We start from the raw sequence: 72,089 nt of genomic DNA on the forward strand, positions 1-72,089 counted from the left end.
AATACTACTACTGGTACTATTAATACTACTATTTTGACTATCACTACAGCACTACTACTACAGTACTACTCTACAACACTACAATACTATTACTAATACTATACTACCGCTGTTAATACTACTACATGACTACATTACTACACTATAAGCACTACTACTACTACTATTCAACTAATACTAACACCACCACCACTACTACCATTCTACTAAAACACTACTACTACTATTACTTCCCTTGGCAATAATGCATCCGCTACTACAAACACTACAACCAAACATCCCAGCACAGTAAAATGATGTTTTTAAATGTTTTATTTTATTTTTAACATGAGCACAACTTATATGGCCAAAATCACATAATTATTAAATATTTACAACAAAAATAAAGAAACAAAATTACTTTTTTACATTTATTCTTTATTAATCTGGAGATCAGGACTCTCCTTCTTCTGAACCGGCTGAACCATGGAATAAACCAGATCACTCTGAGAATAAAAACAAATATAAAAATAAAATTACTACAGCTTATTTTAATATTTGATAATTTGCTATTTTATTTAATTAAACTATATTATTTATGAGAGGGTTATATATTATTTACCGGATTCACTGTGGGCGGGGTTTGTGGAATTTGAGGAGAATCAGCAGTTGGATTCTCTAAAACTGTAAAATTAGAACACTACAGTTATTACCACATACCTACAACATATACCTGTAATTATCTCTATATAACATTAAAATACTAAACCCAAATAAACATTAATAAAGTCAGTGATCATTGAGAGTATCTACCTGTAATTAACTCTATATAACTTTAGAATACTAAACCTAAATAAACATTAATAACGGCAGTGATCAGAGAGAAAGTCTACCTGTAATTAACTCTATATAACATTAGAATACTAAACCCAAATAAACATTAATAAAGTCAGTGATCAGTGAGAGTGTCTACCTGTAATTAACTCTATATAACATTAGAATACTAAACCCAAATAAACATTAATAAAGTCAGTAATCATTAAGAGTATCTACCTGTAATTAACTCTATATAACTTTAGAATAATTAACCCAAATAAACATTAATAAAGTCAGTGATCAGTGAGAGTATCTACCTGTAATTAACTCTATATAACATTAGAATACTAAACCCAAATAAACATGAATAAAGTCAGTGATCATTGAGAGTATCTACCTGTAATTAACTCTATATAACTTTAGAATACTAAACCTAAATAAACATTAATAACGGCAGTGATCAGAGAGAAAGTCTACCTGTAATTAACTCTATATAACATTAGAATACTAAACCCAAATAAACATTAATAAAATCAGTGATCAGTGAGAGTGTCTACCTGTAATTAACTCTATATAACATTAAAATACTAAACCCAAATAAACATTAATAAAGTCAGTGATCATTGAGAGTATCTACCTGTAATTAACTCTATATAACATTAGAATACTAAACCCAAATAAACATTAATAAAGTCAGTGATCAGTGAGAGTGTCTACCTGTAGTTAACTCTATATAACATTAGAATACTAAACCCAAATGAACATTAATAAATCAGTAATCAGTGAGAGTGTCTACCTGTAGTTAACTCTATATAACATTAGAATACTAAACCCAAGTAACTATTAATAAAGTCAGTGATCAGTGAGAGTGTGTACCTGTAATTAACTCTATATAACATTAGAATACTAAACTCAAATAAACATTAATAAAGTCAGTGATAAGTGAGAGTATCTACCTGTAATTAACTCTATATAATATTAGAATATTAAACTAAAATAAACATTAATAAAGTTAGAGATCAGTGAGTGTCTACCTGTAATTAACTCTATATAACATTAGAGTACTAAAGCCAAATAAACATTAATAAAGTCAGTGATCAGTGAGAGTATCTACCTGTAATTAACTCTATATAACATTAGAAAATGAAACTGAAATACCTGTATAAAGGTGATCAGGACTGGGCTCGTTTAGCACAGCTGGTTGAACTGGTTGAACAGTGGAATAAACCAGATCAGTCTGGAAAAAAATAAATAATTAAAACTTTGTTTAAAAATACTCTAGTTTATATTTATATATAACTTTAATAATAACTGTGACCCTCACAACATCATAAAGAACTGATTGACTTTGCATAATATTTGATTGAACTATTATTAAAAATATATATTATTGTGGTTATAGATTATTTACCGTATTCTCTGCTTGATTCTTTAAACCTGAATAATCAGAACATAAATACCAAAAAGTTATTACCACAGACGTACAACATCTACCTGTAATTAGGTCTATATAATATAAAAATACAAAACCCAAACAAACATAATAAAGTCAGTAGTCTCTCAGAGTATATATCTCGAGTTATATACTGAAATCAGTGTATTAATGTGTTTATTAATTTACCTAGTTTCACTATGTCAGGATCTCCTGCCAGACAGTAAACGGCTTCATAAATTCTGGGAGGGGAGGAGTCTGTAAGGAAATAGAGTTTAAGAGTATATAAATCTGTATAATACAAATCTGCCTCATGTTTAATTAATCTACCAGATATTAGTGTGTATAACCCCAAATCAGAAAGGTTTGGGACTGTACAACAAAAACACAGAATAATCCAGACATATTTAATTTATTTTATTAATATACACCCAGACAAATAGACAGAAAGACAGACAGACAGAAGACATACAGATACAGACAGAAAGACAGACAGTAGATAGATAAATAGATACAGACAAACAAACAGTAGATAGATAGATACAGACAGACAGAAAGACAGACGGTAGACAGACAGACAGAAAGACAGACAGGTAGTAGATCGATAGATACAGACAGACAGACAGGTAGTAGATCGATAGATCATGTGCTCACTGCCATCACATTCCCGCGTGCCGTCAGAGGAGCCTGTCTTGCCTTTTAGGCTACAGCTGAAAGAGCGTTCCCAAATTTGCTAAATTTCCTTCGGGATCAATAAAGTATCTATCTATCTATCTATCTATCTATCTATCTAGATACAGACAGACAGAAAGACAGACAGACAGTAGATCAATAGATACAGACAGACAGAAAGACAGACAGATAAACAGACAGCAGACAGAAAGACAGACAGACAGTAGATAGATACAGACAGAAAGACAGACAGTAGATCAGTAGATACAGACAAACAGACAGACAGAAAGACAGACAGTAGATCGTAGATACAGACAGACAGAAAGACAGACAGTAGATAGATAGATAGATAGATACAGATAGACAGACAGAAAGTAGATCAGTAGATACAGACAGACAGACAGAAAGACAGACAGTAGATCGTTGATACAGACAGACAGAAAGACAGACAGACAGTAGATCGATAGACACAGACAGACAGAAAGACGGACAGACAGTAGATCGATAGAGACAGACAGACAGAAAGACAGACAGACAGTAGATCGATAGATACAGACAGACAGACAAATAAATACACAGACAGACAAAGACAGACATACAGATACAGGCACAAATATAGATAAATAGATAGATAATTACAGAAGCCCATTATGTTTGAAGTTTATCTGGATCAGTGATTAACCGATTGTATTGATTACCAATAAGTGATTAGTATCACCACTGATCAGCTTATCTCAGTAAAACATACTGTAATATATATATATATAAATATATCTGCTCACCGGGTTGAGTGGCGGGAGCGGTGGAGTCGGGGATGGTGGCGTAAACATGCTCGTTCTCCTGAGCTATAACAGTACAGGAAATATAATTACAGTACAGGAAATATAATAATAACAGTACAGGAAATATAATTACAGTACAGGAAATATAATAATAACAGTACAGGAAATATAATTACAGTACAGGAAATATAATAATAACAGTACAGGAAATATAATTACAGTACAGGAAATATAATAATAACAGTACAGGAAATATAATAACAGTACAGGAAATATAATAATAACAGTACAGGAAATATAGTAATAACAATACAGGAAATATAATAATAACAGTACAGGAAATATATTAATAACAATACAGGAAATATATTAATAAAATACAGGAAATATAATAACAGTACAGGGAATATAATAATAACAGTACAGGAAATATAATAACAGTACAGGAAATATAATAATAACAGTACAGGAAATATAGTAATAACAATACAGGAAATATGATAAAAACAGTACAGAAAATATATTAATAACAGTACAGGAAATATAATAACAGTACAGAAAATATGTTAATAACAGTACAGGAAATATAATAATAACAGTACAGAAAATATATTAATAACAGTACAGGAAATATAATAATAACAGTGCAGAAAATATATTAACAACAGTACAGGAAATATAATAATAACAGTACAGGAAATATAATAATAACAGTACATATTACATTAGTGTTTAACGGTAACGTTATGATAATGTTATTAAAATACTGTTTATCACTTTATCACTGTTTATCCCAATTTATCACAGTGTATCACAGTTTATCACTATTCACTCACCCTTCTGTTTGGAACAGCGTCTCATTAGAACTACAGCCAATAGGACGAGTCCAGCCCCAACCACCACCACAGCGATAGTGATTCCTTCTGTAATTATATAAAATATAGATTAATAACTGCACCTATATTATATAAGCAAAGGGGTCCCACTTTATAATAAGTGTCTCTAAGTACTATGTAGTTACACAGTAACAATCCATGTAACTACAGTGTAACTACTGATGAAGTACACACTGTTACAGATTAACTACAGAGGTACAGGTTATGTAATTACACATGTGTAACAATGTGTGTGTACTCAATCAGCCCTAATTACATACTAGACAATAGCTGTGTGATACGTTTATACTCAATTATCACACAAACACTATTACATATATGTAAGTACACACACACACATTGTTACACAAGTCAAAATTAACCTTAATACACATGTGTAATTACATAACCTGTACCTCTGTCGTTAATCTGTAACAATGTGTACTTCATCAGTAGTTACACTGTAGTTACATGGATTGTTACCGTGTAACTACATAGTACTTAGGGACACTTATTATAAAGTGGGACCAGCAAAGGTATTGGGGCACCTACTCTTTATTTATGATTTCTTCTAAAAATAAGAGTATTAAAACAGTATATCCTGCTTTTGTTGAAGTAACTGTCTCTACCATCCTAAAAGACTTTCTATTAGATTATGAAGTATTATTTTATTAAGCGTTTAGATGCTGTTATCTGGAGAGCTGTTAACTTGCGGTTTCTGAGGCTGGAATTTATCCTGTACAACAGAGGAAACTCTTACTCTTCCTGATAACTGCCAGTTTCATCATTATAATGTTTTTAATGGTCTTACATAAGTCATTTTACTTAGTCATTACTTATTTGAGTAGTTCTTGCCATAATATGGTTTCTCTAGACTCTAGTGCTCTTATTGAAGACTTCACGTCCCAGGATGCACTTGTGCTCAACCTCCAAGACATGCCAGATCACATGACACTTTAGTGTTCAGGCTCACCGTGCTTCTGAGATTGCTCAAACCTGTGTTCCTGAGTATATATACCCCCTTTTTTCGCTCTTCTACGTTGCCTTTCTTTTGTTTTTGACAGTTCGCTTCTCCGACTATCCCCGTTGTTTTGTCATTGCCGAATTTTTGTGCGTTAGACTACTCTTTTTCCTTGCCCTATTGGTTGTATTTGGATTTTCTTTTTATGACCTCATTGCCTGCTCACTCTGGTATGTTGTTTGTTTATTCTGTCCTTTGGTTATTGACCCTGCCTGTCCCTGACTATTCTTATAAGCCTGATCTCCTATTTAATAAAAGGTGTGTTTGGCCTCTGTGACAAAATAAAACATAAACTCAAATATTCACTATTCACTGTATACCTGTAACTCTACCTCTTCAATACTTTACTTTAACTGATGCTCTCAAACACTTTATTAAGAGGCAAGAAATTCAAGTAATTAACTCTTGATGAGTTCAGCACAGCTGTTAACTGAAAGCCTGAATTCCAGGAGACTCTACTCTAAAATCTAATCCAGCAGAGATGTTCTAAACTGAATATAAACAATAAATCTGGGAAATCATGCTTCAATCATGCTTCCTCTTTCATATCCATAAACTGATTAAAAAGAAGAACAGAGATTACATGCAGATGCTGCTGTTCTTACATCAGTATGTCCCTTTTTAACATATAGGAAATATATGTGTTTATTGGCTGAACTGAATATATTTAATATATTTTAATTCTGTACACAAGACAATATTTTGCGAAACTATCAGAGTAAAAAAAAATACATTTTATCCTATCAGAACAGTGAGATCTAAAAACAGAGTAAGAGTGGGCGGGGCTTAAACACAATATTAAATGAACCAGATCTGACACCAATTTTACATCTATACTAATAATCTATATTAAAAAACTACTGTGTTTTGCAAAATGTTAAATAAAATAATGCAATACTTTGATTTTGTGCTGTGTTGCTTAATTTTATTTAATTGTAACTTTTATTTTTTGTTTTATTTACACTTATTTATCAGTATGGATATGCATATTAAAAATGTTAGCAAATCATTGAATTTAAACATTAATAAATTGCTGGTTAATACGAGTAATATAATACAGGAAATTGACAAATCCTGCACCTAACAGCTGGGGTTATGCATAGGGCTCAGCCAGGATCTACTACTCACTCAACTAACAACAATAGCAAAACCACCACAATCTGATACTGGCTCGACAAGGATCCAGAAGCACAGCCTAACACTATGTTCATGGTCCATTGCCTCAGCTGCCAAGTAACAGACCTACCAAAAAATAACCTATGAACAAACAGAATCCCTCCTTAATCTAAGCTCACTTCCTTTAACTATGGCAACAACACACTTACCTAAGCACAATCACACACAATAAATCACATTATAAGTTGCGTGAGCAGAACACAGCAACCACTACCATCTGATACTGGCTCGACAAGAATCCAGAAGCATAGCAAACTATGTTCATGGTCCGTGCCTCAACTGCCAAGTACTCAGACGTCTACAAAAACTCATGAGACAAATTATTACAAGAGCAGGACCACACCAATCCCCTTCATCCAAACTTTAACACAAACTTCAGTGCAAGCTCTTCTCAGGGGTCATCAGGCAGGCACCTTCCTTCGTCAGTGTTTCGCTGAATTAGGCCCATGAATTTTAAACTGGGCAAATGTTTATCAATTGCAGTTCATGTTGCCAATGCGTTCATTAGTATTTATAAATGTGAAAGCAACTTTTTAGTTTCTAAAAATGGGAAAAATAACAGTTATTAATCGTTAGTTAATGATGTTTTAATAAAAGTTATTATAAAGTGTTACCCTACTTTATTATTATTATTGTTTTTAATTTTAGCTCATTTATTTGTTTGTATTTTTAATTGTATTATGTAAAAGTTAGTTTTATCTTAATTTTAGTTTTTTTTTTTGTTGTATTAATTGTATCTTCTTTTGATCTTAATTTCTTATCAATTAAATCATTTAAAATCAATTAAAGTTAGCGGATTCGGTATGTTCACTTCAGTAAAAAGGAAAGTGTCTCACTGTGGTTTCCATTAGAAACCCCTCCTTTAGCTGATCCTGCAGATGACGTGGAGGATGTGGTTTTCTGACTATGAGTCGGTGGAGTTTCTGTAATACAGAGAAAACAAAAGCCTGAGAAGATTTCTGTGCTAAACTTCATCTAAAAATGGAGATGAAACCGAAACTTCATGTGAAGCGCTGGTCTTTAGCATGTGAAAGTTTAGAAGCGTAACTGTTCAGAACACTGTCGTATATATAGATCGCATTACACAATACATTCAGCTCTGGAACAAAATAAGATTTCACTTAAAAATGATAAGTTTCTTTGATTTTACCAAATTTAAAAACCTCTGGAATAAAATCAAGAGGAAGATGGATGATCACAAACCATCAAACCACCAAACTGAACTGCTTGAATTTTTGCACCAGGAGTAAAGCAGCATAAAGTTATCCAAAAGCAGTGTGTAAGACTGGTGGAGGAGAACATGATGCCAAGATGCATGAAAACTGTGATTAAAAACCACCAGGGTTATTCCACCAAATATGTTTGTAGGATATATGTGCATCAATACTGTTATTTAAAAATAAAATATATTAAATTGTTGCTGTCTCACAAAAACATTGCACCTCAACAAATGGCCGTTAGAGGTATAATTTAGTTAATAAAGTTATTAAAAACATTAATTTTAAAGCATTTCTATTGACCTATTCATTATGAAATTCTAATACAATCTGATACAAAAAGAATGCATAAAAAAACAACAAAATAATATTAGTAAAAAAGTATTGGGACACATGCACATCATATTCTAAACCCATAGTCATTAGTGTGTAGTCGGCCCCCCATCACAGCTACACTATATGGACAAAAGTATTGGGACACCTACACATTCCACCTACTGGAGTTTTTATACCATGTTTGTCCCCCTTTACACTAAATGGACAAAATTATTGGGACACCCAATAGAGTTTTTATAACATATTATTCTAAATTTAGACAAACATAGACATTAGTGTGTAGTCGGTCCCCCTATAAAGCTACACTATATGGACAAAAGTATTGTAATACCTATATATATATATATAGTATATATGTAGTCGGTTCCCCTTTATAACTACACTAAATGGACAAAAGTATTGGGACCCCTACACATTACACCTACAGGAGTTTAATGGTGGTTCTTACCTGTGCTGCTCTTTGCAGATGTAGATGCTGTAGGTGAGGTTGTTGAGGGAGCTAGAACACAACACACACTTATGTTTTAGTTAAATACTGGAAAAATAATGAAATAATAAAATACTAACAATAATGCAGGTTTTAACATTGTGTTTTATAAACAAAATAATAATGCACAGTATTTTTTTTTTAAATCAAATTTATAGTTTATATGTGCATAAATACTGTATATAACAAATAAAGCATTTCTATTGGTCTGTTTATCATGAAATTCTGATACGATTTAAAACACAACTACTAGTTTCAAAGTATGTCAGAATGTGAAAAAATGCATTAAAAATCACATTATATGAACAAAAATCATCTACATCAGCTTTTTATGACGTCCCATTGTAAACCTATAGTCATTAGTGTGTAGTCGGTCCCCTCTTTACAGATACACTATATGGACAAAAGTATTGGGACCCCAACACATTACACCTACAGGAGCTTTTACAACATCGTATTTGGTTTCTTACCTGTGTTGCTTGCTGTAGATGTGGGTTTTGTAGGTGGGGTCATTGAGTAATCTAGAACACAACACACAATGTTTTACTTATGTTTTACTTGCAGAAAAACATATAAATACATAAAATACTAACAATAATGCAGGTTTTCACTTTTTTGTGTTTTAGTAACAAAATAATAATAGACAGAAAAATATTTTAACATAATTTTTTTATCAAATTTATAGTATATGTGTGAATAAACACTGTATAAAACAAATAAAGCATTTCTATTGGTCTGTTCGTCATAAAATTCTGCTACAATTTATAGCACGACTACTAGTTTCACTAGTTGACTAGAAATCATCCCCAGAAGCTTTTATTTCGTCCCATTGTAAACCTATATGCATTAGTGTGTAGTCGCCCCCCTTTATAACTACACCATATGGACAAAAGTATTGGGACCCCAACACATTACACCTACAGGAGTTTAATGGTGGTTCTTACCTGTGCTGCTGTTTGCAGATGTAGTTGCAGATATGGATGCTGTAGGTGAGGTTTTTGAGAGAGCTAAAACACAACACACACACACTGATTTACTTATATTTTACTTAAATAATGGAAAAAATCATGAAATAATAAAATACAAAATTGTAGGTTTTAACTGTGTGTTTAAAAAAGAAACTAGTAGTGTAACAGTACAAAGAACTCATGGAGTTTAGAGTAACTTACAGTAAAATGTTACTAAATAAACAAAAAATTCATTAAGTTTCTAGGATATAAACGCCTAAATACTATATATAAAATATTATAGAGCATTTATATTGGTCTGTAATAAATTGATACAATTTATTACATAACTAGTTTCACATTGGGTTAGAAAGTGAAAAAGTACATTAAAAAACACATTATAAGAACAAAAATGGGACATTTTATAATGTCATTGACATTGTAAATGCCTATAAACATTAATGTGTAGTCGGTCCCCCTTTACAGCTACGATATGGACACCTTTTACCTACAGGAGATGTTTGGTTCATTTAATTTCACTAAATTTAAACCATAAAACATCTGAGTTTTAAAATGTGTGTTTAGACACAGAAAACCACACCAGAGCTCTGATTCTCACTGACTTATTAATACACTTTACACACAAACAGTAAAACTCACTGATTGGAGCAGCAGTTGGGGGATTGTCTCCACTTCCTTCTTGTGTTTTACTATTAGAGGTCTCTAAGACATTTTGCAGGAAAATTAAAACCATCTGTCCTCCAGCTGAAGCTCAACAGAGGATGGATGATGCAACAGAACAACGACCCAAAACATAGAAGTAAATCAACAACCGAACGACTTCAACAGAAGAAAATAAATAAATACTCCTTCTGGAGAGTCCTGACCTCCTGAACCCAACTGAGATGCTGCAGCATCATGACCTCAAGAGAGAGATTCACACCAGATATCCCATAATATTATAGCTGAACTGAAACAGTTTAGTGAAGAGGAATGATCCAGAATTCCTCCTGACCGTTCTGCAGCTCTGATCTGCAGCTACAGGAAACCATTGGTTGAGGTTTTTGCTGCTAAAGGAGGATCAACCAGTTATTAAATCCAAAGATTCACATACATTTCTCTTGCCACTTTATTTATCAGAAGCACTTCTGCTATTTAAACCAGGCAGGAGGAAGAAGTGTAAATACACTGTTGACGGGGTGTAAGATAATATATGATATTTGATATTAAATATCAAATATGAAGACTGTACTCTAAAAACAGGCCATTATAAATTCTCTTTTCTCTGATGTCACAATCACCCCACCAGTTTAGCCCCGCCCCCTCTCTTCTACAGCAGCGTGTGATGAGTAGCAGGAGGAGGGAGGTGTTAGGTGTGGTTATTTTGTGGTTAAACTGAGCACTGGATGTATTTTTATACTCAGCATTTAAAACTCATTCTAGAACATGCAGGTCATTTTCACTAACATACACACACATATATACACTGGCTTTCAAAAGTATTCAAACCCCTTAAACTATTTCACATTGTGTTACATTACAACCACAAATTTAAAGGTATTATACTGAGATTTTAAGTAATAGACAAACACAAAGTAGCACGTAATTGTGAAGTGGAACAAAAATGATACATGATTTTCTAAATAAAAACCTGAATAAAATCTAATTATTTAATGAGTTAATAGAATTAATCCAGCTGTGTGTGATTCAGTCTCAGTATAAATACAGCTGTTCTGAATCAACCTCAGTGGTTTGTTAGTGAACACTAGTGAACAAACAGCATCATGAAGAACCAAGAAGGAACTCATCATAAAGTTGTGGAGCAGAAGTTTAAAGCTGTCATGGTGAGGTACAGAATACAGACACGTGCAGATGTAGATAAAAAATAAATTTAATAATAGTAAGAGGCAATACCGTAAAACAGGAAACAGTCCAATGGTCGTACACGGGGCAAGCAGTATCAGAGGTGATCCAAAAACATACGAGAGACAGTCCAGAGTTCATACACGAGAGATCCAATATCAGAGGTAATCCAAGAGGCAGTAGTGAAAACACAGTCCAGGTAATACACAAGCAATTCAATATCAGAGGCAAAGGCAATAATCGGCGTCGAGAAAACAAAGGCAAGGTCATACACAAGATAAACTGAGACAAGAGATATAGAAACGCTTTGTAATGAGGAGAACCTACAATACGCGGCGTGGGTGTTAGTGTGGAGTGCTCTTTTATAGTGCCAGTAATCAGTATTCAGGACTTCCCGGAGGAAGCAGGTGAGGTGTCACGTGATCAGGTGAGTGCGTGATGTCAGCGGGTGGTGCATTCTGGGAAATGTAGTTGTTGACCTGAGAACCTCCGTTAGAGCTTGGTGTGGAAGGGACAGAGGAGCTAACAGCACCAAACGTGACAAAAGCAGGGTTAGATTATAAAAAACACATCCCAAGCTTTGATCATCCCAAACAGCTCTGTTTCATCAATCCATCATCCAAAAATATAAAAAGTTATTCTACACCTGTTTCTACAAACCTTCCTAAAGACATGAACCAACCATCCACCCAAACTGAGAGAGCCAGCAAGGAGAGCACTGATCAGAGAAGCAGCCGAGACCCATGATCACTCTGGAGGAGCTGCAGAGATCCACAGCTCAGGTGGATCAGGAGAATCTGTCCACAGCACAACTATAATAAGTCATGCGCTTCACAAATTTGGGCTTTACATTTGGCCTTAACATTTTAGCCTAAATTTAAAGCGCTGTATGTGTGGCGAAAAATTTATACTGCTCATCACCCTGAACACACCCTGATCCCCACTGTGAAACATGGTGGTGGCAGCATCATGCTGTGGGGATAAGCTTTTCTTTCTTCAGCAGGGACAGATGTTGATGGATGTTGATGGATGGAAGATGGATGGAGATAAATAAATACAGAACAATCCTGGAAGAAGAAAGCCTGTTGGAGGCTGTAAAAGACTTGAGATCTTCCAGCAAGACGATGACCCTGAACATACAGCCAGAGCTACAGTGGAGCTATAATGATTTAGATCAGAGAATATTCATGTGTTAGAATGATCCAGTCTTAAATCTCATTGATCTTCTGTGGAGAGACATAAAAACTGCTGTTCACAGACCAACACTCTCCATCCAACCTGACTGATCCTCAGCTGATTTATAAAGAAGAACAGAGAAAAAATATGCTGGTAGAGACAAACCCCAAAAGACCTGCAGCTGTAACTGCAGAGAAAGGTGGCTCTACTAAGTATTGGTATGGGGGGCTAAGTACATTTGCACGTCACCCTTTTTAAATTTTTTGTTTGATTAAAAATTTGAAAACCATGTATCATGTAAACCACAGTCTCTAGCTCTGAATCTCACGATACCATTAATACACTTTAATTTACTCACAAACAGTAAAACTCACTGGTTGGAGGAGCAGTTGTTGGTTTAGATCTTCCTGTTGTATCTCTATCTCTGGATTTCTCTGTAGAACAGCAGGATCCATCAGGAGAAGGAGTGCTGTGGTTTTTACCTTATAAAAAATTTTATTTTTAGAACATTAAACATTTCTTATCATGGATAAATGAATAATTCAATTTCTCTTGACTTCGAAAAATAAATTAGTTTGATAAATACGTGTGCAAATAATAAAATACCTGTTTCAAAACACACTACTACACACATCCTACTATTCCTCTTGTCCACAAATTTAAATAACTCTATAACTCTTTCTATTCAGCCTACCATAGTTTAACTCCACCCATTCTGGATTGTTTACATGTTTGTAATTTCTTATGTGTTTATGCACAGTTATCATGTCTACTGTATTAATATAGAATATAGAAAATAATACATAAATAAAGATATGAAAAACAATGAGTGAGAAGAAGTGTGTCCAAACCAGGGCTGCACAAAATTCAGAATTTCATAATTTAATTCAATTTAATGAATTAATTAGAATTGAATCCACTCTTGAATTAAGTAAAATAATATGGGAATCAGTTTCCACAAATTGAAAGTTGTTCCAGTTTGAAAGATGATGTTTTAAAGAGTATGTTTTAATGCTAATTTGTGGTCAAATAATAATATGTGTATGGAATTTATATTGTATTAATTTATATTTGTAATATTTGTTATACTGTATACTCTTATACTGTGTGATTTTTTTTTTTTCAAATTTAAATTCAACAATTTGATGGGTTTGGACAACTCTGGTCCAAACATTTGACTAGTACTGTAGGTCGTTCTGGATAATAATGGACTGTTTCCAGAATGCATACTGTTATATACTCTACTGTATTTATGGAATAATGTATTATTATTATTATTAATATTTGTGAACACAAATTAGAAATATAGAATAGAGTTAGTAATGGTGCTCACCTGCTGGTGGTGGTGCAGGAATCACTGTTAGATTCACTACAGGATCACTGTTACAGCAGTAAATCCCAGAATCAGATACAGAGAGATTATTTATCACCAGTGATAAATCACTCCATACACTGTATCTGTTCTCTGGATCAGGTTTGTATTTTTCAGTGTTTTCTCTATTTTCAGCTCTGAGGATGACTGATCTCCCTCCATCAGTGCATTTCTCCCAGATCACTGTACCATTATTACCACAGACCAGAGAGACGCCACTCCCCTCTGCTCCACTCTGACTGAATATTTCTGTAAAACACACATTAATATCATTAAACCTGCTCAACATACAGAATCATATACAACAACTGATTAAACACACTTAACTCACAACAGTGATCTATTAAACTCCACATACATGCTCACTAGATTGGCAAAATTATGTCATAGTAAAAATGTATATTTTGCATTTGTTTTGCCATTTACTATTGTTTAACTGTTTGTTTGCAGTTTACATTTAGACACTAAATATGCTGCACTTTAGTTCTGTGGAAGATATTTTGGTTGCATTACTTTATTTTTGTTATATTTTTATTGTTGTTACACTTCAATAATTAGCTAAGTTACTGTTTAAGAAAAAAACAAATGTTTATAGGTCTTCTTTGCAGTTATATTCATACTACAGTAAATAAAACATGTATATTTATTTTGTTGCAGTGGTATAATCTTGAATAATTTTTTTTAAATAATGTATTTTAAAACTCTTTTGTCCACCACCAAAACCACACTGAAATATTGTGATATTAATTTAAGACCATGAACTGATTAATCAGAGTTTATTAAAAGTGTATATCACTGATGTCCAATGAAAAACAAGTATCTCTTCATGTTTGTCGATTTGTAGTTTTACTGCATAACTTGAACAGATAACCTTTCTCGTACACTGTGCCAACTGACCATAATAATTACCTCAAAACTACACTGAAATAAACTCTGTTTTTCATTGACTTCCATTAAAAGTTGAGAAGGTTTGTTTCTCTCTTCTGTAAAGGTGCTGTTTTGGAGATTCATTGGACAGTGATGATATTGTTCATGTTAATAATAGAATTATATCTCATTGACCAAAATTAAGTTATGTGATCAAAATGTTGGCCATATTAAATGATGTAAAGGTCAATGCAGGAAAATACAACAACACTGTTATCAGAATCCCCCTCAAGGGGGCGCTCCCACTAGTTACTGACAGTAACCAGTCAGTCAGTCAGGTTCGTCATTCCTGCAGCCGGCAAAATATGAAACAGCAATCATAAAGAAAATAAATATATAAAAATATATATATAAAATAAAACAGCAGTAAATTATAATTTACACTGCCTATGTGTTTAAATGGTTTAACTTAGCAGCAGGTAGATTAGGAAAAAAAAAAGAAATATATATATATATATATATATATATATATATATATATATATATATAGATACTAAACACCATAAGATAATATATTTACAGGATAGCGTTGGGGTCCCCAAAGGCCTTCATACCTCCACTCCAGTGTTTTAGAGAGTTGTGAGGTGAGGGAGGTAAAGAGGTAAAGAAAAGAAACGAAAAAAAAGAAAAGAAAAGAAAAGAGAGAAGTGTGTAGATGTGGGTTGAACTCTGCAGCTGCTCTGAGGTCAGTCCTCCCACACTGACGTCTCTGACTGAAACCAGCCCTGATCATCTATAATGTGTGTTTAGACACAGCTAACCACAGTCTATAGCTCTGAAACTCACTTTACCATTATTACACTTTCACTTTACTCACAAACAATACAACTCACTGATTGGAGCAGCAGCTGTTGGTTTAGATCTTCCTGGTTTATCTTTATCTTTATCACCGGATTTCTCTGGAGAACAGCAGGAGAACATCAGGATCCACCAGCAGCACCACCAGTTTATATATAAAAACAATAAAAAGACATTAAAGCAATTATACATCATGGTGCTTTTACCTTCAGTACTTAAGTACATGTGAAAATAAATACACAAATATTGTCAAAAAATGTGATACAGTACAGGCCAAAAGTTTGGACACACCTTCTCCTTTTCAGTGCGTTTTTTTTTATTTTCAAGATTATTTACATTGTAGATTCTCACTGAAGCAGCAAAACTATGAATGAACACATGTGGAGTTTTATGTTCTTAATAAAAAATGAGCTGAACCTCCACAGTCACCGGACCTGAACCCAATCCAGATGGTTTGGGGTGAGCTGGAGCACAGAGTGAAGAAGACAAAGGAGCAACAAGTGCTAATAAACACCTCTGGGAACTCCTTCTTTTCATTTCAGGTGGCCACCTCTCGAAGCTCATTGAGAGAATGATGCCAAGAGTGTGCAAAGCAGTAATCAGAGTAAAGGGTGGCTATTTTGAAGAAACTAGAATATAAAAAATGTGTTCATTCATAGTTTTGATGCTTCAGTGAGAATCTACAATGTAAATAATCATGAAAATAAAGAAAACGCATTGAAAAAGAGACGGTGTGTCCAAACTTTTGACCTGTACTGTATACTATTTTTAGTCTGTAGAGTTTGAGGTTTTACAAGGTTTAGGAGTGTGTTTATGTGACACTACAGAAGCACATTTGTGAGGTAGGGCGATTATGTCCCTGATTATGTTGGATGAGAAGATCTGGCTCACAGTCAGCACACTACACACATTAATCCCAAAGGTAATCTATGAGGTTAAGATTAGACATGCTCTTCCTCTACACCAAACTCAACAGCTCATCCTTGTCTTTATGGAGCTTGCATTGTGCACTAACATGCAGTAGTGATGTTGGAATGGGAAGGGGCCGTCCACAAACTGTTCCCGCAAAGTTGAGAACATGAAATTGTCTAAAATCTTTTGAGGCATTAAGAATTCCTTTCACTGGAACTAGGGGGCCGAGCCCAACTACTGAAAAACAACTCTGCGCCATAACAATAATAATACTATTAATCCCTCCTCTACCAAACTTTTTGCCACACTTGCAGACACAATGCAGACAGTCACGTACCGTACCGAAACCCATTCCACTGTCGTTCCCAGTCTCTTCCACTGTGTTATAATATCACTGACAGTTGGCTGTGGAATATTTAGTAGTGAGTAGTGAAATTTCACGACTGGACTTGTTGCACAGTTGCTGCATCCTATCACGCTGTAATACCACAGTGCTGGAGTTCACTGAGCTCCTGAGAGCCCGAGACCCATTCTTTCACTAGGGTTTGTATAAGCAGTCCCTTGAATATAATGATTTGGATAGGTAATCGAATATTTTTGGCACTTTAGTCAATATAGTGGGCTTACTTGTACTAATATTATATATATATAAAGTAATATTGTACTTTCAGTTTCTGTACTTACAACTCTAATACAGGTTTTGATTACTTTATCCAACACTGACGTGTCAAAGACTGAACTATAAAATAATGTTCATAAATCAGTGAAATTTCTATTCATTTACGGATTTTTTAGTTTTTAAAGAACCACATTAATCCACTAAAAGATGAGGATCACACAATCTCTATTCTCTATGATCTGTAAATCGTATAATCTGGATTATATAATAATAAAATTAGTGGATTACTCACCGGACCGGGCCGAGTGAACAGAACTCTGGATCATCAGAACTGATAACAGCAGGATCTTCATCATCTGATCTCACAGTAGATCTACAGCTTCAGTCCAACTTCACTTCTGATTATCAGACTTTAAACAACAGGAACTACCGCCTTCACACCCTCACACTCTTTTTACACACACACACACACACACACACTCTATACAGTGTTCCTCCTTCCGTCTTTATACACACTCCCTCACGAAGCCCTTCCTCATATCACACAATCAGCAGAAGTGCTGAAGTTCTAAACGTGACCCTGTAGAAGATCTATAATAACCTTTACTGCAAGACTGTGGCTGAATGCAATCAAATCCTCACAGAAATGTGAGTCTAGAATCCACACTGTTAAACTTGTTAAAAGTTGAATTTAAAAATGTAGAAACTGTAGTTGAACTCTAGTTGAGGCCAAGCCAACTACTCTGCACTACTCTGCACTACTGCACATGCTCAGTTTGACCCTTTCTTTAGTTGAACAGGGGTCCACTGAGCAATTCTGCAGGGGTTTCCACCTGATGTTAATCAAGCTATTTGCATAGTGGGCGTGTCCTCCCATCTACCTCTCACTCACCGTCAGTGTGTAGTCATTCCCCACAGACTGCTGCTGCTTCTCTTGGGTTTATATATTATGTATGTGTTATAATAGTTATTAAATATAGTCTGGTCTCAGTGTTGTAGGCTGTAGCAGCCGAGTCCAGCTGGTTATATTTACATTACTTTATAAGATTATATGACTGACAATAAATACAGATAAGTAATAATCATACATTTTCAGTTCTCAGTTGCTTAAATTACTTAAATGAACAAATGAAAAATACGTAATGTTATGCTACTTTATGAGTTTTATTAATGTGAAACCTGTGATTGACAAAACTTTTTATTTTTTAATCATCAGATTTTACAAGGCATAATTCTTAGAACTGAAATTAGGCCAAAGAAAAAGATAAAATGAACGTTTAATTTAGTGAGACTTAATAATTGAAATTATTATATGTATGAAAAATGATTTTGGATTAGTATAAAATTAAAATTAAATACTAGTCTAAAAAATAAACTTTGTCTTTATACAGGAAGTCATCATATCATTTAAAATGTTTTGGGATCAAAAGGACACAATCATTCCAAAAACTAAATTTTATTTTTTTCCAGTAAAGTAAATAAACTGGTTTCAAGCATAAAATTGTATAAACAGTTTTACCAGGCCCATGTTTCTGTCTGGACTGGCTGTAGAAACTTTTGACTGGGATTCAATTTAATCCTTTTCTGTGTGGAGTTTAGGAGATTAGGAGTAAGTGGTGGGCAGTGGTTTCTGGTTGAGAGTACGCCGTGGGGGATTGGCTGCTACTTCTCACACTGTGTGTTAAAAGGTTGGATTTCTTGTACGTCTAAAAAGGTGCTGTATAAGCGTAACATGATTAATTCATAGTAAATTTATGTGTGGGTAGAGTCAAAGTAAAAAAAAAAACTGAAAATTTTAAATGCTTATTTTATTTTTAACTTTAAAAAATAGACATGTTCCAAGACATGTATTCAGATAATATTTACAAAAAAAATTACTTTTAAAATGTAATTCCAGTTAAAATAGAATATAGTCTGAAGTGCTGAAGTAAATGAGTTTGAGAAGATTGAGGCTGTATTTACTGATTTATTCTGTATTAAACTGGAGATCAGGACTCTCCTCCTTCATCACTGCTGGATGAACCGTGGAATAAACCAGATCACCCTGAGAATAAAAACAGATATACTGTTAAAATCTACTGTAAAATTACTACAGATTACAGATTACACTGTAATATTACGTATTTTAATTGTTTTATAATTTAGAGTGTTTACCTCAAAATTGCTCTATATAACATTAGAACACTAAACCCAAATAAACATTAATCAAGTCAGTGATCAGTGAGAGTGTCTACCTGTAATTAACTCTATATAACATTAGAATACTAAACCCAAAAAAACATTAATAAAGTCAGTGATCAGTGAGAGTGTCTACCTGTAATTAACTCTATATAACATTAGAACACTAAACCCAAATAAACATTAATAAAGTAAGTGATCAGTGAGAGTGTCTACCTGTAATTAACTCTATATAACATTAGAATACTAAACCCAAATAAACATTAATAAAGTCAGAGATCAGTGAGAGTGTCTACCTGTAATTAACTCTATATAATATTAGAATACTAAACCCAAATAAACATTAATAAAGTCAGTGATCAGTGAGAGTGTCTACCTGTAATTAACTCTATATAACATTAGAATACTAAACCCAAATAAACATTAATAAAGTCAGTGATCAGTGAGAGTGTCTACCTGTAATTAACTCTATATAACATTAGAATACTAAACCCAAATAAACATTAATAAAGTCAGTGATCAGTGAGAGTGTCTACCTGTAATTAACTCTATATAACATTTAGAATACTAAACCCAAATAAACATTACTAAATTCACTGATCAGTGATAGTATCTACCTGTAATTAACTCTATATAACATTTAGAATACTAAACCCAAATAAACATTAATAAACTCAGTGATCAGTGAGTGTATACCTGCAATTAACTCTATATAACATTAGAATACTAAACCCAAGTAAACATATAGTCAGTGGTGAGTCTAGACAGTGTGTCTGGGTGAGGTAAGATGTGGTTGGCTGATATTTTAAGGAAGTCTGTATTGTGTAATACTGCGTAAAATGGCAATTCAGCAGTATCTGTAGTATAAGAGGAGATTTTATTCAATGATAAATATTGTTATATACTGAATTCAGTAGAAATCTTTGTATTAATTTACCTAGTTTTACTATATCAGCATTTTCTGCCAGAAAATAAATGGCTTTATATTCCTCTGGAGGGGCGGAGTCTGTGGAAAAAGAGTTTATAATCAATAACCAATCAAGATGCCAGTGTTTAAATACTGATATCACCATTCCTATATGAAAATCTGATATACATCTATATGTACACACCTATCATAATGCACTGGGCATTGATAAATGTAATGTATTGATGATATATTAGATTAAATACAGTATTATTGTTTATTATTGAGTTTATATGAGTGCAAAACTGTACTATAACTGAAAGGAGGATCTAGTTTAGACCCTGTTGGATCCTATTTGCTGGATATAAGATGAGATTGAGATGGTTGGCTATGGAGGTTTTATCCACAGCACATTTATCCACAGATGTTGACACAGACAGGCACATGCTGGGCCTGTAGATCCTGTAGCCCTACACTCGTAGATTGAAGCTGTGTTCTGCACAGATCACTGAGCTGTTGATGTTACTCATATCAGTATTATGGGTGACTGAATATCATATGAGATGATCCTTAGATCATCAATCACACCTGCAGTTTACACTGCGAACTCTTTAGTCCACCTCAAAGGCAGGATTAAAAATCATCGCCACAAGAACTCATACTTAAACCCAAGCAACCATCATCAGGCAATAGATGATACTCTACGCTCTGTAGGAGTCCAGGTCTATTGTTTATGACACCACTGCAAATAAAAGTGAATTTTGAAAGGGTATTTTGTCAAAATGACCATCCTGCATCTCTCAAGAGGTACACTATTGAAATCCAGCCATTTAATAGGGCACCCTCTTCTCAGACCACACCTGTAATGCTCTCTATATATATATATGTACGTTTTTGGACTCTAGTGATCGATAGGCGAGTCGTCAACCACGCACTGTGCAGCTTAATTTAGGGCGTGTCAGTGTGTCTTTGCTATCATAACGACGGGGAAAGTACACCTTGTGTTGCTCAAAACACACAAAAGGCATGCACTAATTCTACTAATTAATCATAGGTGTGGTTAATTTTGTGCGTGATGTGAAATAAACCAATCAGAGTGTCTCTTGCTTATCATTCCTTTTAAGAGTCAGGTGAGCTCTGACTTTGGCGGATTGCGATTTTAATAGCGCAGCTACCTGGACGTGTCCAACAAACGCTTCTCAGCAGAGGAAACTGAGCTGCTGGTTGACGCTGTAAAGGAGCTCCAGCAGCTCATTTACGGGAACAGCAATGTTATTTTATTTACTATTCTGTTTATTGTTGCTTATTGGTGACAAGATAGCGATGAACGTCTGGCTGTTGATGTTTCTCTAGGTTGTATTCAGTTCGTGGAGCTCCTGTCTTTTCTGTTACCAAGATAAACAATCAAAAATCAAAATATGTACCTGAACACACCTAATTTCCAGAACACCACGCCCATCAGTGTAGATATATTCAAAAACTCTGCTACTATTTAAACCAGGCAGGAGGAAAGAGTGAAATAGACTGTTGGTGAGGTGTAAGATAGGACCCTTTAATGCTATTTTAATGCTCACCAGGTTGAGTAGCCAGCACACTGGAGCCATCTATGGTGTCATAAACATGCTCATTCTCATGGGTTTTAGCTGCTGAGGATGATAAGACAATACAGAATAGATTAGTGCTTAATGCTAAACGTATGGTAAAAATATAAAACAGTTTACCATTGTATCAGTAGATTTCCTCACCGTTCTGTTTGAAGTGGCATCTCAGTACAACCACAACCAAAACCAGAAGCCCAGCTCCAACCACCACCACTGCAGCAATGATGATTCCCTCTGCAAAAGTATTGGGACATCTGCTCAATATTCACTGTTTCTTCTAAAATTAAAGGTATTATAAAGAGTTTATCCTGCTTTTTTTGGAATAACTCTCTCTCTCTCTCTACTGTCCACAGAAAACCTTCTACATGCTTCAATTTGAAACATTGCTGTGAGGATTTCATTGGATTCAGCCTCAAGAGCAAGAGTTAGTGAGGTCAGGATGTAGGAAGATAATTATCACCACCTCATTGTTAATTCCTCAATTCCAGTATCCAAAATACTAGATGAAGCTCCATCATTCCATAGAACACAGTTCTTCCACTGCTCCACAATGTTTTTAGTACTGGGGGTTTTATAGCGCTCTAGCCCAAAATTCCAAATAATAAACAACAAGTTTTAACTATCATCTTTTCTGAACTTTTATTTTACTAACCTTTTTTTACTTAACATTTATATTATTATATTTGACCGAGAATGAGGCAAAATTCCTCCAGCACAGTGCAGCATTTTAGGAACTGTTTAAAAAGTTCTCTACAAACAATTGATGAATAAATCTATTCAACTTTTACAAAATGTGATGTAAATACAGCTCTGAAAAATAAGAGAGCACTTAAAAATGATGAGTTTCTTTGATTTTACCAAATTGTAAACCTCTGGAATATAATCAAGAGGAAGATGGATGATCACAAACCATCAAACCATCAAACTGAACTGCTTGAATTTTTGCACCAGGAGTAAAGCAGCATAAAGTTATCCAAAAGCATTGTGTAAGACTGGTGGAGGAGAACATGATGCCAAGATGCACAAAAAAAAAAAAAACTGTGATAAAAAACCACCAGGTCTTTTCCTCCAAATATTGATTTCTGAACTCATAAAACTTTATGAATATGAACTTGTTTTCTTTGCATTATTTGAGGTCCAAAAGCTTTGTGTCTTTTTTGTTATTTCAGTCATTTCTCATTTTCTGTAAATAAATGCTCTAAATGAGAATATATTTATTTGTAATTTAGGAGAAATGTTGTCTGTAGTTTATAGAATAAAACAACAATGTTCATTTTACTCAAACATAAACCTAAAAATAGCAAAATCAGAGAAACTTTTTTTTTTTTTTGGCCCAACCACCATTATTTTATTTATTATTATTATTATTATTATTATTATTATTATTATTATTATTATTATTATTATTATTATTTAATTTTATTTTTTATATATATAAATATATATTTTGTGTGGATATAGTTGTGGGAGTTCAGGGTTGGAAGGATCGGAGTGTGAGGTACAGGAGGGGGGTACAAGAAGAAGAAAAAGAAAAGAAAAAAACAAAAACAAAAAAAAAACAAACAAACAAACAAACAAAAATAATAATAATAAAATAAAATAAACATAACATAAACAAACATACATATATACACTTAAAATCAATATTTTATTATATATATACAATAAAATCAGAGAAACTTAAATGCTCTCTTCATTTTCTCAGAGCTGTATATGTGTAATTTTTTTTGTAGTGTACAACTGGTCATATTTTGCAAAGTTTTTTTTTTCTTATTTAACAATATCTTCATTAGATTTTCCAACTGACATTTATAATATTAGGATGTATTACACAGATTGTCCACCAGATGTCTCTGTACTCAAATGATCAAATATTCAATCAATGTTGAAATATCCTCATGCATTCCTAAAATAACCAGAGCCATCATTTAGGCTACGTTCACACATCAGGGTAAATCTGTCCCAAATCTGATGTTTTCAGTCGTATGTGAAAAAGGTGTGCTATCTGTGTGAGTAAAACACACTGAATCTGATATTTTCAAATTCTGATTTGAGCCACTGATATGTGGCATTTAAATCTAATATATATCTGGAACACAGTAATGTGACGTTTATGTGAAGAACAAGGACAAATGGAAAAAAAGAAATAGTAGAGTTGGATTTTAAAAACTCCAACTCCCAGAATCCCCAGCACTCTAGAGGTTTGAGTTTGTTGGTGTTTTGGTTTGGCTTATTAGAAGCTAAAAAGTGTATTTTGTTTGTACACCCAATTTCATGCCATTTTCCTGCCTTTTTTCCACACCATTTCTAAAGTGTTTGTTTTCCCACCCATTCTCTTGTCTCCTCTGTTAAGAATAATAATTAAGTTGTGCAAGCTCACTTTTCATACCATCACTATTACAGATAACAATTAATAGAATTTAATATATTATTATCACATCCCTTTCAGACAGCTTCCTCTTACAGCGTCCACAGTTAATCCTGTTGGATGTGGTTGGTTCTTCTTGGTGGTATGCTGGCATTACCCTGGATACCGTGGCTCTTGATGCATCACAAAGACTTGTTGTCTTGGTCACAGATGCTCCAGCAAGACATGCACCAACAATTTGTCCTCTTTTAAACTCTGGTATGTCACCCATAATGTTGTGTGCATTGCGATATTTAGAGCAGAACTGTGCTCTTACCCTGATAATTGAACCTTCACACTCTGCTCTTACTGGTGCAATGTGCAATTAATGAAGATTGACCACCAGGCTGCTCCAATTTAGCCATGAAACCTAAAATCCCACACTAAAATGATGACGGGTGTTTCAGTTTCATTGTCCAACCCCTGTACATGTCACAACTAAAGAAAGGTGGGTGCTGCTGTTTTGTCAAAGGAAAATAAAAGGCGTAAATATGAAGTTTAAAGAAATGCAACCAACGACACAAAGCAAAAGAGTGGAGCAGCTGCAGATACTGGAACTGCTTGATAGCTCTTGTGATGCAGCTCTTTAGCTTCATTCAGGAGTGTGAACTGTTTAAAACAACGTCAGATATAATTCACATTAAACAGATTGAAGTGTGAACAGCCTGAAATAAACATCGGATTTAAGCCACTTTTACCTGCTGTGTGAATGTAGCCTAAGTGATGAACTCAACACCAGATTCTGATTGATATTCCAATAATATAGACACTGATGACAAACAAACTGAACACCCTTTTACATCCTAAAAAGAGAACATTTGATCATTTTAGCTACTTGGTTATTCAGCAGTAGTTAGTAGTAGTAGGTCTTTGGTTACCTGTGAGTGTGATTGTGGTCGTGCTGTCAGTAATATCTAAAAAACAAAGAGCACATTAAACACTACATTACAACAATCAGGATGTTACATGTATATACATGAAAATCATACTATATATTTACCACTTTAATTACTCTAAAAAAAGGTGGCAACACATGTAATCAAGCTTTACTGATAACTGCTAATGAGTTTCTCATTTTTTGTTCCACTCTTCTTTACAGAATTATTTTAATTCAGACACATTGGAGGATTTTCCAGCGTAAACGTTCTGTTTAAGATCATCCACAGCATCTCAATCAATCAGACTTTAACTAGACCCTCCAAAACCTTCATTTAGTTTATTTATCCATTCAGAGGTGAACTTGTATGATGTTCTTTGTCTGAAATTTTGTGTTTTATGGTTTTACTCCAGATGTAAAACAGTAATGGGAGGCAAACACTTTTTTACACAGGGCTAGATTGGTTAGGATAGTTTTATTCCTTAACAAATGGAATCATTATTTAAAAAGTGACTTTTATATTTACTGAAAAATGTATTTATCACAAAAATGCAAAAACAAACAGAAAAAAAACAAAAGGAGGCAAAAACACTTTCACACCTCTGTAAATGTAAATATATCCAAAAAAATGTTAAAAACAGGCAAAAATAGTTAAAAAACATAATTAAAAAGGTAAGAATTAATCTGCTGTATTTTAATATAGCCTACAGTAGCCAAGCTAAAGTGCAGTACCTGACGTCTTGGTGATTTCTGTTGATGTTTCTGTTAACAAATGAAACTGACATTAATTCAAATACTTTTTTCTCATTTTTATTTCAATTTTTCATCTACATTTTCTCATATACAGTGCATGAGTGATTCTTAGATTATGTGCACCTTTGGCCTTGTAAAGTTAAGTGAAAAAAACATTCAAACTCACACAGCTTCATATGTTTAAATAACCATTGTAGTATTGAGATCCATTAGATTTCAAACTAAATTTATAAGACTAATTTTTCATTTTTACATTTTATCTGACCCGGAATAAACAAACGTCATTTCCACCACATTGCATTTAACACATATAAATAACCAGTGCAATGATTTAAACATCCAAGAATTTAATAGAACCATTAGATTAACTATTTGTACCAGTTACTACTATTTACAACAGTAATTCATTTCTGAATGACCTAATTTAACTGTCCTAAAGATCAAATGCTGAACTGTTTTTTCACAGTGTGAAATACTTTTAAATAATAAATCATTTGTTTTGTTACATAAAGTCATCAATAAATGTAAATATGATTTTAATATGAGCTGATTAATTTTTGGTATTTTTGTGAAAAATATGTGCGGTGATGGAAATGACAAGGTGTTGTGGAAATAAATTAATTATAAATTATTCAACTTCATTTACAACCAACCACACCTGTTCACTTTAATTCTGGCTTTTTGGCAAAATCTTCAAACTCTCACAGAACTGTAACAGTACATGTGAAAAACAACCCAAAAACTGAGGGTTTGGCAAGAATACTTCAAATAAATGATTAATTCTTTTTGAGAGTCAATGGAGAGTCTCTCTTCAATGAACACTAAACTTATGCGCGCCCTATAATAAGAACTGGATTAGAGATTAAATACTGACGAAATCAATGAACTATTAACTAAAAACCTTATTTCTAGTTATGAACTATTTTGTTTCTCTGTGTGTGTGTGTATGTGTTCTCAAAGACTAGAGACAAACAGTAAGCTAGATATTGTTCTATTTCTGCAATAATTGGAAGTCTACAAGGTATCTGTAAATTACAGGAAAAAAACCCTTTGTACTGGGTTTATTATGAACTGATGCTACATGGTCATGTACTGCTATTGGATCATGTATGCATTTAAAATACTTGGGTCTTTTAATTATGTATTTTAAGTTGTAGGCCTAAATAAATGTGCTAAGAGTGTTTGTGTGTGTGCCATTTTTTAAATAGATAAAATAAAATTATTAAAGTACATTCTAAATATATAAAGTATATATATATAGTATATAGTAAAAGTATAGGGCCTATTAAATGCATTTATTTACTTTAAACCATCTATATCACTCATATCTATAATCTGAAATGTGGTGGAAATGACTGTACACACTAAGAAAAGTAAGTACAGATTTGTACTTTGATACTGAATAAATATTGCTGTGCTATGAGCTATGATGCGGAAACATCTCCATTAATGAAGAATCTTTAGGAAGGCAGTCTATACCACCAACCACCAGCAGAGGGCCTGGACACTCAACCAAAAGTTGATGGATCTGGGCCAAAAAACTGCAAAAAGTCCCAAAATCCCCAGCGGCAGTCAGCAGTGACCAGGCTCAGCTGTGAGACACAGCACAAAACCTTCAGGCAAACCTCTGTTCTCTGTTGCACCTTTGTAGTGGGGTGACCAGTAACAGTGGGTAACCAGAAAAACCTCTGAAACACTCCACCAAGTTTGCTGTTGAAGCACCTTCAAACACACTGCCTCCCTCTGACTGGATCTTTCAGCTACCTCTGACCACTCCTTCACGACTGTCCTCAGCAAAAGACCTCTAATTCCCAATTCAGTAGGGCTGCAATGATATAATGATATAATCGACAATGTCCATTATTTAAATTTGTCGACTACAAATTTCATTGTCGACTAATCGTTAATTTGTAACAGTACCACATTACACAAAGTGCTGAGGACAGAAGAAACTTGGTCTGTGTCTCCAAAAGTGCCCAAACACAACAGATTTCATATTGATTTACTAAATATCAGTACTCTCCACGTTTAAACAACATGTGGACATTTAAATACCTTCTAAATCTCATGTTTAGCTGTTTTTCTCTTGTTTTTAGAGATGGAGGACATGGCAGAAATAATCGTTGACTAATCGACTAATAAAAAAAAAAAAGATCATCAGATTAGTCGACTTCCAAAATGTTCATTAGTTGCAGCCCTAGAATTTAGACAGCAATCTTGTGGCCAACTTTGCTACAAAACCCCTAGCACCTACCTCTACCTGTCTAATGTGTGCTTACCTCAGCCACCAAGTTTATATACTTCAGCCTTTTCCTTTCATAAGCTACATTTACCTCGTCCTCAAACGGAACAGTTAGCTCTATAAAATACACTATCCGCTTACTTTCAGAGAACAATACTACATCCGGCCTCAAGCTTGTAACCAGAATGCAGTTTACTAACAACTTCCAATCTTGTGCATTAGCCCATTTACCGGCAGCTTTCAAGCACTGTGCTGTTTCTCCACTACACTGCCCCTCACGCACAAACCTAATTACCCTATTGAAACTAACCATAGACACGATATTAATTTCTACTTTCTTATCAAGTGCATCTGCAAGAGATCTGAAATGTATAGCATCCGAGACAGACTAAAGTTACATGCAGACAAAATGTTCTTCAGCTTAAACTACAGACAACATTTCTCTCAAATTCCAAATAAAAATATTGATCACTTAGAGCATTTATTTACAGAAAATGAGAAATGACTGAAATAACAAAAAAGATGCAGAACTTTCAGACCTCAAATAATGCAAAGAAAACAAGTTTATATTCATAAAGTTTTAAGAGTTCAGAAATCAACTGAACTCTGAACTGCTTTTGGATAACTTTATGCTGCTTTACTCCTGGTGTAAAAATTCAAGCAGTTCAGTTTGGTGGTTTGATGGCTTGTGATCATCCATCTTCCTCTTGATTATATTCCAGAGGTTTTTAATTTGGTAAAATTAAAGAAACTATTTTTTAAAGTGCTCTCTTATTTTTGTTTTACAAAGCTGTAATTACATCTTTTCACATGATTTGTTTCATTCATTATCTGTATATTTTGCAGTTTATTAGAACTTAGCCAATAGATTTTTTTTGTGATAATTGGGATATAATTTAGACCCATCAAGGCAGTGTGACACAATTTTTTTCTTTTGACATGTATTCAAATTGAGCCCTGAGCTGATATCTTACCGGGGCTTCCTGAGAGCGGCTGGGCTGGGGAGATGTTCTTCACGGCCTCTGAGGAAAACAGAACACAGAACAGACAGTTCAGAGCTGTGTATTTTAATTAATCAATCAATCTATCAATCAAACAATCAATGAATAAATCAACCTTTATTATAACTCAGTAATACATTAAAAGTAACCTTCATTTACAATGCAGCCTAGCATTTCAAAATAAAAGAAACTGAAAAATAAATAAAAAATCAAGTATTTATTTAGGTTAAGCTAAAATAAGGAACTTTATAAACAACACAATCACAAATAAAAGGAAAATCATTAGAAAAACAAGCAAACAAACAAACAATATAACATTTAATAAAGAATAAATAAAATAATTCATAATAAATGGATAAGCAGACAGGCTAAAATGTAAAGCAATCAAATAAATAGATTAATGATTATATAATTATATAAGATAACAAAACATAAATTAAACAAATGTTGGACTAAATATGAAGTAGCTAAATATAAACACTAACATTATAAAGACAGTAAATGATTGAATAAATAAAAAAAACGGTAAAACAGAATATAGAATAAATAAAATTACAAAATAAATTGATTAAAAAGGTAAAAGGTCAAAAGGTAAAACAGGGAATGAAATAAAGAAAAGGACACAATAAATAAATTTCAGAGCAAGCATGCCCACAGTTCTCAAGTAGAACAAGACTGAACTGAATAAAGAAAACATGTTTTTTTAGCAGAATGAATAAATAACATATCATGAACTGTTGTGTTTGATTATAACTGGAAGTGCACATTTGAGTGGTTTAGGCCTGTTGCAACAAGGTAAGCGAACCAATCAGATGCCTTGGGCCCCGAGCTGACCTGGGTTTTGTATGTCAGGGTGCATCATTTGCAGAGCAGTTCAGTCTGGCATTTCTGGTAGTTTTATTTATAGATTTCTGCTGCCAGACTTCCTGTCTTTATATCTGCTTTAACTTTACTTCCTTCAAATAAAGAGAGCAGACACTGCTGTTCAGCTTACTAGCAAACAAAGAGCTGACACTATTATAAACGTAGCAGTGCTTCATTAACTCCAGCAGGTATTGATGGAGGAGAATGACAGACTTTTCGTTAAACAGTGGGAATTATACAGCATCTTACCATTGCATTACCATTGCATTACCATTGCATTGCCATTGCATTACCATTGCATTACCATTGCATTGCCATTGCATTACCATTGCATTGCCATTGCATTGCCATTGCATTACCATTGCATTGCCATTGCATTGCCATTGCATTACCATTGCATTGCCATTGCATTACTATTGCATTTTCATTGCATTGCCATCGCAATACCATCGCATTACTATTGCATTGTCATTGCATTGTCATTGCATTACCATTGCATTACCATTGCATTGCCATTGCATTGCCATTGTATTACTATTACATTACTATTGCATTGTCATTGCATTACTATTGCATTGTCATTGGATTACTATTGCATTACCATTGCATTGCCAATGCATTGCTATTGAATTACCATTGCATTACCATTATATTGCCATTGAATTACCATTGCATTACCATTGTATTACCATTGCATTACCATTGCCCGAGACCAGTTAATATACCAGTTATCTAAAATAACAGGTCTGTGCTTTTTCTATGTTGCACTGTTCAAATTCTTTCATTCAAACTGCTGAGAAATGTAGTTGAAAGCTCAAAGTTGAAAGTTTTAATTAATAGTTTAAATCAGTTTAAATTTGTATACTGTAATTTTATATAACATAATGTATTTTACCACTATGATCAGGAGATTACTGGTTCGAATCCCAGTCATGTAGCTTGTCATCTGCTGCTGGAGCCCCGAGAGAGCAAAATTGGCCTTGCTCTCTCTGGATGGGTAGATGGAGCTCTTTTCCCACATCACTATAAACACCTTAGAAACCACTAAATAATGCCATTGCAAATCACAGCAACAACTTAGCAACACCATAGAAACTACCACACACCATAGCAAGCTAACAATACAATAGCAACCACTTAACAACACCTTAGCGACACCTTGACAACAACTACAAATGACATATCAACCACAAAAAAACACCTTATTAACCAACTTCCATTCTATAGCAAGCATGAAACACCATAAAACACCTTAGCAACCACTTATCAATTATGTGGCTCCTTGAACACCATAACAAATACAAAGCAACCACCTGGGATGTTGTAGCAATAACCTAGCAATACCATTGCAAACAACAAGCAGCATTCTAACTAACACTTAGCAACACCATGGCAACTGCCTTATAATGTAAGAGCCTAACACTACCATAGCAAACACCTAATCAAACCTTAGAAACCAACTGCCATACCACAGCAACCAATTAGCAACACCTTAGCAACCACCTAACCACACCAAAGCAAACATATTTAAACACCTTAGCAACCACTTAATAATGCCACTGCTCCTTGAACACCCTACCAACACCAAAGCAATGACCTGGCATATGGTAGCAATTTAAGTACCAACATAGCAACCATAGCAAACGCCTTGTAACACTCAAGCAACAACCTAGCAACACCTTAGCAACCTTCTAGCCACATCTTAGCAAACAGGAGCCATACCATATCAAACATATTTAAACACCTTAGCAACCACTTCATAATGCCATAATTACTCCTTGAATACCATATCAGTCCTAAAGCAATCACCTGGGATATTGTAGCAGTCGCTTAGCAACACTGTTTCAACCACCTAGCAACCTCTTTGCAACAACTTCGCAACCAAATGTGAAACCATAGAAACCAGTGGAAGTTAGGATGTGAAATGTACTATGCAAGCTAACAATACAATAGCAGCCACCTAACAACACCTTAGCGACACCTTGACCACAACTACAAATGACATGGCAAAAAACACCTTAGTAACCAACCACCATTACATAGCAAGCATGAAACACCATAAAACACCTTAGCAACCACTTACAATTCTGTGGGTCCTTGAATACCATAATGCAAAGCAACCACCTGGGATGTTGTAGCAATAACCTAGCAATACCTGCCATATAACTGCCATACGACACCAATCAATTAGCAACACCTTAGCAACCACCTAGCCACACCATAGCAAACATATTTAAACACCTTAGCAACCAATTAATAATGCCACTGCTCCTTGAATACTATATCAGTCCTAAAGCAATAACCTGGCATATGGTAGCAGTCACTTAGCAACACCGTTTCAACCCCCTAGCAACCTTTTTAGTATGATCAACATGTACTGTATGTAGCTTTGTGAATGTTGGCGTTATCTCCCCTCAAACATATGAGTATATACTAGTATTTTAATTACCATCCCTAATATAAATATAATGACATTTTAAAATTCTTACATTCATTGTTTTATTTACATTTAAATATCCACTATAAAAACTCGTGTCTTAAGAAGAAGAAGTGAGGCATATTGTTGTGATTAATCTGATTGCATTTTTTAATCATTTGACACCACTAGCAATTTTATAGTGTTAATATTCAGCACCAGAGAGAAGAGAGAGAGAGGTGAGTAGATAAAGAAAAGAGAGAGAAGAGGTGAAGAGTGCAGAGAAGGATGTTCAGGTCTGTAGAGGGAGGTCAGTCCAGACACTTGTCTGAAGCTGGTCGTATTTACCATTGGGTTTTAGACACTCAGTAAAAACCACAGACAGACTCATTCTGACTCACACCGTCTCACACTGTCTCACACCTCATCTTTGCTCTCTACAGGAAACACCAAACTCACCCCACACTTCTGGGTGCTTTTCTTCTTGCTTTATATTATTGGATGTGTCTGAAGTACAGCAGGATCCACCAGAAGAAAGAATGTGGGGTTTCTTTTCTACAAAACTAAGCCAAAAAAAGTCTAAAGAACAAAAATTGGTTTCATATAGAACTTTGTAGAATGCTAATTTTTATTTTCTCTTTTTTATCACATTTTCTTCCCTATTAATGAAGCTAATTACCCAACCCACTCATTAGGACAGACCCCCTCGATTGAGACTTCAACCCCCCCTAAAGGGGTAAAAACAATAGTTTGGGGGGTCAAAACTTTTAAATATAATTATCCCCTAAAGTGGATCATACCATTCCATGCTAATAATCATTCCTCTCCTTTACCTGCTGCTGGATCATGATTGGTCAGGTGGTTTGTGTCTAAGTTAAGGTAGGCGAGCTGTTCAAGCTACAGCATTACGTGTAATTAGCGCTATCTACTTAGCTTTTTTAAATACACACTTTTCCCTCCATAAATAACTCACATTAATTTGCTATGCCACCTTAAATGTTGCTAATTTACCATTCCGCCTTAAATGCTGCTGTCATGGCACACATGCTTCAGGTTGTAGATAGTGTTTTGGACACTTTAATTTCTGCAGAATCTAATCAGAAATGTGTAAAACTCTTAAATCACTTTATCATCTACTAACTACAGTCTAAAAAGGGAACTGTGTTTTAATGCAGGGAAACTGTTAAGGTGGAATGGAAATGTGTTTTAAGGCAGAAGGGGAATGTGAACAAGAACCTAAAAGCTTCATACTGCATTCACTGCAGTAGAACCTAGTGAGGAATTAGTTATTAGGCTTTTATTACTTTTTTATTAATTAAAAATAGCCAAGCTTTTTATGTCTATAAAGGCTATAGTGTGGTAAAGTGCTATATTAGCTGATGTAATGGATTTATATTTTACGTGCTGTAGACATTACAGTAAGGAATCGAGACACTATAAGTCCTCTGACACATGTGAAGTCAGACTCCGCCCCTTAGCGGAGTAGCATCACAGCGCTGACGCTCGGAGGAAAGCGCAGTGATTCGGTTCTGATACATCAGCTCACAGACGCAGCCTTGTGCTGATCCACATCACCCTAGGAGTGATGCGGGGAAATCTACTGTATCATCTACTGTACCCACCCAGAGAGAGCAATGTGACCAATCAGTGCTTCAATAACTGACTCCATAACTCTCACACAGTGTGCAGTGATTACAGTAGGTGAAAAATAATCTTTATATATTATTTTAAGCATATAATTGTTATGGTATTAAATTATCATTGTGTAAGATCACCCATGATTTCTTTCTGTTTTTTATATTAACCAATTACATATAAAATTTACTTCTCTAAAAAACTGAAGGGGCCCTACTGTAGTGATCTATAGGTGAGCCATCAACCGTGCACCGTGCAGCTCGATTTAGGGCGTGTCAGTGTGTCTTTGCTATCATAACAACAGGAAAAGTAAACCTTGCATGTATCAAAACACAAACCAATAATGCCTTCTTCTAATTATTCATGGGTCATGTGTTTTGGGGGGCATAATGTGAAATAACTTTTTTTATGTATGTTGTTTTTTGTTGTGTTCAATAAAACCATGCAAACATATATAATTGTTTGTGTGTTTTTAGTTTAAGCAGACTGTGTATGTCTATTGTTGTGATTTAGATGAAGATCAGAACACATTTAATCACCAATTTATAAGATTTAGGGAGTTGAGTGTTGAAAGGTGTGTGAGGTGTATGAAACTGTTAGAAATGGTACTTACCTACTGCTGCTGGTGGTGTTGCTGGTATTGGTGGTGGTGCTGCTGGTGTTGATGGTGGTGCAGGTGGTGCTGGTGTTGATGGTGTTGATGGTGTTGCTGGTGTTGATAGTGTTGATGGTGGTGCTGGTGTTGATGGTGTTGATGATGTTGATGGTGCTGGTGTTGATGGTGTTGTTTGTATTGGTGGTGGTGCTGCTGGTGTTGATGGTGTTGATGGTGTTGATGGTGGTGCTGGTGTTGATGGTGTTGTTTGTATTGGTGGTGGTGCTGCTGGTGTTGATGGTGTTGATGGTGTTGATGGTGGTGCTGGTGTTGGTGTTGTTGATGGTGTTGTTTGTATTGGTGGTGGTGCTGCTGGTGTTGCTGGTGTTGATGGTGTTGATGGTGGTGCTGGTGTTGATGGTGTTGCTGGTGTTGTTTGTATTGGTGGTGGTGCTGCTGGTGTTGATGGTGTTGATGGTGTTAATGGTGGTGCTGGTGTTGGTGGTGTTGATGGTGTTGCTGGTGTTGATGGTATTGATGGTGCTGCTGGTGTAGGAATCACTGTTAGCTTCACTACAGGAACAGCATTACAGTAGTAAGTTCCAGAATCAGAAAGAGATAGATCCTTTATCATCAGTGATAAATCACTTTTTAATACACTGTATCTGTTCTTTGGATCAGGTGTGTATTTCGTGACTTTTCCATTCTCAGCTTTAAGGATTGAAGATTTCCTTCCGTTAATGAATTTACTCCAGGTCCCTGTTCCCTTACTCTTACAGACCAGTGTGATGGAGCTCCCCTCTGTGGCCTTCTGATTGGATATTGCTGTAAAAAACACACATTTAACAAAAAGAAAATAAAAAAAAATCACAGAAAGAAATGTAAATCTATTAAAATGTATATTTTGCTCCAGACAGTGTAGCTTATTAGAAATATTTAATTTCCACAGCACATTCATCGCTCCAGTCATTGGATTTGAATGGAATTATTATTATTAATATTAAAATCATTGTTAACACTAAATTACATTAATACAAATTGAGATTTAATTTGGTTTCCTTTCTTGTTGAGCTCTGAAAAGAATCTGTTTGACTCTGACATTTTAGTCTGAAATTGTTTATATTTTTAATATATATTTAATCTGCTATTCTGATCTTAATGACACATATCTGCAGTCTATTAACTAATGGAGTTAATATATATATATATATATATATATATATATATATATATATATATATATATATATATATACTATATATAAGTTAGAATAAAGTAAAAAAATATTCTATACAAACATATTCTTCACGCAAAATCACTCATATAAAGATAAAGATCTCTCCAGCTCTGTTCTTTACAGTTTCAGCCCCTTTCAGAACAAGCCGTTTAAGGGCTCTGTCACTTTTATGCTAATAATAAGCTGTTGCTGGCCACGCCCCCAATGCTTAAGCTGAGCTTTTACCACGCGTTAGCGTTAGCTTGTGCTAAATGGCAAAACACGAACAAGCTACTTCATGCTTAATTGTGATAGAAGCACAAAACCAATATTTTAAAGGTCTTTAAAATATCTTCATCATCTGCTGGCTTACCACAGACATTAAGTATAGATCCCTCCCTTAGAAGAAGTCTACTGGCTAATCCTTAACAGCATCTTGGCAACAACCTGGAATACCTTAGCCAGTATTAACCACTTGGAATACCTTAGAAACTGCCCAGTAACACCTTATCAGCTACCACAGATATGATCTCAACAACTTAACAGCATCTTAGCCACAACCTGGAATACCTTAGCAACGGCATAGCAACACGTGTGCAACCGCCATCAGGAATGATAGCAACTGTCTAGCAACCACTTAACAAACAACACGTTAGTAACCGCTTGGAATATCTTAGCAACTCCTAAGCAACACCTTTTTAACCACTATATTTATATATGATAGCAATGGGAGTGGGTTTCCATAACATGTATATGATTAAAACATAACATATATGATTAAAACTGATTTTTATTTTAGATCCAAAAGCTACCCAAAACTTTAATAATAAAAACAATTACCATTAGGTATAAAGTGTGAAGAGAGAGAACAGTTTGTAGATGTTTTCTATCTCTATTAATTTTCCTTAAATACACAGAGTTAAATCAACACTTTAATTGTTACAATAACTAAGTGAGTTAAAATGTAAAATGTGTAGAGTTAATTGAACAGTAATAGAGTTGGTATAGAGCAGTGTGTATCTGATCACTGGGGTATATAATGATCGCCTATATAAAGGTAGAGGTTGAGGAAGGTCTGAAGGTGTGGTCAGGTGAACTCACCTGCAGAACTCTGGATCATCAGAACTGATAACAGCAGGATCTTCATCATCTGATCTCACAGTAGATCTACAGCTTCAGTCCAACTTCACTTCTGATTATCAGACTTTAAACTACAGGAACTACCGCCCTCACACTCTTTATACACACACACACACACTCTTTATATACACACACACACACACACACTCTTTATACACACACACACACTCTTTATACACACACACACAATCATTATACACACACACACACAGAGTCGCACTTAACCCTTAAAACTCGAGGCTGTTTTGGTGAGTTTTTTCTCTGTTTTGTTTTTCAGTTCCTCTTTCAGTACTAATTATAATTATAATAATAATTATATCAGACAGACTCATGCCCTGATCTCTTTTACTCCAGAAGACATACGGCTGCTCAAAAATATCATCATTTAAAATGTAAAAAAGAAGCAGAATTGTTATATTTTCCTGGAACTGATCATGTTTTGCTTTTACCAAGCGCCTGTTTTTATTTATTATTTTTATTATTTTTTAAAATGTATAGACTTTAAATATAGTCACACTTGAGATATATCTTCAAAAATGGTTGGAGTAGAGTGTTTATGAGATAAAAGCATAAGAATCTTGATAGTAGCTCATTACATGGCCTTGATAATATTAAAAAAATATTATAATTGATTGACTGATTGATTTGCATATTGTAAGTGCCCTCGTACCAAAGTACATATAAACAACATATTTGGGGCAGAAGTCAGTAGTTAAAGAGGTAATAAAACACTCTTAACAACATTAATATTACTGGAATAAATCCTGTAACAACTATTCAGAGATTTCTGTGACAGAGGCAAGATATAAGAACACACAAGTCTTTTTTAAAAATGTTGTAACATTTATTATTGTGAAAATAATGTTCACAAAATCTGCTCTAAAAAAATTAACAGTAAAATCACAGGAAGGAGAGATAGAAATTGCAATAAAGGTTTAAGTTTGGGAGTTGGAACATTGGGGAGTTGGGAAGTGGGGGAGTTGTGGAGTTGGAAAGTTGGGGAGTTTGGAGATGGGGCATTGTGGAGTTGGGAAGTGGGGGAGTTGGGTAGTTAGGGAGTTTGGGAGATTTGGAGTTTGAGGGGTGGTGAGTTGGAGCATTGGGGTGTTGGGGCATTGGGAGTTGGAGAGTTCAGAAGTTGGAGCATTGGGGAGTTCAGAAGTTGGGGCATTGGGGAGTTGGAGAGTTCAGAAGTTGGGGCATTGGGGAGTTGGAGAGTTCAGAAGTTAGGGCATTGGGGAGTTGGGGCATTGTGGAGTTGGAGCATTAGGGAGTTGGAGCATTGGGAAGTTGGAGCATTGGGGAGTTGGAGTATCGGGGAGTTGGAGCATTGAGGAGTTGTGGCATTGGGGAGTTGGGGAGATAGGTTGGGAGTTGGAGCATTGGGGAGTTGGGGCATTGTGGAGTTGGGGCATAAGGGAGTTGGAGCATTGGAAAGTTGGAGCATTGGGGAGTTAGGGCATTGTGGAGTTGGGGCATAAGGGAGTTGGAGCATTGGAAAGTTGGAGCATTGGGGAGTTAGGGCATTGTGGAGTTGGGGCATAAGGGAGTTGGAGCATTGGAAAGTTGGAGCATTGGGGAGTTAGGGCATTGTGGAGTTGGAGCATTAGGGAGTTGGAGCATTGGGGAGCTGGAGCATTGTGGAGTTGGAGCATTAGGGAGTTGGAGCATTAGGGAGTTGGGGCATTAGGGAGTTGGAGCATTAGGGAGTTGGGGCATTGGGGAGTTGGAGCATTAGGGAGTTGGAGCATTAGGGAGTTGGGGCATTAGGGAGTTGGAGCATTAGGGAGTTGGGGCATTGGGGAGCTGGAGCATTGTGGAGTTGGAGCATTGGGGAGTTGGAGCATTAGGGAGTTGGAGCATTAGGGAGTTGGGGCATTGGGGAGTTGGAGCATTAGGGAGTTGGAGCATTAGGGAGTTGGGGCATTGGGGAGCTGGAGCATTGTGGAGTTGGAGCATTGGGGAGTTGGAGCATTAGGGAGTTGGAGCATTAGGGAGTTGGGGCATTGGGGAGTTGGAGCATTGGGGAGTTGGAGCATTAGGGAGTTGGAGCATTAGGGAGTTGGGGCATTGGGGAGTTGGAGCATTGGGGAGTTGGAGCATTAGGGAGTTGGAGCATTAGGGAGTTGGGGCATTGGGGAGCTGGAGCATTGTGGAGTTGGAGCATTGGGGAGTTGGAGCATTAGGGAGTTGGAGCATTAGGGAGTTGGGGCATTAGGGAGTTGGGGCATTGGGGAGCTGGAGCATTGTGGAGTTGGAGCATTGGGGAGTTGGGGCATTGATTGATAGTTGAGAGTTGGGGAATTTGGGAGTTGGAGAGTTTGGAAGTTGGGGGTTTGAGAGTTTGGGTGTTGGGGCATTGGGGAGTTGTGGAGTTTCGGAACTTGGGGAGTTTGGGATTTGGGGATTTGGATATGAGGTGTGAGTGGTGATCATCATCCAACATCTTGACCTCACTGAGCCTCAAGGCTTCAAGGCTCAATGCAATCAAATCCTCACAGCAATGCTCCAAAATCTAGTAGAAAGCTGTTGGAAAGAGTAAGCAAGATACATTTTAAATACCAATATTTTGCACACCATAGTAAAAATATTAATGTCGCTATATTTAAAAACATATTTATAATACAAAAAAAATCACAACATGTATAGATGGGCCAGCACTAATGAAATCATCAATATGCTACTGTCAATAAAATAAGAATATTCATTACAGTATGAATAATGTTTCAGATGAATATATGATTATATCTACCTGTTTATGATTTATCAAAGGGGAGAAATTCCACAGTAGTGTGGACGTCTTCAGAGAGCATCTCATCCTCTTCTGCTGCAGCAGAACAATCAGATAAGATCAGTTACAGGAGGAGATCATTATCATCAAGATAATAATAAATGTAACCCCTATCCCCAGTTAAATTAAAGAAATAAGGGCCTGAGTTCTTTCTATTCTTTCCGTCTCTATTTTGGTAAAATTAAATAAAGTATAGAAATGTAAATTAAATAAAATAATTAAAAGTATAATACACAACAAAAGGGACTGTCACACAGATGTATACAAAATAGCCAGTACTTTACTGAGTGTATAAAATTAGAGGAGGAATAGTCTAAGAATTGAGTGTCCTTTTCTGTGCTTTAAACCAAAAACAAATAAATAGCAGGCTTTAACTGACAATAGTTATATCCTTTTTAAACAGAGCTAGATAGTACCTTTCTTCACAAACAAAAGTACAAATTTGCAGTGTAAAAATACCCAAGTGTAACTTTTAAACCACCAATTATAAAGTCAGATTTTATACAGTACCCAAATTATTTAATTACTATTAATTATTTCAATAACCAAATATTACCAATTATTTGATGATTATTGTAGCTCAGAATTATATTTTAGGATTAATTTTAGGAACAGGATTTTAGATTTTAGTTTAGAATTAGTTAATTTACCCCTTATTCTCTCTTTTAGAAATACATTGAGTGATATATGTACACCCTTAAACAGAAATTAACCTTAGTATCCTTAATAGTTTGCTTATAAAATAAATTACCACCTTACGTTAAATATGTGGGCCCACTTATAAATAATACACTCAAATTCACGGAATAAAGAAACAAAACAAAATGGTGCAGGCCTGGTTCGATGCTGGCGTGCGTTGTGGCCTAAAAACTTAATGGCCGCTTCACTCTAACGAGCCAAAACAAAGGGTTTCAGAGTACCTCAGAGTCCGTGAATCGGAACGGGAGCAAAGCACGTGTTCCGGCCGCATGGAGCGTTTTCCCTCGGAGCCAGAGGAACTTTGAGCCGCGCGGGGACTCAAAGCGCTATCTGGTGGCAGGATTATTGGTCCTGGGGTCCAGCGAAGTCGGGAGAGAGTCCAGAGCCAGTCCAGAGAACAGTCTTTAGGAGCTAGCGCAGAGCAGGCTAATACACGAGGCTACCTAGATACTTAGCCGAGCTGGCTAAGCTAACCGGGCCAGAAGAACTTGCTTAAAGAGATTTTCCCAGCTTTATCTACTAGAACCCGCTCAGTATGGACGTCTTTGTCCTTAAAATTACCGAGTGAGCAATTAATACTGATTATTAGTTCACCCAGTGAGGAACTTTTTCCTCCACGCCTGCTACTCCTGCCTCGCTGCCGTTCTCTCTCTCTCTCTCTCCCTGTCTCTCTCTGTCTGGCCCGTCGGCGGGCTCCTCCCAATCCAGTACTCCACCCCTCACTTGTACACTTCTCCCTGAGTAGCTCCCTTAACCACTTTTAAGTGACCTTAGTGCAAAAACACAGAAAATAAATAAAATATCTACTCTGTACTGCTTTTGTATGATTTTTAAACTATTTACACCAACATAATGACTATTTTTAACCGTTTTAGTACTTTTTTAAACCATCCCTATAAATTTATATGGCTTTATTTATTACTGTATTTATTAGTATCTCTATTTTAGAACTAGAGAGTTTAATTTTTAGCCAGGGCTACACCCTCCCCCTTCTAAATGTCCAATGTCCTCAGTAGACTTATCTTTACATTCTAATATATTTTCTCTTTTTAAACTGTTTTTTAGCTGAATAAGGGCTAATTTTGGCTGAGCACACAGAGCAAACTGCAGCAGCTGCGTTCTTGGCACTTGGTCTTGTACTTGCTTGACTTTCATTGCAGTCACTGAGCTGTATGACCATGCCTTTGTGAATGATGGTTACTGGGCAGTCCGTGGGCTTTCCAGGCTCGTCGTAGCTTAGGCGAATGACAGGCCTCTTTTCTCTTCTAGAAGAACGAGTGCACAGGGGCACAGCATCCTCCACTGATGCACTAGAATCAGGGACGTCTCCCTCTTCTAGATCTGTGACCGCCACAGTATCAGTAAGTGGATGTGTGGGTTCCTGCAGCTCAGCATTCTCCAGGACCATACTGGGTGCCATGTCTTCTACATCTGGAGCCTGCTCCAGTTCATCACTGTGTGCAACTGCGTTGTCCTCTGTGGCGAACTCTTCTCTCTCTGGAGGTGCCAAAATTTCACCTAGCTGCTTTTGTACATCTCTCAAATCAATTCTTGGAGAGTGATAGACTTCTTCACTGTCAGAGTCAGATGTTCCTTCACTTAGAACATTCAAATCAGGGGTCTTTGCTCTTTTGTGGTGTCTCTGTGCTCTTGTAGCAGATGTTTCTGGCACGGTTTCCACCTCAACAGGTTCTGGCATTCTTACCAAATAGCCAATTGGTAGGAGATGGTCTCTGTGTAAGGTCTTCACCGGTCCAGTTCCTCTTTCCGGCTTGACACGGTACACTGGTAGATTCGGCATTTTCCAAACTACTACATGAGGTAATGCCTTCCACTTGTCCTGTAGTTTATGTTTCCCAGTTAGGCCAACATTGCGAAGGAGCACTCTGTCACCTTCCTCCAGCGGCTGGTTTCTAACTCTTTGGTCGTATCGTGCCTTATTCTTTTGATGACTCTGAAAAGCTGCTTGCGAGGCCAACTGATATGCCTGTTTTAGAGACTGTCTCATCTTGGACACATACTTCTGATAGTGGAATTCGTCGTCCCCATCTGGAGAGGTTCCGAAGCAAATGTCTACTGGCAACCGTGCTTCCCTACCGAACATGAGGAAGTATGGTGAATAGCCAGTGGCATCGTTTTTTGTGCAGTTGTATGCATGGACAAGCTGACTTATTTGTTGGCTCCACGGCTGTTTCCTTGCAGGGTCCAGAGTTCGTAGCATAGAAAGGAGAGTGCGATTAAATCGCTCAGGCTGCGGATCTCCTTGTGGTCTATAAGGCGTGGTACGTGACTTTCTTATTCCCAGCATAGCCAGGAGTTCTTTTATAAGCCTACTCTCAAAGTCACGCCCTTGGTCCGAGTGGATTCTGGCAGGTAATCCGTAATGCACAAAATACTTTTCACATAGTACTTTGGCCACTGTCACTGCTTTCTGGTCTTTGGTGCAAAAGGCCTGTGCATAGCGAGTATAATGATCTGTCACTACTAACACATTTGCAATTCCTTTGGAATCTGGTTCAATGGACAGAAAGTCCATACAGACTAGATCAAGAGGACCAGTGCTTGTGATCTCGTTTAATGGAGAAGCTCTTTGTGGGAGTGTTTTCGCTGCCACACATCTACCACATGTCTTGATATAATGTTCGATCTCTACTGACATTCTGGGCCAATAAAATCGGTCTTTCACAAGTTGAGTAGTACGATCAACACCCAAGTGTCCACATTCATCATGCAGGGACTTTAAAACTTGGTTCCTGAAAGTCTTTGGTAGGACAAGCTGCATAACACTCTTCCCACTTTGTGTCTTCACCACTCTGTGAAGTATTCCTTCTTTCAGGGTCAGTCGTTCACGTTCTTTGCGTAAACAGGCAACATCTGAAGGGCCACTTTTGGTGGAATCCTGTATTTCACCAGTTATCAGGTCTTGTATCACTACTCTAATGACTGGGTCCAGTTCTTGGGCATTCTGGATATCCTGCCTGCTCAGACGTTCCAATGAATTCAAAGTCAGAGAAGCGGGATAAGCATACGCTTCAGGAATGATCATAGGAGGAGCTCCAAGCTGATCAATAAGTCTGTGCGGGACTCTGGAGCTCAGGGTGACCTGTGTATGCTTACAAAGAGCTTTTATTCCAGACTGGGGAATTTCAGCCCATCCTTCATCACAATCTTCTGGAGGGTTGCGGGACAAGAGATCAGCATCCACATTTTGTGTCCCACATCTGTACTGGAGGCTAAAATTGTAAGTAGCAAGGGCGGCAAGCCACCTGTGACCAGTTGCATTCAGTTTTGCGGTGGTGAGAATATAAGTGAGTGGATTATTGTCTGTTCGGACTGTAAAGCATGCTCCATAGAGATAGTCATGAAATTTATCTACTACAGCCCACTTAAGGGCTAAGAACTCTAACTGGTGCACAGGGTAGCGCTGTTCGGAAGTGCTCAACTTACGACTTGCAAAAGCCACAGGTCGTAGACCTTCAGGATACTGTTGGTTCAGAACAGCTCCTAGTCCATTCATGCTTGCATCTACATGCAAGATGTAGGGTCTAGAGGGGTCTGCAAATGCAAGTACAGGAGCATGAGTTAGACAATGGATGATTCGGTGGAATGCTTCAGTGCATGTCTTGTCCCATCTTTTCCCAAAGGGCTCTGACTCTCTGAAGTAGGTTTTGGTTTTGTCTTGAATGTGTTGTCTCTTTCGCTGTACAGGTGGGTAGCCTTTAGTGAGCTCAGTGAGTGGGCGGACAATGGCAGAGTAGTTAGCGATGAACCTGCGATAATATCCGCAGAAGCCCAAGAAAGATCTGAGAGATTTGAGATCAGTGGGCTGCTTCCACTGAGTCACAGCTGACACTTTATCAGGATCAGTAGAAATTCCATCTTTTGACACTACGTGCCCAACGTACTTCACTTCCGGTTGGCAGAATTGGCATTTGTCGATCGAAATCTTGAGGCCAACTTCCTCTAGTCTGTCCAGAACTTTCAACAGGCGTTCTTCATGCTCTTCTAATGATTTGCCGAAGACTATTATATCGTCTAAATAAACGATGACTTGGAGGAGGTGCATGTCCCCAACAGCTTTCTCCATTAGTCTCTGGAATGTCGCAGGGGCCCCAGTGATCCCCTGCGGCATTCTCTCAAATTGGAAAAACCCTAGCGGACATATAAACGCCGTCTTCTCCTTGTCTTCCTCTGACATTGCGATCTGATAATATCCGCTCCGTAGGTCAAGAACGGAAAACCACCTGCTTCCTGATAAGCAATCTAGGGCATCATCTATGCGGGGCATAGTGTACTGGTCTGGAATGGTGCGGTTGTTCAAGGTGCGGTAATCAATGCACATCCTCACGCTGCCATTCTTCTTCCTAGCAATGACAATTGGTGATGCATATGGGCTACGCGATTCCTTGATGATCCCAGCAGCCAACAACTCTTGGATGTGGCGACGTACATCTTCTACATCTGCTGGTGCGATACGCCTGGACCGCTCTCTGAATGGGCGACTATCACTGAGGGGTATATGGTGTTCTACACCCTTAGCTAACCCAACATCCCACTCATTGAGTGAGAACACATTTGGTCTCTCTGCCAGCTTGTTACGGAGACGGTTTTTCCAAATTTCAGGAATAGGAGATTGTCCGAAGTCAAATAGTGCTGGGTCAAGTTTGTCAGGTCTTCCATCAGATTTTTGTGCCACCACCACAGTGTCAGTGGAGTACATATGCGCAATGACGGTTCCCACAGGAATAGAGGCATTCTTTAGTGACTCATTATGGAGGAGTACTTTCAGGCTCTTTGCTTCAATCTCAGAGGTGGGGAATACAACAGGCTGTACTACTACTCCATGCGGAAGTTTAAGACTGGATGGTGTCTCAACCAACAGGATCTCTTTGGACAATGACTGGGTAGGTTCTACGCTGCAGGTTACATAGCTTTCCACTCTGGGTGCGAGAGTCAGTGGACCGGGACCTAGCCATTTTACTTTTCCTACCAGACCATCAGTATCCTGCTTACAAGACTGGTTGGAGTGTAGAACTGGACTGAGCAATGGCTGCACTCGAAAGGAGTGGGACTGGTGGGAGTCTGCTGTCCCCTGACACAGCTGAGCCAGTCGTTTGAACAAGTTAGCATTCGTACCAATAATGACTGGGATGTGATCAGAGGTTTGGGGCTCAGGACAGACCAGAGCGAGGACAGAAATGGACTGGTTATCACCTGACAGTTCTTTTGGAAATTCAAAGTCCACAACAATGTATCCTCTGTACGGATAGCTTGATTCACTGAGACCCCATATGGCGAGGCCAGTGACAGGATGAAGTGGAATATGTGACAAGTGTCGGGAATACCAGCTCTCGAAAACTATGGTCACTTGAGAACCACTGTCCAACAGGGCTTGACAGGAATGCCCTGCCACTTTAACTGGGATGGTAGAAGAAGGACCAACTAAGCCCTGTGGCAGACTAGAAGTGGGCATTGTCTTTACTAGGCTCTTTTTTACAGCACAGTTTTTGTCACTGGGATTTCTCTTAGGTTCTTTTTTCTCCGTGCTGCGGGTGTGTAATGCACGAATCAGCTTCTGAATGATTTTAGGGAGATTCTCTGGATCCTTGCATTTGGTTGCAATATGTCCATCCTCCCCACATCTGTAACAAAAGAAGGTGTCATGCTGCTTGGCTAACTCACCACGCTCTCTGGGCAGTTCACGCCCAGGAGGATCGCTGGACTGCTTGAATGACCTCCCTCTGTATGAGGTAGAATGGACCTGCTGTACAGCCATTACAGTCAGCTGAGACTGTAGCTCTTGCACCTGTCTTTTCAGCATTTGGACCTCACTCTCATGTTCAGGATGAGTGAGTTTTTCTTTGGCACGGGAATCAGTATCGGTGGTAGGTGTCTTAGTCAGCTTATCCGTCTGTTCACCTGCTTTGGTGATCCACTTCTTAATGTCTGTTCTCAACTCTTTGAGTTCATCAATTTCAGAAGATCTCTCTTCACAAGCATGAACTGTTCGAATATGCTGTCGCCGGCTGGGCGTATTCATCTTCTGTCTAGTTGCCTCATACTGTTCTTCCTCTTTTATTTCATTAAGAAGCTTCAAGAAAGTAGGAGGATTGTTCTTCCTTTCTCGTAGTCGAAGGTGTATCAGCATCAGGTCTGAATCCACTGCACCTCGAAGTAACTGTTCCACTCTGGCTTGGTCAACTAACGCAGCAGGAAGACCTCCTCTCTGCACTATTTTAGTAAGGGACCGGTCCAGACGTCTTAGAAAGTCAGAAAGACGCTCGCCAGACTGTTGCTGCATCGTTCTGTAAGCAAAGTACAGGTCTTCTCCAGACTCCATACTACCAAATGAACTTTCTATGGCCTCAATATAAGCTACTGGGCTTGCTTGTGGATCAGCTACTTTAACTGCTTGGAAAATCTCCAATGCTGAACCTTTAAGACTTTCGACAATTCTCCTGCGCTTCTCTCCATCAGAACAGTTGCTCTCTTCCACCATAAGCTTAGCCTGCTCCAGCCAATTCTCCAGGTTCTCTTCTCCTGCCGGAGTAGGACTGGTTCCTGAAAAGATCCTCAAGCGTTTGTACGCATGACTCTCACTGTGTGGTTTAGCAGTTTTCTCCAACAGATCACTAACAGCTCGAATAATAGACTCAGGGCTGCTAACTTGAACTTGAGGAGTGCTCTTAGCATGCAAAGTGGAAATGTCACCCAGTGTCTTGCCTTCTTCTTTAAGAAGTCTGAACAGTTTTTCATCAAACCCATCAGCGCTGCTACTGAACTCATCAGAAATAATCACTTTCCAAGTAGGACCTCCACCACTTGGCACAATCTCAGGAGGAATTCTTGTGGGGTCCACTACTTCACGGGATGCGCAAAGCACCACAAGACTGTTCTGCTGGGGGTCAAATCTCTTGCCTCTCACTCTTACTCTGCCCAAAGCTTTAACAGCTTGCACATTTTCTTCAATATAAGCAATATCAGTGTCTTCAGGAACACCAGTGAGCATAAAGGCATGTTTAAGGTCTAAACCTTCTCCTCTGCACCAGTTACGTAACTCATCGGAAGGGGAAACTCCAGTGTGCTCTGCCATTTTGTTTTAGTATTAGCTGGGTCTGTTTTAATTATTTTATTTTGCTTACTATTTTTGAATGCCTGCTAAAAAAAATTAGATAGAGAGGGAATGATCCCAGCGGTGCCTCCAATTTATGTAACCCCTATCCCCAGTTAAATTAAAGAAATAAGGGCCTGAGTTCTTTCTATTCTTTCCGTCTCTATTTTGGTAAAATTAAATAAAGTATAGAAATGTAAATTAAATAAAATAATTAAAAGTATAATACACAACAAAAGGGACTGTCACACAGATGTATACAAAATAGCCAGTACTTTACTGAGTGTATAAAATTAGAGGAGGAATAGTCTAAGAATTGAGTGTCCTTTTCTGTGCTTTAAACCAAAAACAAATAAATAGCAGGCTTTAACTGACAATAGTTATATCCTTTTTAAACAGAGCTAGATAGTACCTTTCTTCACAAACAAAAGTACAAATTTGCAGTGTAAAAATACCCAAGTGTAACTTTTAAACCACCAATTATAAAGTCAGATTTTATACAGTACCCAAATTATTTAATTACTATTAATTATTTCAATAACCAAATATTACCAATTATTTGATGATTATTGTAGCTCAGAATTATATTTTAGGATTAATTTTAGGAACAGGATTTTAGATTTTAGTTTAGAATTAGTTAATTTACCCCTTATTCTCTCTTTTAGAAATACATTGAGTGATATATGTACACCCTTAAACAGAAATTAACCTTAGTATCCTTAATAGTTTGCTTATAAAATAAATTACCACCTTACGTTAAATATGTGGGCCCACTTATAAATAATACACTCAAATTCACGGAATAAAGAAACAAAACAAAATGGTGCAGGCCTGGTTCGATGCTGGCGTGCGTTGTGGCCTAAAAACTTAATGGCCGCTTCACTCTAACGAGCCAAAACAAAGGGTTTCAGAGTACCTCAGAGTCCGTGAATCGGAACGGGAGCAAAGCACGTGTTCCGGCCGCATGGAGCGTTTTCCCTCGGAGCCAGAGGAACTTTGAGCCGCGCGGGGACTCAAAGCGCTATCTGGTGGCAGGATTATTGGTCCTGGGGTCCAGCGAAGTCGGGAGAGAGTCCAGAGCCAGTCCAGAGAACAGTCTTTAGGAGCTAGCGCAGAGCAGGCTAATACACGAGGCTACCTAGATACTTAGCCGAGCTGGCTAAGCTAACCGGGCCAGAAGAACTTGCTTAAAGAGATTTTCCCAGCTTTATCTACTAGAACCCGCTCAGTATGGACGTCTTTGTCCTTAAAATTACCGAGTGAGCAATTAATACTGATTATTAGTTCACCCAGTGAGGAACTTTTTCCTCCTCGCCTGCTACTCCTGCCTCGCTGCCGTTCTCCCCCTCTCTCTCGCTCTCGCTCTCTGGCCCGTCGGCGGGCTCCTCCCAATCCAGTACTCCACCCCTCACTTGTACACTTCTCCCTGAGTAGCTCCCTTAACCACTTTTAAGTGACCTTAGTGCAAAAACACAGAAAATAAATAAAATATCTACTCTGTACTGCTTTTGTATGATTTTTAAACTATTTACACCAACATAATGACTATTTTTAACCGTTTTAGTACTTTTTTAAACCATCCCTATAAATTTATATGGCTTTATTTATTACTGTATTTATTAGTATCTCTATTTTAGAACTAGAGAGTTTAATTTTTAGCCAGGGCTACATAAAGATCTTTAGATTCTGACCCTCTTTATCTGGAAAAATCTTTGTAATGAGAAGAGAAACGAATGCCAGCAGTAGAAGAACACTGCCCGCCACGATAAAGATGATCCAGAGCTCTGAAACAGAAAAATATTAAATATAAACCAAAATAATTATTATTTGACATTAGTTACATTATTTATTACTAATATATCAATTCATTATTAGTTACAGAATTCTAAGGCATTAGAATATAGTAATGTTTAATGACGTCATAACCTGTGTCAATTAACGTTAATTAATAATTAATAGAGACATTAATTAAACAATTAACAGTGAATAATAACGCTAAAATCACTGGTAATTGTGATTCTTGTTGTAAAAAAAAGTAAAATCTCATTTTTATAGTGTAGAACATCTGATAGAAGCAGAGCAGCAGCTCATATCTCACCTGTAGATGATCTGCTGGGTGATTGTTGGGTTACTCTACAGAATAATTAGTTGGGTTGGTAATAAGCAAGATTATAATGAGATAATGAGATAATTTCTAAATCTAATAATGAGAAATAATGAGAGTCTATATATTGACTTGTGTTGTTTTGCTATAAACTTAATAATTTACACCTAAAATATATATATAAACTATTATTATTATTATTATTATTATTATTATTATTATTATTATTATTATTATATATTATGTTTACATTGATCTCCTGTCAGTCACTTAATTACTTTATTAGACACTTTCCTCACTCTGTAACTCCTCCCATATATTTTCAAAACCACATAACTCCACCTACGTCTCTTTAAACACCCCATTACTCCACCCACATCTCCTCAAAACTACATAACTCCACCCACATTTCCTCAAACGCCCATTACTCCTCCCATATACTCTCAAAACCACATAACTCCACTCAAATCTCCTCAAAATCCCATTACTCCACCCACATCTTCTTTAACCCCCATAACTACTCCCATAAACTTTCAAAATCACATAACTCCTTTTCCTGTTGTTACGATAGCAAAGACATAACGGCACACGCTAAATCAAGCTGCACGGTTAACTACTCACTTATAGGTCCACAAACATTTTCATCCACATCTCCTCAAAACTTATTAACTCCACCCACATCTCCTCAAAACTCAATAACTCCACCCACATCTCCTCAAAACTTATTAACTCCACCCACATCTCCTCAAAACTTAATAACTCCACCCACATCTCCTCAAAACTTATTAACTCCACCCACATCTCCTCAAAACTTAATAACTCCACCACATCTCCTCAAAACTCAATAACTCCACCCACATCTCCTCAAAACCCAATGACTCCACCCACATCTCCTCAAAACTTAATAACTCCACCACATCTCCTCAAAACTTAATAACTCCACCCACATCTCCTCAAAACTTATTAACTCCACCCACATCTCCTCAAAACTTAATAACTCCACCCACATCTCCTCAAAACTTATTAACTCCACCCACATCTCCTCAAAACTCAATAACTCCACCCACATCTCCTCAAAACTTAGTAACTCCACCCACATCTCCTCAAAACGTATTAACTCCACCCACATCTCCTCAAAACTCAATAACTCCACCCACATCTCCTCAAAACTTATTAACTCCACCCACATCTCCTCAAAACTTAATAACTCCACCCACATCTCCTCAAAACTTATTAACTCCACCCACATCTCCTCAAAACTTAATAACTCCACCACATCTCCTCAAAACTCAATAACTCCACCCACATCTCCTCAAAACCCATTAACTCCACCCACATCTCCTCAAAACTTAATAACTCCACCACATCTCCTCAAAACTTAATAACTCCACCCACATCTCCTCAAAACTTATTAACTCCACCCACATCTCCTCAAAACTTAATAACTCCACCCACATCTCCTCAAAACTTATTAACTCCACCCACATCTCCTCAAAACTCAATAACTCCACCCACATCTCCTCAAAACTTAGTAACTCCACCCACATCTCCTCAAAACGTATTAACTCCACCCACATCTCCTCAAAACTTATTAACTCCACCCACATCTCCTCAAAACTCAATAACTCCACCCACAAATCATACACAAAAAACTGTTTAAACACAAATAATAGTAATCTGTATTATTATTCACACACATGAACACTAGGGGTGTGCTTTATTGTATTGTACATGATAATATCGGCAAAAAATCGTAATATCGCGATTTTCTTGAAAGCAGTCTGTTTTGTATCTGTTTAGCTATTTTCTGTACTAACTTTAGTTGTGTGGTAACTGTTTGTGTTTACATTACTTTATCTGCTTATCTATTTTATTGCATTTTTCTTTTTGTTAAACTATAATGGATTGGTAAGTTTCTGTTTAGTTACATTTATATCAAATAAAACATTTATATGTATTAAGTTGCAGTGGTATATTTAAAATAATTCAAGTATAAAATATTGTTAAAATATTGCAAAAATACCCTTAAAATATTATATTGTGATATTATTTTAGGGCCATATCAGCCAGCCTTCTTAATTTAGACAGATAGAAACTCTTTGTAAGCAGTGTAAAAATAATAGCTGAAACATGGGTTTTTGTATATTTGTGTATTTTATATAAAATGGACAGAGAACAGCTTAAAACTGAAACAAACAAATAGGAAAGCAGTGCTTAGTCAGCCATGCTGGATATATCGAATAAATAATAGACTCTCATTAATCTGTATTTATTCAATAAGACTTACTTCAACTATATATTTTTATATAATAGCTCTCTGAGAAGCTAAAAGCAGCTAGTCATCATGGCTAAGTACTATGCTAACAACTAAGGCTAATTATTATATCTGCAGACAGTGTATAAACTTCTTTATACCTTTACAATTTCACAAATATGAACAAAAACATAGAGCTAATGATGTCAAATAAGAAACTCAGACTGTTAAATTAAAACTATTAATTAAAAAAAAACACACACAATGTATAAATACATTTATTACAAACTTTATCTTTTACTTTTACACAGAAACACTGAAACTCACTGATTGGAGCAGCAGTTGGTGGTTTAGAGCTTCCTGCGTTTTCTTCATCTCTGTTTTCTTCTGGAGAACAGCAGGATCCATCAGGAGAAGGAGTGTGCTGTTTATTACCTTATAAACAAATTAACAATAAACAAGTAAACAACTGTTAACAAAGTTAGAATATATTACACCTTTATTTGAAAATATATTAGATGCTTCTCAACTCTTCATAACAGTGTTGAAGTTATAAAAATATAGGTTATGGATCATTTAGGCTCCACATAAAATCAATTAAATAAATTAAGTAAATAAATTACACATAAATAAAGTAAATTAAAACTGTGTTATTATAGGTGACTCTGCAAATTAAGAGTCACTAAGAGTGAGAATAAGAGAGAGTGCTGTTCTCTGTGTGATGAGAAACAGGGTGAGTTGTGTGTTTTTTCAGTGGTTAAACTCTGATCTGAATATATATTTGTGGTCACATGCACACACTCACTCCGGAAACTACACTTCTGTCTTTTCTATGAACATAAGGTGAGTGTTCAGTAAGAGTGTCTACACATAATAATTAACAGGTTTAAATACGTAACTGAAAACAGGTGAAATGGATTAGTACTCTGGGGATGATTACTGGAAATGCACTTCCTGAATGTTAGCTGGGATAAGTTGCTTAGGTTACTTAAATAATTTAAAGAAATAAAAAAACTTGATTGAAACTTGACTTAATACACTTAAAAATTAAACCCATTATGTCTAAATTGTTACATTAATTTATATATATATATATATATTTTTTTTTAATTATTATCAATTGCTTTTTTCTTTGTCTTCTTTTTGATTCCATTTAAATGAATACAGATCGAAAATTCTAATGGAAAAGTAGCTGGAGAAAGAAAATGCTGAACAATAACCAGCCAATACAGAGTTACTTGCTCTTACAGCCTACAACATAGAGGCCACACAGCTAATCAATATATATATATATATTTGCTCAATACGTTTATCTAAGTTAGCCTTGGGGAATGACTACACACTAACGGTGACCAAATAATGCAAAGAAAACAAGTTCATATTCATAAAGTTTTAAGAGTTCAGAAATCAATATATGGTGGAATAACCCTGGTTTTTAATCACAGTTTTTTTTCATGCATCTTGAAATGCATCATGTTCTCCTCCACCAGTCTTACACACTGCTTTTGGATAACTTTATGCTGCTTTACTCCTGGTGTAAAAATTCAAGCAGTTCAGTTTGGTGGTTTGATGGTTTGTGATCATCCATCTTCCTCTTGATTTTATTCCAGAGGTTTTTAATTTGGTAAAATCAAAGAAACTCATCATTTTTAAGTGCTCTTTTTTCTAGAGCTAGTGCCAGAATCATATATAAATGTATATTTGTGAATGTTCAGAGTAATGTTTGGAAATATCTGATTATTTCAGTTGTGGGTTTACAGTGTGAGGGCATGTGATAGTAATGGTGCTCACCTGCTGATGATGGTGATGCAGGAATCACTGTTAGATTCACTACAGGATCACCATTACAGCAGTAAATCCCAGAATCAGATACAGAGAGACTCTTTATCATCAGTGATGAATCACCCATTACTCTGTATCTGTTCTCTGGATCAGGTTTGTATTTGTTAGTGATTTCTCCATTTTCAGCTCTGAGGATTGATGATCTCCCTCTATCAGTGCATTTCTCCCAGATCACTATACCATCATTCTTACAGTGCAGAGAGACGACACTCCCCTCTGCTCCACTCTGACTGAATATTTCTGTAAAACACACATTAATATCATTAAACCTGCTCAACATACAGAATCATATATAAAACTGTTTAAACACACATAATTGTATTGTACAAGATAATACCAGCAAAGAAATGCCATATATCGTGATATTGCAATATTTTTGAAAGCAGTCTGTTTTGTATTTGTTTTTCCGTTTACTATACTAACGTTTAACTGTTTGTTTGCAGTTGACACGTAGTTACTAAAAGGATGCTGCATTTTAGTTATGTGGAAGATGTTTGTGAGGTTTTTGTTATTTATTTTTTATTTTTTGTTACACTATAATAATTAGGTTTTCTTTGCTTCTGCTAATTTATGCCAAATAAACCATTATAATAATTTAGTTGCAGTAGTATACTCTTTACACATACAGATTTATTTAAAATAATTAAACGTTTCTTTTCATATCGGCAAAAATATTGTTATCTCAAAAATACCCTGAAATATCGTGATGTTATTTTAGGACCATATCGCCCAGCCGTAATGTGCACACACACACATTCTGTTCAAGTAAAATATAAAAGTACTAGTTGCATGAGGGATTTTTTTGTTACCACCAATTCAGTACATAAACTAGACAGAGAACAAGGTAAAACTGAAACAAACAAAAAACAAGTAGAATAAATGTAAGCATTTAGAATTCATTCAATCAGACTCACTCTAACTATATTTTTTATATAACAGTAATTAATAATACATCGTGGCTAAGTAATACACTAACAAATAGGCTGTATAAATATCTGTATACCTTTACAATTTCACAAATATGAACAAAAACATAGAGCTAAATGATGTATAATCATTTCTACCTACTACTGATATCAAACGTGAAACACAGATTGGAACTCAAGCCATTAGTTTGGATCACAGAGTTTTAATACACAGTTTTGAAGTCCATATCAAAACGGAAAAGGCCATGTGACCGCCCCTAAACAGGTTGCGTCACACCACACAGTTTCAAAGCGTTTCGTATCTTTTGGCTCGAATTGGTACATGTCTAAGAATGTGCAATCAGCTGATCTGAGATCAGAATGTTTTGTCCCCCAAATGTTTCTAGATACAAGTTGAAAAATCTGATCTCTGATCTCAGAAATGTGGAAATGTGTTTGTCGTAAACGTATATATATATATATATATATACAGGGGTTGATCAATGAAACTGAAACACCTGTCATCATTTTAGTGTGGGATTTTAGGATTCATGGCTAAATTGGAGCAGCCTTCATTAATTAATTAATTACACATTGCACCAGTAAGAGCTGTAAGAGTGTGAAGGTTCAATTAGCAGGGTAAGAGCACAGTTCTGCTCTAAATATTGCAATGCACACAACATTATGGGAGACATACCAGAGTTCAAAAGAGGACAAATTGTTGGTGCACGTCTTGCTGGAGCATCTGTGACCAAGACAACAAGTCTTTTTGATGCATCAAGAGCCACGGTATCCAGGGTAATGTCAGCATACCACCAAGAAGGACCAACCACATCCAACAGGATTAACTGTGGACTCTGTAAGAGGAAGCTGTCTGAAAGGGATGTTCGGGTGCTAACCCGGATTGTATCCAAAAAAACATAAAACCACGGCTGATCAAATCACGCAGAATTCAATGTGCACCTCAACTCTCCTGTTTCCACCAGAACTGTCCGTCACCACAATCAATTATTGTGCTCTAAAACCAGGTGTTTCAGTTTCATTGTTCAACCCCTGTATATAATGATAATGAGATAATGATAATATCAGGTGTACTCACCGGACCGGGCCGAGTGAACAGAACTCTGGATCATCAGAACTGATAACAGCAGGATCTTCATCATCTGATCTCACAGTAGATCTACAGCTTCAGTCCAACTTCACTTCTGATCATCAGACTTTAAACTACAGGAACTACCGCCCTCACACTCTTTATACACACACACTCTTTATACACACACACACACATACTGACCACACACCTCACACTCTTTTGTTTCTTTTGTCACTCATACACTTATAGACTATAAATACATTCTGTTCACACACTACACACACACATATTATACACACACTATACACACATACACAAACTATAAACACTATTTACAGACTAAACACACACTATACACTATACACACAATACAGTATATGCACACATTATACACATAATATATACTATACACACACACACTACACACATACACACACTATACACACTATTTACAGACTATCCACACACTACACACACACACTCACACCTTATATAGGGTTCCTTCTGTCTTTACACACATATTATCTAGACACTATCTTCATATTTTGGCTTCATTATCCTAACACATAGTCAAAAAGGCAAGTGAAGTGATATTTTAACCTGATTGGCTGAACAAATTCCTGGGACCAATCACAGACGGGGGTGTGAGGTTCTGTTTTTCTGCTTCCTGAACCATTAGCTCCCACTGTAGTTCTCTCCTAAAGCACTGATCTTTTTCCTGAGTTTGTTCATAAACTGAAGCAGGAGAGAAAGTAATAAATTGATTTCTCCATTAGCCAGCATGCTACCTGGCCTCTCCAATACACACACACACACACACACACACACGAGCATCACACACACCAACAACAACAGAAACTCAGAACTCAGAGCTGCAGTAAAAAACACCAAGATAACACAGCTGTGATGATATCGTTTATTTAGCAAATTTATAAAACACAGTTTATGAAGTGATTTGTAGAAAATCACAGAAACATGTTCAGTAAAATAAACACGTAAAAAAAGTTCAAATAAAGGGTCGCCTGTGTGCTCTTCAAAATAAAGGTGCAGTAAAGAGTTATTAGAGCGATGCCATAAAATACATACAGTATATAAAATATCTGATACAGATTCAGAGACAGATGTGTCTGTCTCAACAGTAAAAAATAATCACATATTTATACAGTAAAAATCAGAGAATAATCAATAATAATTATAATAGTTGATTCAAGTTAGTTATTATTGGCTCTAAAAGTGTTGTATTTATCATGGGTATAAATTTATTTGTGCATTAAACCACAGCGCTGTATTTGCATAAATCAATGGATTTATAAAACATTTGCTTATCTTAACAGGTGTCTAAGCTCTCTTTCTTCTTTTATTCAGTTCAACACTAGTTTAAAAAAAATGCTTTCATCTCAATTATAAATATGATTTATCTGTAGCTCAAATAGTCGATCATAGTAGTAGTAGTAGTAGTAATATTAATATTAATAATAATAATAATAATAATAGTTCAGTTTTTATTAAGAGTAATGTCCACAAACATTCAGACAGATTATATATGAGATGATAAAGTATGATTAGAGCAGAAGATGAAGTGATAAATGTGATAAATGTGATTTACACTATATAAACATGTGCAGTTCAGTTAGTTAACACTAGAGGACAGTATAGATGCGATAAGTGTGAAATGAAGACACGCGTCAGCAGGGGGGGATTCTGATTGGCTGGCCTCAGGATACAGCAGCAGACCCTGCATTAGAGACAGAAATATATTTATTTATTTATTTATTTATTTTCCTGGTCCAATTATTTATTGCTAATAATTTTATATAGATACATATGCAAAGTACAGTTTAATTTATTAAAATATTTCTCCATATTGACAGAGTTCCTTCCTGCAGGTACTTTGTGAGTAAGAAAAAAAAATGAATCAATTAAAAAAAGATTCAAATAATAGATTATTTAGAAAAAGACTAAAATAATACAGCAATGCATCGTATTTGTTTTCTATTATACAAAGGTTGAAAATGTTTTTAAATCCTTTTCATGCAAAAAAAGATTGATTCAAGACATAAAATTTAGCTTTTTTTGTATTTGATACAAACTTCATGTCGGGTGTATCGAATCACTGTGATTTTAATAAATTTATTCACTTTGAATCTGAGTTTCAAGTTTGACATCACTAGTAAACGCCTGTCTGTCTATCTATCTATCTATCTATCTATCTATCTATCTATCTATCTATCTATCTATCTATCTATCTATCTATCTATCTATCTATCTATCTATCTATCTATCTATCTATCTATCTATCTATCTTCATTGTGGAAATTTCTTCCTCTGCAGCTCCTCTCAGGTTCAACTGTGCTATAGGCCAGGATGATGTCACAATATGCAAATCAATCAATCAATAATACCACCCCCCTGCTGACATCCAACCATCTGCATCTCACCGCTATCAGAGGCACACTGCTGCTGCTACAGCTCAGCCAATCAATCAGCTCTCCCTCCTGCCCCGCCTCTAAACCCATACATCACTCAATGCCTCTCCCAAACTACCCCTCCCATTTTTAGCCTTATTCGAATTTGAGCTGAGGGTTGGGTCAGCTAAAATCAGGGGTTTACTTTACACTTTAAGGTCAGGAAATGGTTTAGGGTTTATTACGCCTTTAAGATGTAACTTTTTAAGGTGGAATGTTTATTAAAATTAAGATTACAGGAACTAAATGGTCACTAGACACTCACTTTGTTCTTTTAATCATTTTTTTATGTTTGATGTGAAAAGATAATAAGATTCTTCTGCACAGGTTTGTGTAATACGCTAGCCTATATGTGTTTTCTGTGTCCTATGCAGATATGTTGAGCTATAAGGCCATATATATATATATGTATTTGTGGTAACAATGCATCTTAACCTTATACTGTTGGAAAGCCAGTTACTTTCTCTTCTAAATATATGTATGTATGTATGTATGTAGAAGATGTCAGTGGGTAGAGGATGTGGTTTGGGTGAGGGGAAGCACATCATACAGGTTTAGCTGGTGTTTTTTTGTGAGGTTAAATTTGACCCTGTGAGGAGAAATACGATCTGAAATATATAAAATGTTTTTCCTATTTTTTTTCAATTAAATAATAAATACTTGAATAATAAACACAATTACTGACTGATTCTATAAAATCAATTAAACTGTATTTACATTTTCTGTAGCTACTAATGCAAAAAATGACATAAACAATGGGTAATGAATAAAATATAGTAAAAGCACAGTATTTACCTGTAATCTGGAGCTTTTAAAGTGTTGCCAGGTAGTATATGGGTCTATCTGTCCTTGGTTCAACTCCTGTTAATAGAGGAATATATTAAATTTCACAGGTAGATACGTTTAGTATTAATATTATGTCAAAGTATAGTTGTTTATATTTCATGTGAACAATATATTGTGTAATAATATTGCTCATTATTTACTGTAACGGAATAAACACATTATTACACTTTAAAGCACATTTACTGTTTTTTTTATTTAGTTCTTGGTTTAAATAAAACAATTATTTCATGAATATAGAGATTTGAATACAAGATTATTCGTTTTAATACCACAATCAATTTATTTTCTCACTTTAATAATATTAATTTCAGTTCATATTTCTCATTTTGTCTCCATACTGAACTTGATAACACAGGGCCTTATTTTAGTGATCTATAGTTGAGCCGTCAGCCGTGCACCGTGATTTAGGGCGTGTCAGTGTGTCTTTGCTATCATAACGATGAGAAAAGCACATCTTGAACGATTCAAAATGCACAAAAGTCGTGTACTAATTTTCTTAATTATTCATGGGTGTGGTTAATTTTGGGCGTAACGTGAAATAAACCAATCAGAGCATCTCTTGCTCATCATTCCCTTTAAGAGTAGATCAGGTGAGCTCTGTCTTTGGATTGGATTGGATTGCTATTGTAATGGTGCAGCTACCTGGACGTGTTCAACAAACTCTTCTCAGCAGAGGAAACTGAGCTGCTGGTTAAAGTTGCCAAGATAGCGATGAACATCTGACTGTTGGCGTCTGTCTAGGTTGTATTCAGTCAGTGGAGCTCCTGTGTTTTCTGTTACCAAGATAAACAAGCAAATCTCCAGAAATGTCAAAGTCAAAGTCAAAGTCAAAGTGGTTTTTATTGTCATTTCAGCTATATACAGAGTACACAGTGAAACGAAACAACGTTCCTCCAGGGACCATGGTGCACATAAACACAGTGTAGACAGAACAATAGTGCAACAGTACAAAAGTGCAGACAGGCAATACAACACAATACAGACAAAGAATAATAAATAACAAGACAGTGTGCAAATTATGCAGTGTGCAAAAAGTGTGCAAAAAAGACCAGTGAGGTAGTAATTACCTCTATTACACAGTGTGCAATAGAGTCCAGTGAGGTAGTAGGGTTTTTAGTGCTTTCCATTTTCTGGGGTAAGTGGGGTAAGAGTGTGTGTGCATGTACAGAAAAACCATCAGTTCAGTCTCTGCAGTTGAGGAGTCTGATGGCTTGGGGGTAGAAGCTGTTGCAGAATCTGGTCGTGCTGGACCGGATGCTGCGGTACCTTCTTCCCGAAGGCAGGAGGGAGAACAGTTCGTGTGAGGGATGGGTGGGGTCATTCACAATGCTGGTTGCTTTGCGGATGCTGCGGGTGGTGTAAATGTCCGTGATGGAGGGGAGAGAGACGCCGATGATCCTCTCAGCTGTTCTCACAATACGCTGGAGGGTCTTGCGGTCAGAGACGGTGCAGGTCCCAAACCAGGCAGTGATGCAGCTGCTCAGGATGCTCTCAATGGTCCCTCTATAGAAGAGTGTGAGGATGGGTGGAGGGAGACGGGACTTTCTCAGCTTCCGGAGGAAGTAGAGACGCTGCTGGGCCCGTCGATGTTGAGTGGAGAGTGGGTGTGTTGTGCTCTCCTGAAGTCAACAACCATTTCCTTTGTCTTGTCCACATTCAGGTGAAGGTTGTTGACTGTACACCAGTCTGTCAGCCGCTGCACCTCCTCTCTGTATGCTGACTCGTCGCCTTTGGTGATGAGACCCAGCATGGTTGTATCATCGGCGAACTTGATAAAGCTGTTAGAACTGTGTTTTGCAGCACAGTCATGAGTCAGCAGGGTGAATAGCAGAGGACTCAGGACACTGCCCTGGGGGGCCCCAGTGTTCAGTGTGATGGTGCTGGAGGTGCTGCCCCCGAACCGGACTGACTGGGGTCTCCCCGTCAGAAAGTCCAGGATCCAGTTGCAGAGGGGGGTGTTGAGGCCGAGCGAGCTTAGCTTCCTGATGAGGTTCTGTGGGATGATGGTGTTGAATGCTGAACTGAAGTCTATAAACAGCATTCTGACGTAAGTGTCCTTCTTCTCCAGGTGGGTGAGGGAGAGATGAAGGGTGGTGGTGATGGCATCGTCCGTGGAGCGATTGGGACGATACGCAAACTGCAGGGGGTCCAGTGAAGAGGGCAGTCGTGTCTTGATGTTCCTCATGACTAGCCTCTCAAAGCACTTCATGATGATGGGTGTAAGTGCAACGGGACGGTAGTCATTGAGGCAGGACACTGTGGACTTCTTCGGCACGGGAACGATGGTGGTGGACTTGAGGCACGTTGGGACAGTGGCGCTGCACAGGGAGATGTTGAAGATGTCCGTGAGAACATCTGTCAGCTGGTCTGTGCACTCCCTGAGCACTCTGCCGGGGATGTTGTCTGGTCCTGCAGCTTTTCGTGGGTTGACTCTGCGCAGAGTGTTCCTCACATCCACTGCAGTCAGGCACAACACCTGCTCGTCCGGCTTGGGCATGGTCTTTCTCACCATCGTGTTGTTTTGTGCCTCAAACCGTGCATAAAAGTTGTTCAGGGCATCAGGGAGGGAGGCATCACGTTCACAGGACGGTGGCATTGTCCTGTAGTTGGTGATTGCCTGGATGCCCTGCCACATACACCGCGCGTCACCCGTGTCCTTGAAGTGGCTGTGGATTCTCTGGACGTGTGCACGCTTTGCCTCTCTGATGGCTCTTGACAGGTCGGCTCTCGCTTTCCTCAGGGCCACCTTGTCACCCACTCTGAAGGCGGAGTCGCGGGTCCTCAGCAGCGCACGTACCTCAGCAGTCATCCAAGGCTTCTGGTTTGGGCGTGTAGTGATGGTCTTGGAGACAGTGACATCATCAATACACTTGCTGATGTAGCCAGTGACTGATGCTGCATACTCCTCCAAATCAACAGAATCGCCTTCAGTAGCAGCCTCCCTAAACATGTCCCATGCAGTGCACTCAAAACAGTCCTGAAGGGCAGAGATGGAGCCTGCCGGCCAGGTTTTCACCTGCTTCTGAACTGGTCTGGATCGTCTGATGAGTGGTGTGTATGCTGGAGTCAGCCAAACACACATGTGGTCCGAGAAAGTGAGGTTGGGGCGGGGCTCCACCCGGTACGCGCTGGGGATGTTTGTGTAAACAAGATCCAGCGCGCTCGCTCCTCTCGTTGCAAAGTCCACATGTTGATGGAATTTAGGGAGCACTGACTTGAGATTTGCGTGGTTGAAATCTCCGGCGATAATAAACAGTCCGTCTGGGTGTTTGTTCTGCAGATCGCTGATAGTCCGATAGAGTTCACACAGAGCCTCTTTAGCATTAGCACCAATGCTAGCGCTGGGTGGGATGTAGACAGCAGCTATTAGCACGGCTGAGAACTCCCGTACTAAATAAAAAGGTCTGCACTTGACTATCAGGAACTCCACCAGCGGAGAGCAGTGTTTGGCGACAGTCACAGCGTTGTTACACCATTCCGTGTTGATGTAAACACACACGCCTCCACCGCGGGTCTTCCCGGATAGAGCCGCGCTCCTATCCGCTCTGAACGCGGTTAGCCCGGCTAGCTGAATGGCGCTGTCCGGAATGTTGTCGTTCAGCCACGATTCCACAAAAACCAAAACACAGCAGTCTCTGAACTCACGCTGGGTAGTTCGCTGGAGTCGGATGTAGTCCAGTTAATTGTCAAGGGAACAGACGTTTGCCAGAAAGAGCGATGGTATAGCCGGCCGGCTAGGACTAGCCTTTAGCCTCGCGCGGATCCCGGCTCTCTTTCCGTGCTTCCGCTCGCAGCGCTTGCGATGGCACTTCCGCTGGGCTCCGGCGTCAGGAGGCTGATTTCTCCACTGTAGCAGGGTCTGGCGGTGGTAGAACATGTGCACGGGTGTTCCGATGCACATATTTGCAGGAAATAAACGGAAAAAACGACAAATAGTAACACAAAAGCACCATTTAACGGACCCGGAGCGGCCGCTGCGTGTTAACGCGCCGCCATCTTGGGTGGGAAGATGTACCTGAACACACCTCATTTCCAGAACACCACGCCCATCAGTGTAGATATATTCAGAAGCTCTGTTTACACCTTACAATAAGGGTCAATAAAAGTACTTACGACAGTATTAAACTTCTTAAATGACTAAGTAATGTCTTAAGTAATCATTAATTAACAGTAGTTAGGAAATTATTGAAATATTACTATATTTTAAAGCTTAAAAATACTGGAAATAAAAAATGTCAGGTAGTACAGTTAATTAGTGTATTCTTATTGTAAAGTGTTACCCATTTATCTGATTGAAAAAAATGCATAAACAGTGAACTCACCAGGTTGTGGAGCTGCTCCAGCGTCGTTAATGGAGTCGTAGGTGTGCTCCTGAGGTTGGCCAACAGTGGGCACTGATGAGACACACAAAAAAATTTACACCATAGAAAAAATGTGTTTTATATACAGTATCTGTTTTATATACAGTATCTGTGAGAAAATATTTAAAAGTGTAAAAAGCTAATTTACCGTACCTGGTGCTTCTGCAAACATTCTTAAAAGTCCAGTATGTGCGATATTTTGCGTATTAAATGATAAAATGATGTGTACGTGTGATAGATATATCAGATAATAAGCAAACATGGCAAGTTTAATCTCTGGCATCCCTTATAATAGCAGAGCTTCAGCCAGTATGTTAATCTTTGAATTGTTCGATACAGAGCCATCTGTTTTTATCTGTTTTTGTTTTAGCCTCCGATCCCGCCCACTGCCCACTAGTTCCACACCCCGGGTTGCCAGGAATGAAACACAATAGTAGGCAAACATACTTTCGACATCCTTCTAGAAAGCTCCATGAGCAGATACAGAGTAAAACATCATTAAATATCAGCAATGCATTTAAAAACTGGAGACTGGAGCAGATTTAGAGCCCAGAAGGACTACAAGACGAATGCTGATCTGCAGCTTTATACTGAATAGGATAGCACTGAGCTTTTTAACGCTCCTGTTATGTTCTGGGCCAAATTGACCCAGATAGTTAAAAGTAGTTTTTTCAGTTTGAATCTAATTTTGTTTGCCTTAATTAGTGCAATCAACGTATAATATGAAAATGGTTAATCTCACATATTTTCAACCACCCCCTGCAATAACTAAAAACTAAAACTAAATTGCAGTGTTGTGTTTCAATGTTATGTAAAACTATTGTGTCTTTCAAAAGTAATAAAGTAATGAAACATAAAAAAAAAAAGTTTGAAAATGTATTTTTTTATGAAAAACGAGTGAATTATCCTGATTGAAGCATTACCTGTTAGATTTAAGGAACACCACTCCACTAAATTAAATAGAATATTTAGTAATGCAGTTAGTAATTAAATATTCACACTGATTGTTCGTTTTTTTTATAATTTATTGCAATGTTTGATTCTTTATTGATTAATTTGAGTAAACTGCACTCGTTTGTCTAGGTTCAGTGTCTTCAACCTACCTGGCAACAGTTATATCTATTAATAATGAACTCACCTGGTTGAGGGTCTAAAGAGGTTTCATTAATTGAATCATAAACGTGCAGCTGGGGTTGTTTATTAGTGAGCACTGCAAAAAGATTGGAGGTAAAATTACCCTTAGTAGACAAACAGGTCATCATTCACAGCTAAAGTGCAGTAAATAAATGTTAAAAATGACCTTTCTTTAGTATCAGGAGCACAGCAACCACAAAGCTCAGGCCTAGAACCGCCCACAGAACTGAAAAGCAGAACACAGACATCTCATTTCTCCAGTGTAAAGCATATTAATAGTGGTTCCCTTAATAGTGGTTATTTAATAGTGGTTATTTACTGTGATGACAACAATATACTAATGCTTACATTGAGCTGTTCTTCCAGATAAGCCTTCAGTTGAGTTGCCTGTTGAGACAGCAGTTGTTTGGTTGGTTGTGGAAAGCTGTATGGTGAAGCTTTGCTGAGCTTTGTAGACGTGGCTATAAATGCAGTGGCGGACGTGGATCATTAATTGTAGTTGTGGGTGATTTGCCTGATTTGTCTTGTTTTAGTTGTGGCTGTGTTATCTGTTTAATCCAGGGGTGTCCAAACTACGGCCCGCGGGCCATTTGCGGCCCGTTTCCTTTTTTGGAGCGGCCCGCGAGGTATTTTAGAAATAGAATGAAAGTTGGCCCGCTGTTAAGCAGGTTTTTATAATGTGAGATTCAAAGTTTGAACGCTAGGTGTCAGAAACAGGCCAAAGAGTCTAAAAGCGGAGAGAGTGCGCATTTCTAGCGCAGAAAAACGGGCCAAAGAGTCTAAAAGCGGAGAGAGTGTGCATTTCCAGTGCAGAAAAACGGGCCAAAGAGTCTAAAAGCGGAGAGAGTGCACATTTCTAGCGCAGAAAAACGGGCCAAAGAGTCTAAAAGCGGAGAGAGTGCGCATTTCTAGCGCAGAAAAACGGGCCAAAGAGTCTAAAAGCGGAGAGAGTGCGCATTTCTAGTGCAGAAAAACGGGGCAAAGAGTCTAAAAGCGGAGAGAGTGCACATTTCTATCGCAGAAAAACGGGGTAAAGAGTCTAAAAGCGGAGAGAGTGCGCATTTCTAGTGCAGAAAAACGGGGCAAAGAGTCTAAAAGCGGAGAGAGTGCGCATTTCTAGTGCAGAAAAACGGGGCAAAGAGTCTAAAAGCGGAGAGAGTGCACATTTCTATCGCAGAAAAACGGGGCAAAGAGTCTAAAAGCGGAGAGAGTGCGCATTTCTAGCGCAGAAAAACGGGGTAAAAGAGTCTAAAAGCGGAGAGAGTGCGCATTTCTATCGCAGAAAAACGGGGCAAAGAGTCTAAAAGTGGAGAGGGTGCGCATTTCTAGCGCAGAAAAACGGGGTAAAAGAGTCTAAAAGCGGAGAGAGTGCGCATTTCTATCGCAGAAAAACGGGGCAAAGAGTCTAAAAGCGGAGAGAGTGCACATTTCTAGCGCAGAAAAACGGGCCAAAGAGTCTAAAAGCGGAGAGAGTGCGCATTTCTAGCGCAGAAAAACGGGCCAAAGAGTCTAAAAGCGGAGAGAGTGCGCATTTCTAGTGCAGAAAAACGGGGCAAAGAGTCTAAAAGCGGAGAGAGTGCACATTTCTATCGCAGAAAAACGGGGCAAAGAGTCTAAAAGCGGAGAGAGTGCGCATTTCTAGTGCAGAAAAACGGGGCAAAGAGTCTAAAAGCGGAGAGAGTGCACATTTCTATCGCAGAAAAACGGAGCAAAGAGTCTAAAAGCGGAGAGGGTGCGCATTTCTAGCGCCGCAAAACGGGGTAAAAGAGTCTAAAAGTTGCCGTAATTAAGGAGTTTAATATTAAGAGACATCATGAAATTAAACATCAATTTGAAAAATCTTAGTTTACACAACACTGTCAAAGATAAAGATAGTAAGTCAAGTAAAATGGTGTGTAAATGAAATAATCAGGAAAAAGTATTATTTAAAGTGGTATATTTCATTATTTGTTTTATTACAGAGTCTGTGGCCCCTGACTTCAAATATATTTCTCCTTCTGGCCCCAACAAAAAAAGTTTGGACACCCCTGGTTTAATCTATATGGTAATCTTCTACGAATCCCAGAGACAGCTTCCACATTCATGATCATCTGACCTTTAGATTCTAATCCGCTGGATATAGGCTGGGTAACTGGCTAAAGCAAATCCAGTATTGCAGCATTGTTCTGAGACTCAGCATCAGCCATGCAGAATTGAGCCAATACCCATATTATACTCAGCAATCAGGGCGTTATACCACAAGTGGCCCAGTCCCATTGCCATAATATACTCAGCAACCGGGGTGTTGGCACAAGTGGCCTGGTCCCATTTTCATATTATACTCAGCCACCAGCATGTCATAACGAGAGGCTAGGGCTCATTCCTATATTATACTCAGCAACCGGGGTGTTGGCACAAGAAGCTAGGACTCATTCTCATAATATACCAGGCCTATTCCCTTATTATACTCAGCAATTTGGATTTGGGCTGAGTAACTGGCTAAAGCAAACCCAGTAAAAAAGCACTGTTCTGAGATTTAGCATCAGCCACGCGGAATTGAACCAATACCCATATTATACTCAGCAATCAGATCAGGGTGTTATACCACAAGTGGCCCAGTCCCATTGCCATATTATACTCAGCAACCAGCATGTCATAACAAGTAGCTAGATGAACGTCTGACTGTTGGCGTCTGTCTAGGTTGTATTCAGTCAGTGGAGCTCCTGTGTTTTCTGTTACCAAGATAAACAAGCAAATCTCCAGAAATGTACCTGAACCTCATTTCCAGAACACCACGCCCATCAGTGTAGATTTATTCAGAAGCTCTGTTTACACCTTACAATAAGGGTCAATAAAAGTACTTACGACAGTATTAAACTTCTTAAATGACTAAGTAATGTCTTAAGTAATCATTAATTAACAGTAGTTAGGAAATGATTGAAATATTACTATATTTTAAAGCTTAAAAATACTGGAAATAAAAAATGTCAGGTAGTACAGTTAATTAGTGTATTCTTATTGTAAAGTGTTACCCATTTATCTGATTGAAAAAAATGCATAAACAGTGAACTCACCAGGTTGTGGAGCTGCTCCAGCGTCGTTAATGGAGTCGTAGGTGTGCTCCTGAGGTTGGCCAACAGTGGGCACTGATGAGACACAGAAAATAATTTACACCATAGAAAAAATGTGTGAAAAAGGGTTATATATTTTTTTATACAGTATCTGTGAGAAAATATTTCTCGTATATTTCTGGAAAATATTGCCCGTTTCCTTTTTTGGAGCGGCCCGCGAGGTATTTTAGAAATAGAATGAAAGTTGTGCCGCTGTTAAGCAGGTTTTTATAATGTGAGATTCAAAGTTTGAACGCTAGGTGTCAGAAACGGGCCAAAGAGTCTAAAAGCGGAGAGAGTGCACATTTCTATCGCAGAAAAACGGGCCAAAGAGTCTAAAAGCAGAGAGAGTGCGCATTTCTAGCGTAGAAAAACGGGGTAAAAGAGTCTAAAAGCGGAGAGGGTGCGCATTTCTAGCGCAGAAAAACGGGGCAAAGAGTCTAAAAGCGCAGAGGGTGCGCATTTCTAGAGCAGAAAAACGTGCCAAAGAGTCTAAAAGCGGAGAGAGTGCGCATTTCTAGCGCAGAAAAACGGGCCAAAGAGTCTAAAAGTGGAGAGAGTGCACATTTCTATCGCAGAAAAACGGGCCAAAGAGTCTAAAAGCAGAGAGAGTGCGCATTTCTAGCGCAGAAAAACGGGGTAAAAGAGTCTAAAAGCGGAGAGGGTGCGCATTTCTAGCGCAGAAAAACGGGGCAAAGAGTCTAAAAGCGCAGAGGGTGCGCATTTCTAGAGCAGAAAAACGTGCCAAAGAGTCTAAAAGCGGAGAGGGTGCGCATTTCTAGCGCAGAAAAACGGGCCAAAGAGTCTAAAAGTGGAGAGAGTGCACATTTCTATCGCAGAAAAACGGGCCAAAGAGTCTAAAAGCGGAGAGAGTGCGCATTTCTAGCGCAGAAAAACGAGGTAAAAGAGTGTAAAAGCGGAGAGGGTGCGCATTCCTAGCGCAGAAAAACGGGCCAAAGAGTCTAAAAGCGGAGAGCGTGCGCATTTCTAGCGCAGAAAAACGGGCCAAAGAGTCTAAAAGCGGAGAGGGTGCGCATTTCTAGCGCAGAAAAACGGGGTAAAAGAGTCTAAAAGTTGCCGTAATTAAGGAGTTTAATATTAAGAGACATCATGAAATTAAACATCAATTTGAAAAATCTTAGTTTACACAACACTGTCAAAGATAAAGATAGTAAGTCAAGTAAAATGGTGTGTAAATGAAATAATCAGGAAAAAGTATTATTTAAAGTGGTATATTTCATTATTTGTTTTATTACAGAGTCTGTGGCCCGTGACTTCAAATATATTTCTCCTTCTGGCCCCAACAAAAAAAGTTTGGACACCCCTGGTTTAATCTATATGGTAATCTTCTACGAATCCCAGAGACAGCTTCCACATTCATGATCATCTGACCTTTAGATTCTAATCCGCTGGATATAGGCTGGGTAACTGGCTAAAGCAAATCCAGTATTGCAGCATTGTTCTGAGACTCAGCATCAGCCATGCAGAATTGAGCCAATACCCATATTATACTCAGCAATCAGGGCGTTATACCACAAGTGGCCCAGTCCCATTGCCATAATATACTCAGCAACCGGGGTGTTGGCACAAGTGGCCTGGTCCCATTTTCATATTATACTCAGCCACCAGCATGTCATAACGAGAGGCTAGGGCTCATTCCTATATTATACTCAGCAACCGGGGTGTTGGCACAAGAAGCTAGGGCTCATTCTCATAATATACCAGGCCTATTCCCTTATTATACTCAGCAATTTGGATTTGGGCTGAGTAACTGGCTAAAGCAAACCCAGTAAAAAAGCACTGTTCTGAGATTTAGCATCAGCCACGCAGAATTGAACCAATACCCATATTATACTCAGCAATCAGATCAGGGTGTTATACCACAAGTGGCCCAGTCCCATTGCCATATTATACTCAGCAACCAGCATGTCATAACAAGTAGCTAGATGAACGTCTGACTGTTGGCGTCTGTCTAGGTTGTATTCAGTCAGTGGAGCTCCTGTGTTTTCTGTTACCAAGATAAACAAGCAAATCTCCAGAAATGTACCTGAACACACCTCATTTCCAGAACACCACGCCCATCAGTGTAGATATATTCAGAAGCTCTGTTTACACCTTACAATAAGGGTCAATAAAAGTACTTACGACAGTATTAAACTTCTTAAATGACTAAGTAATGTCTTAAGTAATCATTAATTAACAGTAGTTAGGAAATTATTGAAATATTACTATATTTTAAAGCTTAAAAATACTGGAAATAAAAAATGTCAGGTAGTACAGTTAATTAGTGTATTCTTATTGTAAAGTGTTACCCATTTATCTGATTGAAAAAAATGCATAAACAGTGAACTCACCAGGTTGTGGAGCTGCTCCAGCGTCGTTAATGGAGTCGTAGGTGTGCTCCTGAGGTTGGCCAACAGTGGGCACTGATGAGACACAGAAAAGAATTTACACCATTGAAAAAATGTGTGAAAAAGGGTTATATATATTTTTTTATATACAGTATCTGTGAGAAAATATTTCTCGTATATTTCTCGAAAATATTGCCCGTTTCCTTTTTTGGAGCGGTCCGCGAGGTATTTTAGAAATAGAATGAAAGTTGTGCCGCTGTTAAGCAGGTTTTTATAATGTGAGATTCACAGTTTGAACGCTAGGTGTCAGAAACGGGCCAAAGAGTCTAAAAGCGGAGAGAGTGCACATTTCTATCGCAGAAAAACGGGCCAAAGAGTCTAAAAGCAGAGAGAGTGCACATTTCTATCGCAGAAAAATGGGGCAAAGAGTCTAAAAGCGGAGAGAGTGCACATTTCTATCGCAGAAAAACGGGCCAAAGAGTCTAAAAGCGGAGAGAGTGCGCATTTCTAGCGCAGAAAAACGGGCCAAAGAGTCTAAAAGCGGAGAGAGTGCACATTTCTATCGCAGAAAAACGGGCCAAAGAGTCTAAAAGCGGAGAGAGTGCGCATTTCTAGCGCAGAAAAACGGGGTAAAAGAGTCTAAAAGTTGCCGTAATTAAGGAGTTTAATATTAAGAGACATCATGAAATTAAACATCAATTTGAAAAATCTTAGTTTACACAACACTGTCAAAGATAAAGATAGTAAGTCAGGTAAAATGGTGTGTAAATGAAATAATCAGGAAAAAGTATTATTTAAAGTGGTATATTTCATTATTTGTTTTATTATAGAGTCTGTGGCCCCTGACTTCAAATATATTTCTCCTTCTGGCCCCAACAAAAAAAGTTTGGACACCCCTGGTTTAATCTATATGGTAATCTTCTACGAATCCCAGAGACAGCTTCCACATTCATGATCATCTGACCTTTAGATTCTAATCCGCTGGATATAGGCTGGGTAACTGGCTAAAGCAAATCCAGTATTGCAGCATTGTTCTGAGACTCAGCATCAGCCATGCAGAATTGAGCCAATACCCATATTATACTCAGCAATCAGGGCGTTATACCACAAGTGGCCCAGTCCCATTGCCATATTATACTCAGCAACCAGCATGTCATAACAAGTAGCTAGCTGAACGTCTGACTGTTGGCGTCTGTCTAGGTTGTATTCAGTCAGTGGAGCTCCTGTGTTTTCTGTTACCAAGATAAACAAGCAAATCTCCAGAAATGTACCTGAACACACCTCATTTCCAGAACACCACGCCCATCAGTGTAGATATATTCAGAAGCTCTGTTTACACCTTACAATAAGGGTCAATAAAAGTACTTACGACAGTATTAAACTTCTTAAATGACTAAGTAATGTCTTAAGTAATCATTAATTAACAGTAGTTAGGAAATGATTGAAATATTACTATATTTTAAAGCTTAAAAATACTGGAAATAAAAAATGTCAGGTAGTACAGTTAATTAGTGTATTCTTATTGTAAAGTGTTACCCATTTATCTGATTGAAAAAAATGCATAAACAGTGAACTCACCAGGTTGTGGAGCTGCTCCAGCGTCGTTAATGGAGTCGTAGGTGTGCTCCTGAGGTTGGCCAACAGTGGGCACTGATGAGACACAGAAAAGAATTTACACCATAGAAAAAATGTGTGAAAAAGGGTTATATATATATTTTTTTTATATACAGTATCTGTGAGAAAATATTTCTCGTATATTTCTCGAAAATATTGCCCGTTTCCTTTTTTGGCCTGGGCCCATTTTC

General features: G+C 37.3%; 1 protein-coding gene and 1 long non-coding RNA gene across 2 annotated transcripts; both read right to left on the reverse strand.

Moving 5' to 3' along the window:
• Positions 1 to 297: 297 nt before the first annotated feature.
• Positions 298 to 9,899, reverse strand: LOC125790055 (uncharacterized). The gene is made up of 11 exons (XM_049473166.1): positions 9,738 to 9,899; positions 9,264 to 9,314; positions 8,755 to 8,805; positions 7,590 to 7,676; positions 4,518 to 4,604; positions 3,682 to 3,744; positions 2,417 to 2,485; positions 2,207 to 2,232; positions 1,954 to 2,032; positions 602 to 663; positions 298 to 485 (listed from the first exon to the last, which is right to left on the reverse strand). The coding sequence occupies exons 2-11, from the start codon at positions 9,304 to 9,306 to the stop codon at positions 411 to 413; spliced, it is 642 nt and encodes a 213-aa protein (XP_049329123.1). The 5' UTR covers positions 9,307 to 9,314; positions 9,738 to 9,899; the 3' UTR covers positions 298 to 410.
• Positions 9,900 to 14,317: 4,418 nt separating this feature from the next.
• Positions 14,318 to 17,871, reverse strand: LOC125790062 (uncharacterized). The gene is made up of 3 exons (XR_007430003.1): positions 17,700 to 17,871; positions 15,912 to 15,977; positions 14,318 to 14,400 (listed from the first exon to the last, which is right to left on the reverse strand). It is a non-coding gene; the product is annotated as an uncharacterized LOC125790062 (long non-coding RNA).
• Between the last annotated feature and the right edge of the window lie 54,218 nt (positions 17,872 to 72,089).

This window comes from Astyanax mexicanus, unplaced genomic scaffold, assembly GCF_023375975.1.
Source record: "Astyanax mexicanus isolate ESR-SI-001 unplaced genomic scaffold, AstMex3_surface scaffold_34, whole genome shotgun sequence".
Lineage (NCBI taxonomy): Eukaryota > Metazoa > Chordata > Actinopteri > Characiformes > Acestrorhamphidae > Astyanax > Astyanax mexicanus.

Coding starts and splice junctions, on each gene's coding strand:
- LOC125790055 (XM_049473166.1), bottom strand. CDS start 9,306: ATGACCCCACCTACAAAACCCACATCTACAGCAAGCAACACAG. Junction 3,745..4,517: donor ACGCTGTTCCAAACAGAAGG/GTGAGTGAATAG, acceptor GTACTGTTATAG/CTCAGGAGAACGAGCATGTT. Junction 2,033..2,206: donor AGAATCAAGCAGAGAATACG/GTAAATAATCTA, acceptor ATTTTTTTCCAG/ACTGATCTGGTTTATTCCAC.